Below are 60,948 nucleotides of genomic sequence, written 5' to 3' on the forward strand. Positions count from 1 at the left end.
TCTAAACTTCTTCAAGAATATTGCGAAAATGATATAAATGATGATGACAATTTAGATGTAGATATATTCCCCTCTTTTAATACGATCATATCCCAAAGTTTATCGGTTGTGCTGCACATACACGTCAGTTAGCATCATGGGATGCCATTGAAAAGATAAATGAACCATTGAGTTTGTTAAGGGGAAAAAATGAGGGTATTGCAAATAAGTCCTATTCCAACATTAGACAACAACACGAGATGGAGCACCACCTACGAAATGGTCAAATCATTAGTAAAAGTAGAAGATATTGTTAAATCTAACTCTCTTTTTAAAGTAAATATAGATTGGGAATTTGCAAAGAATTTTGAAAAATGCTTCAAACCGCTTGCAGAAACAACAACAATTTTACAATCAAAACAATAAATAATGGGTGATTTTTATTCCGAGTAGTTGGTTTGTGAAATAGAGTTAGAAGAAATGACTAGCAACATACTTATTCGAAGCATTGCAGAAGAGGAAAAAAAATAGTTGAAAATAAAGCCTTTATTGCTGCATTGTATTTAGATCCTAGGTTTTGTTATAGGAGTTCAACCTTTCTAACAGATGATCAAACAAAACTAGCTATAGTAAGCTGGAATTATATTATCTACTATTTTTTATTAATATTCACTTGTTTCACAGTCTCACCTTTTAATGATTTTTAACATCATGTGGAGAACTACATACAGCCAAAGAAGACTCTTTTATATATCCAATTGATGAAAGACATGCGAAATTGGAAAAGAAGTCTGCTGCTGTTTCTTTGCGACAGGATGACTGCAGCTCTGTTTGGAAAGTTCAGAGCAGCTTCAATATGGAGAAAAACTTCCATTTAATTCCAACATACTAAATTATTGGAAACAAAAAAGTTATAAAAATTATGCTATTGCAAGTTTCTGTTGAAAGAGCTTTCAGTGCCTTGTCTACTGTAATGACGAAGCTCAGAAGAAATTTAAGTCCTGAAAACTTAGAAAACGTTTTATTACTTCAACTTAATCCAAGCCTTTTAGATAAACTGAAGGGGTTGTCAAACAAAATTTGTTATTCACACAGACGAGATCTGAGAGAATAAAACACACTTGAGAGAACTAAACGTACTCACAAAACTTCAAATTTTCTTCGAAATTGCGAGGATATTAGCACTTAATAGTTTTACTTATCACTTAAACTTAATATTTATTATTTTTTGCCACACTTTTAATGTATTTTAGAATCCGAAAATAATTTATATTTTACAAACGAAAAAAAAATATTTATTATTCTTTGACATTTCATTTTATTTAAAACTGAAAAAAGAAAAGTTGTAAATTTTCGTATTGAAAATGAAAAAAGTATTTCACATACTTTTTTTCTTTTTCCATTAGTGCAGAAAAAAATAACAAAACGTGTTTATATGTTTTAAGATGAAATATCTTCTGAAAAAATTAATTAATTAATATTTTCATTCACTAGTATATGAACTCCCAGTAATAATATACAAAAAATAACGTATCAAATATACATTTATTATTTAGTACCTTTCGAGAAACTGTGTTTATTTTCGTGCTTGTACTAATACATTCTCACCAGTTAGGTTTTTGACAGGGGACTTAGGTCTTTGACAATCCCTTTTGCCTATATGCTACTATATGCCTATTACTATGTACATGAAAAAATATTGAAAATTTCATAAATGAAATACGTAGGCAATAATGTTCTGTTAGGATAGAAAAAACTCATTTCATTTTAGTAATTTTTAAAGGAAAACTTTCAAATGTTTTTTAAAACCAAATTTTAAACTTGATCATATTAAAATGAAATGTTCGTGTGAGAAGTAAATTGTTTTAGAAAAACAGGCTGTTAATTCAAATTCAGAATTAATCTTTATTAATAATTCGGCAACTTTGTCGTAACTATGGGTTCCCTTGATCCTTCTACATGCCAAAGTTACACTTTTTCAATGAAACGTGTCATAGTTAATCCAATGAGCTGTTACACCGAAGACCATATGTCAGCGGTTGTGCATACGAAATCAACACTTTTTAATATTTCTTTTGTATTCTCCATGAAATGCGCACCTACATATCGTCACCTGAAACGCAAACGGCCCTAACTAACCAAAAATTCAAAATCGATTTTATTGTTGATTCCAATGTATTGCATCAAAAAAAAATGTCCAAACCAAAATTTGGACTTCTCCGACCAAAATTTGCGATTTTATTGACAAAACACAAAAGACAATTTGTTTATTTACTACAAATAAATCGCGTTGATAGAAACAAACTTTTCAATTTAAATAGTTTTTTGCTTCTCCTGTAAAATTTTAAAAATGTTAGATAGGGCCGTTCGCGTATTAGGTGACTATATATTCATTTGCAATTTTATTATTGCACGTTCTCCTGCACATCATTTTTGGGGTATCTATTGAATTGATGTGCACCTTCAAATGATTAATTTTCTACAAGAGATATTAGTGACATCGTACCTACTATAAAATTTACTAACAACTCATAGACTTCCAAATGAGGACCTCCTTGTACGATAGTGACCTAATAGTTACTCTATAAGGCAGCAATCGTAAAAAAATATCACATGTAAGTTTTAAGAATATACAAATAATAATGACAAATTTTGTGAAAATCGGACCACATTTGACCTCAAATAAGGCCCCATTCAAAAAATAGCTTTATGATCTTATTTGACATATAAATATTATTAATATCGCAAATAAGCTTTAAATAAATTTTCATCCATAAAGTAAACTAAATAAAGTTTGCATGGAAAACAAGCAAGAAATCTATATCCGCCTTTGAGAATCTTATATACCCTTCATCATAGTGTGTTTAAGACAAGTAAGAATGTTAGTCTGGCATGGCAGACCATATGATACCCTACACCAGTGAATATCTTAAAAATGTGGATTATTTTTCTAATAATAAAGCATTTTTCCTTAATTCCGAAATATTTTAAAAATTTGTTAAATTTTGGTAGAGCGATTTACGATGACATTAAAGTTATTTTTGTAGAATTTCAATGTGATACTTTCCACCTTCAAGTCATTTTTTGAAGAGGACTTTGTATGGGGGCTGTGGTCAAATGAGGTCCTATTATTACGAAAATCGGCAGTATCGCTTAAAGTTATATATAACTAAGATTTGCCGAATTTTGTAAAGATTCTACAAGATTTAACATAATTATAATCTCAAAAGCCCTATTCGAGGGGCACGATTGTATGAGAACTAGACGAAATAATGGACCGATTTCCACCATTTTCAATAGGCTTCGTCCTTGAAGAGTATGTGCCAAATTTTATCAAATTATCTTGAAAATTTCGACCTGGACCATGGACACACAAACGGACATAGCTTAATCGACAGGGAAAGTGATTCTAACCAGATTGGTATACTTTAGGGTGGGTGTTGGACTAATATTTTTGGAATGTTACAAACATCAGCACAAACGCATAATACCCTCCCCACTATAGTGGTGTAGGGTATAAAAAGATAAATTTTGTAAAAGTTCAATTTATTTGATTTTTCCCGACTCTACCATTACTTTAGCAATAGCAAATCAAATGAAACAAGAACGCTAAACGAAATTAAACACAAAAATACACAAGGTAATGAAACCAACACGCATCCAAACATAGTTTTTTTTTAATAAGCAATGTTGTTGCTTTTCGTTTGATGACATATCCAGAATATATACATATATATACATATATACTATACTTTTGCAACTATTTTACCACTTAATTAATATTTTTTGATTATTACAGTAAAAAAAATTTAACACTTATGCAATTACACCGTCCGACACTCAAAATTAGACACGAACTGGATGATATACGTCTGAAACTATAAATTTAATGGAGAAAAACTGCTTTGTTAGTTTTTCATTTCGTGATCCTGTGTCCTTTTTAAAGGACTTCAAAGTTTTAAGAAGTACATTTTTCAAAAAATATTTTAAAATACTTCTACTGATCAAACAATGCCAAATTTGATATCAAACAAAAAGAGTTGTAAAATATTTTGTGTTATTTTTAGTTTATTCTGTCAGGATCAACAGATGTATAAAAATATCTTTCAACATTTTTTTGAAAAAATAATTTTGAAACTTTTAATAGATTTTTAAGGATAAGAATTTTAAAAGACATTTTTGACAGATTTTCATCCTAACAGTATAAAATAAAAATAATACAAAATATTTCCCAACTCTTATTCTTCTTCTCACCAAACAATTTCAAAATCAAACAAAAGCTGATTTTAGACTTTTTTAAATGTCAAAAGTGACACCTCTGTATACTTTGTGACACAGAAATCAGTTGAAAATTGCAAAGGATATTCTAAATTCTATTTGATAAGGGCATAACTCCAAAAACCATTATTAGACGCGCAATAAAATAGCTTAGCAGTGGTGCAGTGACTAAAACATTTGACTAACAAACCGAAGTCCCTGGTTCGTATTCTAGCTGGCTCTTTTTATTATTTAAAAACAAAACAACTTACTCAACAACTGTTTCATAAGAGAAATTGCAAGTAGTTCTTAAACTCCCTATTTGTAAGCGAACGTAGAAGTACTTGACTCCAATGACATCACCGTGTTAAAATAATGACTTAAAATGCTAATGAAGAAGTATTGAAAAGAGGTTTTATTAGCTTTTTAACTCGTTACTTTTCAATGTAAGTTTTTCCTGGGAATCTCAATAAAACGATATTTTAGCTCATATAATTTTGCTTTTAAATTTTTAAATGATAGTTATAGAAAATTTATTTGATTACAAAAATTAAAACTATTTGTTTTTTAATTAATTAAAATTGTAAATATGATATGGGATGATAATGATTTCGTGGCGGAAATGAACGTATTAATTTCTACCTTAGATGATTCTATAAGTTCTAATACTAGTAGTAGTACAAGTCAGACAGTCTCCAGTGTTAGTGGTGAGGAGACTGAAGATTTCGTTAAGAAAATCGACAAATTTAATGTTCGTGATATTAAATCTCGCATGAGAATAAAGACATCAATTCCCAAGTACATACATACATATGTATTTAATTTGGTATATAATCTAATTATTCATCTACTGATGTGTTCTTGAGTGATTATAACAGAAAAATTTAAATGGCACATCTTCATATAACCCCGATGATTGCAATGATGACAGGCAAAGTGTAAGTCCTAAAAAGCTGTGTATATGTACATTTGATATGTGGGAAACACAATTACATTTGAAGAAAAGAATAATAAGAATAATATTACTATTAAAGCACCAAAGGACAAAAAGAATGCTATTTTGACAGAAAACAAAACTATAGCATTATTTTACAAGCCGTTGTAGCAGTGATGCCAGGAGATTTTTTTCAGAAATCCCTACGCTTATGAGAAAAAATCCCTTTTTTCCCTACACCCACTTTTTATTTTCCCTACATTTTTCCCTACAATACTATTTTCCAAGTTTATCTTAAAAAAATACAAAAATAACATAAAAAACTAAAATATTAGCTCCGATTTATAATATACATATATACATATATATGTATTTTTTTTTTTAATTTTTAGGAATGAAATTTCTAGAATTTAAATTTTTTTTCTTTTAATTTTACATAATACAAATCTTTCAAGCCTGACTCTTCAGTTAAGATTAAAAAAAACAACACAATTGAAAGATTTATGGCAGTATCACGATTCGATATTAAAAATTTATTTTATGTTTTTTAAGGTTTACTTTCGCGTTTACTTTTGCGTTTACTTTTTGCGGTTTACTTTTATAAATTTTCAGAACATTAAATCTAAATGAAAGATTTTAGTATGTCGCATGTTTTGTAGACCTCAGTTCAAGAAACCCGAATTTTGGATTATCCCAGTCTTGTAGCGATATGTAGGTACATATATTGTAGAAATTACAAGCGGAATTTTTACTAACGATACACTTAAACCTGATTTCATTTTTAATTTTAAAGTTTAATACATGAAAGGGTATATTTTTAGTTGTTAAAAACTATGAAATTGAAAAATCCCTACAATTTGACAATAGTAAGAAATCTTTCCCTTTTTCCCTACACGTGAAATTTTTGAAAAAAATCCCTACAAAAAGGGAAAAATCCCTACACTTGGCATCACTGCGTTGTAGACCAAAAAAATAATTTTTGTACATTTCTTGTAGAGAGCCTGGATCGTTACATGACTTACGAGCCGAATTAAATCCGGAGCAATTATTTCCACACAACGCATTTATTTTAGGTGATTCCGCATATATACCCACCTAACCGATGGATAGTACCACAATTTAAAGATTATGGTATATTAAGCGAAACCCAAAAAAAAAAAAATCAACAAAATATATTAATCAATATGGATAGTAGAGGAAAATGCGTTTGTTTTACTAAAAACAAGATTTGGGAGAACATTAAAATTTACAGAACAAACTCACTTGGGGCCAAAATCTCAACCTCTGGTTATCGTTTAACAGGTAGATATACTGCCGGTTAAAATAATTTTTGTATGTACATATACCGTAAATTTTATGTTAGGATCAGACATTTAGAAAATGGGGATTAATATAACAAATTTAGTTACAATTGTGTGCATTTGCCCAATATACTTATATATATAGTTTGGACGCTTGATGAATTTATTGAAAATGAGTTATTTAACACCAGTTAGTTTTAGACATTAATAAACAGAATAAGACCCATCTGAGCAAAATCGGAATTTTTGGGCACCTCTAATGTACATATTTATGTATAAAACATTTTTGAATTGTTACCGTTACCTTGGGATACCATATCTTCCAAGACATTGGCATAAGCAATTGAAGCATTTTAGAAGGCCCAACGTTTCAGATCTTGTCCAAACTTTTCGCCTATATATAAATGTTTAATAATTTAACGAAAAATTACATTTCGTATTAGGAATATACTTACTTTTCAGTTGCAGACTGAAATTTGAAATGAAATTACCCTTGAAAGTTAGCAAAAAACATAGCTATTGATAGACTAATGCTCTTTTTGAAATGACAGGTTCAATTATTATGAACATAAATCCATATCAACCTTCTTCAGAAAATCAGTTTATCGTCTATAAATTTCATAAATATTTAGGAATTAATTACCGTTATATTTATAATTTATAATAATTTTTTGTTCGACTAATAAAAGGGCAGTGTCACACGTTCAATATATATTGTGATATTTGCTGTATTGAACCTGTAGCATGTAATATTGATGCATCGTGTTCCATATCACAGAAAACCCCAATTTTTTTAATTCCTAAATTGGTATCAATATTTATGACGGATGTCGGATAAATATTGAAAGTGTAGCATATTTTTTGATATCGATCACGATACATTTGTAAAATATAGAAAAATAAATAAACAAAAGTCAAATATTTTTTTAAAAGTTAATATAAAATATAATACATTTTTCTAAATTTAGAGTTTTCGCGACATTCTTGTTATCATCCGATGATCCGTATATCACAAAATAATGGAAATAATGACGTTTTAATTATCGAACGTGTAGCATAGATGAGGTATTCATCAATCTATTGTGTAATGGAACAGATTCAATATACATATATTGATCAATTTGAATCATGACCCATTTTAATGGATTGATGAATACCTCGGATATGCTACATGTTCAATATTTTTTATGTCATTATTTGCAATATTTTGTGGCGAAAATCCCGAACTAACACAAATTTAGAAAAAAGACTGATTTTCTTTTATATTTTTAATGACTTTTTAATGTTGTTCTCCGATATTTTCTTATGGTTGCTTTTTTATCTAAAAATTCAAAATAATTATTATTTCCGGTCGCTGGTTAAAGTGGTCTGTAATGCTCCATCATGTACCTATTCGATGGCTTTATCCAGCCCCGCGTGGAACATTTTTTAAAAAACTATACTGCAATTCTTATTTTTCGTCGCAGGGTGGCTAACTTTTCGAAAATGAAGTATCTGAGGATGTTGGTTAAAAATAATAAAGACTTGTACTAATTGATATGTTTTAAATAATAAAAGATTTAAATGACAAACTTGAATAACAGAGTAAAAATTGTAATGTTTTTTCTAACAGTTAGATATAGATATTTTTTTATTTTATTGAATATTTTTTCACAAGGTTGATATTTGACAATGTAAACAAACTAAACAAAAAGTTGGTAAATTTGACATTTTTAAAGAAAAAACATAAATTAATAACACACGAATATTGAAAAATAATTTGTAATTAAATTAATTTTAATTTTATTTGTCATATATTAGTTTTTAAATGAGTTTGTTGTGAAAAACATAACAACCAATGTCAATGTAGCTTTTTTTGAACAATTTAAAATTAACAATTTTACTTTTTTTATTCAATTGTACTGCTTTTTTAACTACGATGCTGACAAGCCTATTACATACATATGTATGTACATGACGTATGGATCCGTTATACATATATCCACCATTTGAATTGAATTTACTTAATCATCGAATACTTGTGCAATTATCTACCATTGATTTAACTTTTCCAGCTCTGGACATACTTGGACTAAACGTGCTTCATGATCCATATAGGTTTCATTCAGAAAATCCCGTGAATTTGGATGTTTTCTGAAATCTTAGTATTGTTGAAATGTTAGGTTTCTAGAGAATTTTAATTCTGTTGTAGAAGATTGACTTGCGAAAACAGCATCAACAAATTCTTTAGCAAGCTGGGAATTTTTGATAACATTGTTATCGTTTGTTCCTTCCTTGGATTTCATTGTAATCTGTACTTCTGATCGGAAGCCGGACAGCTTTACATTTGTTCGGTAATTGAGATTTACATCATCTATTTCCTTCCAAGATGGTTTTTCCAAATTGTTGGGAGGTCTACCTCTAGTTTGAAAAAATAATGGATCCTTTTCCATTTTATTTCCTCACCCAGACAAAAAAAATTACAATTATTTCTTTTGGACAAAAAAATAAAACTTTAGTTTTCTTTTTTTAAATTATTTAATACCCCATTTACACTACAGCGAAATCTAGTACTTACGAGATTTCGAGCAAATCCACTTGATTATTACTAGACAAAACAAAATCTACTTCATACAAATACTAATAGATTTCGGCAAAATCTACTCAAAATCTAAAAAAAATAGATATTCAACTCTGTTTTTTGCCAAATAGTACTAAAAAAATACGACGCTGCAGAAGAAACAATGACAATTAAAACAAAACAAAAAAATGTAAAGAAACAATTTTTTCAAGAAAATATAACGTGATGTTTAAATGCCGAATTCTGTACAATAAGTAATATACTAATAAATATTTTATATTTTTCACTATTTTTTGCTTTTAAACAATATTTGTTTTTAAAATGAAATCTAGCCAGTGTCAAAAAATTGAGGTGTAAACGATCTAGATTATGAGCAGGATTTGAAATCTAATCTACTATATTTTGCTGTAGTGTATATTTTTTATTTTTCTTTTTTTAATTAAGATATTTTCCTTTTTCTTAAAAAAGCGTCCGATACGTTTCACGTTTAACATTTGCTCAATACATTTTAATAATGCCTTAAAGTATGCTTTGAAATGTAACACATTGTCCAACAAGTGAGAAATTAAAGTCGTTCGTAGCCACCATATGATCAGGCCTGTTAGATTTGCCGATTTATCAGCATTTTGCCGATATTTTACCTTCCAAATTGGAAAGTGACGATTTCCCGATTTTTGCTTCAAAAATGCCGATTTTTTACCCAATCGAACAAATTAAAGAATTTATTATAACTTTACATAAGCAAAAATTACATGGAGCTTTTAAAACAATTGGGAAAGGAAAATTTACAGTACGGTAGAACACAATTTGCTCCATCACCAATGTCAATTGGATCGATTATGAAAAGGAAACACAATTTATGTATGAAAATCCTGAAGAGGTTCTAAAAGTCTGATCTAAGGGTGCTAAAATTTTAAAATTTTTAAGAAATTTTTTATGGTTCAAAAATAAATTTACACATTTTTGTGGAAAAGTTAAAAAATCTGGAGAAAATTTCCCATTATAAAAATGTACTTAGCAAAATCTTTACCTATCCGGTTTTTGTTCGACGATAACCAATAACAAATGTGATAACCCCACTTTCTTGGATTTAAAATCGGCTTTGCACTAATTTTCTGTGTTTATTAGTCTATTCTATTTGATCGTGCAATTTGGAATGGTTTTAACAAAAATTTAAAAAACAATATTTTTTGAAAAAACTTCTAATATTGACTAGGATTAAAACCATTAACTAATTCCACATTAGACACACGCTCTAGACAATTGGTTACAAATCCTATTGTAAAAATTAATTAATATTGTTGATAACGATCACTCACTGTCAAGTAATGTATGAAATAACTACATCATTCATAAGCAAAATTTGAAAATTTTTTACAGCGTAAATGTATAGTAATCCACAAATAATTATACATTTACATTTTTCTGCAAAAGTGATACAAATTCTAATAGATTTTATTCCAGTAAACCAAAGCTTCGGTGTACCCTTACAAAGAGTTATTTTATTAGACCTATTCTGAATAAAAATTCCCTGAGTTATGCATGTATGTAAAAACAATATTGTGATTTTTGAATTTATTTGTGTTATGTTTCTTTGGTACAAAATAGTGTTTCTTTCAATTGTTGATTTATTGTCGATTTTTAAAACGTAAGTGCCGATAAATGCCGATTTTTTGGGAAAAAATTGCCGATATTTCTACAAATTTATCTGGCAGCCCTGCATATGATACCCCACTTTCGATTTTTTGTAATTAAAAAAATAATTATGTATTTTGAATTTTACCTTACCTCCGATATATTTAAGCTGGGGCAAATATGGACTGATCGTCATAAAATTTGGTGGATGGATGTAAATATAAATCCATCCACCAAATTTTATGTATTATGCAGAATTCCATCGTGACATTAGTCTTAAGTGAATTGTGGACATTTATGTAATTTTCTTAAAAGAGCTTTACAAAATTCGGCAGACCTGTATAAAGTAGAGGTGCCAAAAAATGTATATATTTTGTATTGGTGTCTTAAATTAAATGCTGGTAAATATAGGAAATTTTTTAATTTTCTCAAATATTGTGCCATTAAAATTATATTTTTTTGACATTTTGATTAAATCTTATCTTCTAAGAAAAATATCTTTCTAACAAGGTATAAAATTTCAACAAAAAGTCGATTATTCGAAAACCACTACTAAAATTTAGTAGGGTTACTTTGTTACCACTATTGGTCTAATTCATAATTCACATTTTTCAACTTACTGGTTTGGGTATCATGTGGTCGGCATTGCCCGACTATACATTCATACTTGTTTGTAAACCTAGAAACATTATTTTTAACATGAACATTTAAAAAGAAGTCAAAAACTGAAAAAAATCGAAAAGATGACAATTACAATAAAATTTAAAAAGTCGACTTCTTTAATTGCAAAATCACTAAAATACTACTCAATACAATGTGACATAATTAGCCTATATCAAGGCGAATTCACATAAGTTGGTGTGAGTTCGGCAACAACAACATTTTTCATGCATTTTGTTTTGCATTTGGTACAGATCAAGGCGAGTTCACATTATGTGGTGTTATTCAAAATTTCCATCTGTGAAAGTTGTACATATCGTCTGATACATATAAAACATTGCATATGTAAAATACATGTGGAAATACATATGTAATTTTTTCGATTAGGGCGTGCTCTATTTTCGTATGCCAAACATAAACAAATAAAAATAAATAAATTTGAAATATTTTTTTTTTTTAAATAAATTAAAGAAAATGAAAAAGTAAGTATTTTTAATTTTAATAAACTAAATTATAATTTTAACAATTTTTACAAATTAAAAAGACAGCTTTTCTGCTTTTCTGAATTAAAAATTTCAGAAATTGCATTTTTATTTAAATTAATAAAATTCTTATTTTATTAGCACTTTTATTTTTAATAACTATATATATGTGTAAAATCATTCGTTCTAACCATCGTCTGTCTGACCACTAACTTTCCACAATGTTTAACGTTGGTATTATAATATTAATATATAGAAATTTAAATATTTTCACAAAAATCATCTCGCTCGGCATCATGTTCTATACCCCCAAGGCACAAAAAACCGTCCAAAAGGGCCTTCACCACCAGGCGCTCTGCCTATAAAATCATAAATCGACTTGGTGCCAAGCCAGTCGACGAGCTTACGGAGCAAGAGAGAAGCTCTCTCCAATGGGCGAAAATGCACATTGAGCAACACAAAGGAGCCTCTTCTACTACAGATTATGGTAATCCTAAACGGGTACCACCCGAAGTAGCGCCTAAACGGCAACGGTCAGAGAAAGGCACTCTTCCAGGAACAAAACGTTCCAAAAACATGCCTCCACGGACCCTCGTACAAAGAGGTGGCGAAAGACCATCTCATTTAGGCGATGATCGACCGTAATAACAGCGATGGCACCATCTCCTCAGGTCACTGGAAGTTGGTTGTCATGGCGCAAAGTGGGGCGTTCTTGAAATTCGTCCGGGACAATCCAGGACCACCGCCCCAGTGTGAAGATGTTGGTTGGTACCAAAGCTACATCAAACTCATTGGTTCTACAAACGAGCGTTCAGCTCAGCTGTACAAAGCAACCATAGCGTCCCTCGGGGAAGTTAGGCCTGGCGCGCGACTCTAGGCAATACCTCTAGCCGAAGTTCCACAGAGGCCTAGATCTGTTGCTAAGATCCCCGCCATAAGATACGACCCAGCGGAGATTCTAGAAATTATATAGGTCAGCAACCCTCAGCTACCCACAAAGGACTGGAAAGTAGCAAAGATTACTGACCCTGTTGACGGTTCCAGGAAGGCCACTGTCATCCTCAACAGTAACTCCTTGTCGTCACTCAGGAAGATCTTTCTCACAGTCTACAAGAGTGACGACACGGACAAGCCTCAAGCTCCGGAGAACATAGACCATGAGAGCTGTGACCCAATCGGTTTCAGAACTAGTGGGTTCCTTTTGCGGAAAGATGAAAGTGACAGACAACGAAGACGATCTTCTGAAAGCTACGGATTCTGATTCAGAAGACGCCAACGTTACGGACGTCCACAGCGATGAATTGTAGTGAAGGTTACACAAATTAACCTTCACCACTCAAAAGCAGCGTTAGCTGCCCTGCTTCTCCGATTAACTTCAGGTACGGAGGATCTCATTTGCGTCCAAGATCCATTGTCGTATATAAACAGGGTTTGCGGACCAAACAAGGACGGCTATAGTATTCTGTACGCAGCCGGACCAGGTAAGACCAGAGCTTGCATAATGGTTAAGAACAACCTTAAAGCTTTCATTCTATCTCGCCATAAAAAATGAACGGCAAACAATATGGTTCATGAGCTGTCACGTGGCGCACGATCAAGGAGAGAAACCACCAAACTCCACCACACGAAAGGCGATGTCTTTTGCCAATAAAAGCAACATCCCTCTAATGATTTGTGCAGATGCTAATGCTCACCACACTATCTGGAGAAGCTCAGATATAAACCAAAGGGGAGAGTCACTGCTCAGCTTTATTGTAGAAAATAAACTAAAATTAGCTAATAGGGGAAATGAACGCACCTTTATTATTACTAACAGAAAAGAGGTCCTTGACGTCACACTTGTTAGCGATAAATACGCAGATTCAATCAGTGACTGGAGCGTGTCTGAAGACTGCTCTTTCTCTGATCATATGCATATTGACTTTAACTTTCCAAGAGGCTTATAAGAGCAGCAAAAAGTCAATCCTGGAGAAAATTCTGCAGTGAGGTAGAAGATTCTTTGGAGACTAGTCGACTGCGAAAAATGCTATCGTCAAACCCTACGATTCCATCCTATATTCAGAAAAGCGATGGTACGTGTACCACGAATAGTAATAATACTCTAGAAATATTAATGAGAACCCACTTTCCAGGCTGTCAAGAATCAGACTGTCCACAGAATAGAAATCATGAACAAAATGTGTTTAACATAACGGACATCCCTATTAAATTATTAAATTTAAATACATTTAATAGCCCAAAAGAATCTATTTTTTACAAACGAAAAAAAATATTTTTTATTTTTTTGACATTAAATTTTTGTTGTTGAAATTAAAACTGAAAAAAGACAATATTGTAAATTTTAGTATGGTACAAGAAAAAAATATTTCAAATAAATAATTTATTTTTTCAATATTGCAGATTAAAAAGCCAACATATGTACATTCTTCTAAAATGCTTATAGATAAATTATGTTGCAAAATATTTAAAGAAATCTTTTAAAATAAAAATTTAAATGTAATAAATCCGACTTTTTGCAACAATGTTGGCTTGAGAATTCTACTAATACATTCATAGAGTTAGGTACCAACTGACAGTAGACTTAGGTACCAAGGTATATTAATTTTATAAGGTAGTGTCATCGGCCAATTCAGAATACCAAGCGAATTGGTTATATTTTTTTTGTATGTAGTTTGACATTGTGCCTGCACTTGAAGGCGAATTGGCTGTAAGGGAAATTTTTCAAAAACAGCTGACAAATAAATCAAAGCGAATTTGTATTAAACAAAAAATGTTTATAAATTTGAATCTATTTATAATTTATTTTGATGTTTAAAATTTTAAAGATTAAAAACACAAAATGAATCCAGTTTGACATTAATAAAAAAAAAAAGTTTGACATTTACAAAATGTAAACAAAGTTTGACATTAATTATACACCACGGCGAAAAATGAACATAATAGCAAAAAACGATCAGCTGTTCTGATAAAACTACCTTATAATTAATATATCTTTCTTAGGTACTTTTTGACAGTGTTTCACTTCTTTATGTTCAGTGGTGCTGACGCTCTAACGAAAGACGAAAGTGCTCAACAAGTGACTGAGTTTGGCTGCAACATTGACATACCGTTGCTGTTACTCTTTTTCAAAAAACGTTATAAAATTATAGGTATTAAATAGAACGTCGCGGAACCGTGGCAAGAACAGTTAACAGTAAATTTAAAAATAATGTAACAAACATAAATAACGATTACAATAAGTAAGTATTGAACATTAATAAACAGCAAATTAATACAAATATCATTTAACGAAATGTCAAATTTATAGATAAATAAAATAACAAATAAACAAAAAAAAACATTCGAGCCTTCGTAAAAAGGTATATACAAATTCATTTAACTAGAACGTATATATCACAGATAACCCGATAAGAAACCATTGACAGCTGTCCAAAAAGTAAATTCGAACCGTATGGTTTTGTTTACATTTTTTTTCACCATTTTTGAGTTCCGCCATTAGGTAAAATTTTAGAGCAAACGAAAAAATGAAATGTTTTAAAAAATCGATGAGTGTGTGAGATGAGCTGTATGATTGTTTTCATCGCTTGTTTGAAAAAAAATAGCAAAAAATGTAAACATCGAAGAAATTGTATGTGAAGAAGAATTGCAAAAAAATAAGATTAAACAGAAAACAATTATTTTATTAAATATTTGCTTAGATTCTAATTAAAAGTGTACTGGATTTGTTTTTTAATTATTCCTTAATGTTCTTTCATTATAAAACACTTTTCAATACACTATCAACACCACAAACAAATTTTTTGACTTGCATGTACAGTAAAACCCGTTTATTTGATTTTAACGCATATTTTTTGAAGTTCGATATAAAAAAGGATAAATGTATAAAATATTATTCATGGGACTAAATAGTAATTCGTTTTAACCAAGAATTCTTTATAAAATATGTTTTTGTATCAAAATAGTTATCAAAATTCCGGTAATTAAGATGAGTTCGTAAAGAGCAAGAAAAAGTTATAAATGGGTTTGACTGTAATGCAATTTGTTTTTTATATTTGAAAAAATTAAGTGTAAGGTGAAGAGAGATGGAAATATATCTTTATATATTTGTCCCTCTTTTAAATCTCCCGTGGTTCATTTTACATTTTCTTTTGTTGATTTTTCGTAAAATTTTTTTTGTTTGCCTCCGCCATATTGCTAAAATCAGCTGATTCCAGTCTATGAGTAGTGTATGGTATATATAATATAAAACTATATATGTATATACAGGCTTAAAACCAAGTACACTTTTGATTATCACAGACGTTATTATATTTTAATATTTATGTTTTTAAAAAATTCGAAAATAGACTTAAATATCACAGAATTATTTAGTTTGAGTAAATCGGTTATATTCAATGAATTGAATTGAATTTTCATGAGATCGTTAATAAAGTTTAATCGAAAGGACCGGTCGATGTCCGAACAGTCAAATAAAAGGTGACCAGGAGACTGAACCTCACCACACGAGCAGATATTGCTTTGGACAATGTTTATCTTATTAACATGATCTAAGCATCTCGTGTGGTTCAACTTCAGGCGGTTCACCATACATATAACCTCCCTTGGAAGAGTAGAATCACTATACCAAGGTTTCACGTTTACACGAGGATTAAACATGAAAAGATGTCTGCCATATTCAGATTCACTCCAACTCTAATGCCCTGACATCAGATATATAGAATACCAGTTCCATCGCCACTAGACACTACACAATCAGCATAATCATTACCCTCAATTCCCATGTGACTGGGTACCCATAAAAACCTTACGTCGAAACCAAAATTCCCTAAATCAAATAGCTTTTCCCTAATCTTATATATCAGAGGACTAGTCCTACTGTCAGGGAACGATTGTACAGACCGTAAAACCGACATGCTGTCGGATATAACGACAAACCTCCCAGACCCTTGCAGCTCTACTAGGCACAATGCCTCGTAGATAGCCACAGCTTCCGCTATAAACACCGATTGAATTGGGTTAGAAACAAAACATGTCTCAATGTTCTGATCTGGGAACCATTGACCACAAATCCGGGAGCATTTGATCCGTCGGTATATATCCTACCATATGAAGCAAGTTTAACAATGCGTAGTGTTCGAACAGTAATTTCACCGCCATATGTGTTGCCTTGGCCTTTCCAATTGGAAGATATTCCACAGTGGGCTTTAGCCAAAGTGATTTGAGGGGCACAGAATACATTGAGTGAACACTAGTGTCAAACATATCATGAGAACAATACTTGTTAAGAAATTTTGTGACGTATGAGGACCTGATGTTGTTATTCGACAGTTGAATGATAAATTGGCGAGCAGGGTGGAGCCTATTCGATACGAACCTGTTGATCGTTCCGTCAGCCATAAATTCAAGTCGCTGAGGTAGCGACATTACATTGGCCATCTGCTCCAGAGCCAGGGTATGGGTTGAGTTCATTGCTCCTAAAGCAATTCTCAGGCACTTCCACTGGACCCTCTCAAGTCTTAACATATAAGACGCTAGACAGTCAAGAAGAAGCACCGCCATGTGCTCCAAGATTGGTCGAACTGCACCCAGATAAAGTCTTATCATACAACTGGGTCGGACCCCCCAGAAACCCCGCAGAGTGATCGCAATGCATTGACGGAGCCAAACGTCCGTTATACCACGGACGTGGATCCTCAATGAAAGTTTGGGGTGGAATACAAAGCCCAGAAAGTTGAAGGAATTCACAAAGTCAACGGGCCTGTCATTCACCCGGATTCACAAAGTCAACGGGCCTGTCATTCACCCGTATTGGGGTGATACCATGTATCCCTCTCCTGCGAGTAAAAATCATAGCCTTCATCTTCGTCTCCGACAGGGACAACTCCAATTGGAGCAGTTTCGCGGAGAATTGACATACCCTACGTGAAAGCTAAACAGCTGATTACAGACAAACTGCATACGATCGCTAATAGAAGATGAAGAATAGGCTTGCCAGATTTGAAATCAACAAAAAACGAACATCGCAGTTAAAAAAGCAGTACAATTGAATAAAAAAAAGTACAATTGTTTATGAAAAAAATCAATTAAATTGTTCTAAAAACGCTAGATTGACATTGGTTGTTATGATTTTTCACAACAAAGTCATTTAAAAACTAATTTCTGGCAAAAATGTACCAAAATTTTTTATTGTGCTATTAATTTATATTTTTTCCTTTAGAAAATGTCAAATTCACCAAATTTTTGTTTCGTTTGTTTACATTTTTAAATACATTTCAACCATTTATTGTGAACAAATGTTTGATATCTTTCTAAAGAAAAAATATCCAGTAAAATTAACAATTCTCTAACTCTGTTAGAAAACAGTTAAAATTTCTTCTCTGTTATTCGAATTTGTGTTTTAAATCTATTATTATTATTTAAATAATTTTTTATTTATTATTTAAAACATATCGAGGGACTATATTCAATAGTCTCTATCTGTCATTTTTATGAACATAAGATTTTGATGGCAAAATTTCCAGCAAACTATCCCGCATCAGTGACATAAATTTCAAAAGAAAAAATATTTTTTGGAAATTTTATAGCAATTTTTAAATTTCTCTATCTTATAAAAAGAAAAATTCGGAATGCAAAACTCTCTATCTTATCCAAAAATTGCAAAACAAGTGTTTTTACTAATTTGGATATGCTGAACACAAATCCGCAATATATAATATTTGAAATCGGTTTAATAATTTTCAAGATATCGCTCATTTTATTGCCGGGTTTAACCATATAACATTGACCAAAACCTTATAATCTGTAGCTTTTTCAACAATTTTGTTTATATAACTTCATTAAATTACATAAAATAAAATATTTATTGATATTAAATCAAATAAAAAATTTATATTTCTGTGAAAAACTCTCTATCTGAAGGTTGTAAAGAAAATTTTTCGTAGAAAAAAAGCTCTATCTGATTGTTGTGAATAATTCTGCAAATAATGCAAAATTTTAAATTCTTTTTATATAACGATTTAGAATATGGGTTTAAAAATATATTGTAAAAGAAAAATCTCAAAATTTTTCACGAACTAGCTAAATAAACAGTTTTTTTGCTCTCCTGAAAACTTTTGTATTTTAAATAGATAGTATTGAATATAGATCCTCGATATCAATTATTACTTTCTTCATTTTTTTTAATTACAGCCAAAAATCAACGGAAGTTTACTTTTGCGCCACCTGTTATATTATTTATAACCCCGTTTTTCTAAATTCGCCGACGACACTACCTTCAGGTGGAAGTACACAACACGCGATGAGGTTTTACGCTTTTCAAACTTTTCGCATCATTTTGATATTATTTTATTGTTTTTTAGGACAATTACTGTTTTAAAGATTAATATTTTAAGTTTATTCTTATTCTACACAAAATAAAATACAACCCTGATCAGCTGCAAACGCTTCAAATGTTGAAAGTTGCTGAACTTTTCACGGCAGACGCGTTACAAACTACAGTGTGTAACTTATTTATTGAAAATACACTATTTCAATTTCTATAACGTGTTGTCGCTTACAACGCGTGCTGTGTACTTCAACCTTTATAATTAACATATATTGACACCTACCTGAACTAGGGTTCTATAGTTGAAACGAAAAGTCGACTTTTCGACTTTTTTCATTTAGTAAAAAGTCTACTTTTCGACTCTTTGCATTTTATGAAGAGTCGACTTTTTGACTCTTTTCATTTAATTAAAAGTCGACTTTTAGACTTTTCGACTATAAGTATTTTATAAATAGTCGACTTTTTGACTCTTTTCGACTTTTTTCAACTTTTCGACATTTTCCGACTTTTTTCGACTTTCCGACTTTTCGATTTTTTTCGACTTTTTGACTATTTTCGACTTCTTTCGAATTTTTTCGACTTTTTTTTTACTTTTTTCGGGGTTTTCCGACTATTTTTGAGTTTTTGACTTTTTTCCACTTTTTTAAAATTTTCGACTATTTTTGACTTTTTTCTACAATTTTGGAGTTTTCGACTTTTCGACTTTTTCCGACTTTTCTCAACTTTTTGACTTTTTACGACTTTTTGACTTTTTTCGACTTTCTTCGACTTTTTTCGACTTTATTCGACTTTTCGACTTTTATTAAAAAAGTCGACTTTTCGACTTTTTTCACAGACGATAGTCGAGTTATCGACTTTTCGACTTTTTTCGACAAAAAGTAGATTGTTCGATTATTCGAAAGTCGATTTATAGAACCCTAACCTGAACCAAATGCAAAAACAAAATACATGGAAAATATTGTTGCCGAACTGCCACCACCTTGTGTGAATTCGTCTTGAGTATAATTATCAGCTGATTAAATATCACCACCTTATGTGAATTCGCCTTGCGTACAGAAATTCAAGCCGAGACGGCTTAAATAAGTTTCCCAAAAAAAGTTTGCCTGTGTGAACCGGCACCTTGTATCTCTGCTTGCGTATGGCTGTCTAACTCCATATAAAACATATGCTTTCTTAAACAATCATTTACTTTGTTAACCCATGTCTAGATTAGATAAATTTTTATTATGCTAATAGTTAAATTATTATCTTGATAAAAAAAATTAGTAGGTACAGACAGCATTTATTAGCTTTATAGCAGCATTATAACAAAGGTCAGAATAATTGTTTAGACAACATTATCTTGATAACAAATGTGATTTTATTGTAAAATTTGTATATTATTTTGTTTTTCTGTAATTAAATTAATTTTTTTACATAAGTTTTAGAGAAACTACTATTTATTTAAAAAATTTACAGTTAATTTTGATTGTTTTTATAAAATATAATATTATTTCACTAAAATTATCTATGAGTTGTCGTGATAAAATCAGCATTTTCCCCTATGCATTAACATAAACAAAAAATTGCCAATTGCTTTGTTGACGTATTTTTAAGTGCTGTGATAAATATGTCTAATATAGAGACAGCGTAATAAGTATTTGTCAAGTATAGACGGGAATAATAGGTAGTCACAACAAAGAAAAATTGGAGCATATTTTATTAGGATTCTATAAATCGACTTTTTGTCGGAAAAAGTCGGAAAGTTGAAGTCGATTTCTTTGTCCTCTCAGAGTCGACTATCTTATAAGAAAAAATTCGAAGTTTAAATTAAGTTAAATTTTACAATTGTTATATTTCGTTGTTGACTTTTTGTGTAACGATATACGTTTTGGTTGTGAAATTACATTCAAATATTTATTTACCTTCGGAAAAAATCGAAATATCAAAAAAAAAATCGAAAAGTTGGGATAAGTTCGAATAGTCGGCTATTCATAAATCACAAAATTCAAAAGTAGAAAAGTTGACTTTCATAAAACGAAAAAAGTCGAAAAGTCCTACAAAGATATCGATATAAAAAAAGATCGAAAAGTCGACAATATAAATATTTTATTGTCGGTGTGAGTCGTTTATTGAATTATTTTCCAATTTTCTAACAAAAAAAGTTGAAGAAGTTTCCCATCCTTGGCTAGAATACATTTGGTTAAAGATGGCGAATAATGCAAGATTATGGCAACTCCTAAACATATGAAATATCTACAGAAACAACAGGGTATTTGTTTTTGTTAAAGTTATTTAATCTGTCAAAGTCTGCTTTTTGTTTTTGGATATGTTTATTTTTTGCAGGCACAAATACTATTGAACTTGACAACTTAATCAACCAAATAAGTCTAAATAGCTACCACCTAGTAGATATGGGACTTCGTCAAAAAAAATAGTTCTTCTTCTTGGATTGAGCAGCGTGCATAATTTTAATAAACTTGTTATTTATTTGTTTACATTAAATAATATTGTTCGCGAAAATTTTTGCAATGATCGAATATTTATACAGGCAAATTTTAATTTAAGTAAACTTCGTACAGAAAATATGGAATAACAATTGATATTTATTTTTACAAAAAATAGAAGCATTTATAATTTAGAACTTGTAACATTTGCGACTTAACCGTATTTAAACATTTTTCTTTGAAATATATAAAACGAAGAGAAGAATTGTTTGAGTTGGTCGTACAATTTCAAATGACATTGGAGCTTTTAAGGAGTTCATTAAATCAGGCGATGTTTTTCCTATGCATATAAATCTGAGCGAGCGTGTGGAATTGTTTATTTTTTACGTAATACGTAATACAAGACGCCAGAAAGTTCCCTTCTAACTACATTAGGAGGGGGTAGAAATTAAAGGTGCGTATTTACGAATTACTTTTTAATATACATATGTATTCATATTTATGTACATGCACGTATGTATTATACATAGTATATAATTGTATGTGTATCGCGTTCTTTGGAATACTAGTGTATGTAGTTTTAATTTAATCTTTACTACACTTCCACCTGTTATTTGATACACAATCAATTAATTCATTTTTTATTTAATTATTAATGATATTCGATTTATAATAATGCATGTCATTTTATTTTTCAATTCATTACAGCTGTAACTATTAAAATTCACTATTAGAGTTTGATATTTTGATGTCAGATCATCATTAATCTTGTAATGAATTAATTTGCTTCAATTCATTTACTAATTTTGGAATTATAGTGAAATTGTTATTTAAAAGGACAGTAAGCTAACAACATAATTATCACATTTCTGCAACCTTTGTTTAAAATATATTCGAAATATATGGCTTCTAATGCTAAAGCTGGAGAGATTGTCCTTGTAATCGCCGTGTCCATATTTTTGTATTATTTTTTCTGGGTGTCAATTCTGCCCTTCATGCTTATAGACGAAGGTGAGTACTATTTATACATACAAACATATTTGATTGTCGCTTATTTACTTAAATAATATTTTTTAAGCATAAGTATTTATAATCAGCTTCCAAGAATAATGGGACAAATACCTATTTGGTTAAACAAATTTTATAAATAGTCGGCTTTTCGCCATCTGTAGTTAGCGATTCTCGCACAGTTGGCCTGGACCAACAAAAGGAATTTTCTATTATATGGTGATTCAAACACCTTGTCCACTTACGATTTCGTCCGAGCGTTGTATAATTTTATCCAGTAACCCTTTTCTGCATTGCGTGATTATAATCTACTCTAACGCAGATACCTATTCCCTGAAATTTTTCTTGTACGTTTTCTCAGGTAATGTCGGTTTAAATAGCGTTTGCTCAAATAACACTTTGAATAATTCTTTTAAGTTAATTTGTATACATACTTATTGCGTTAATATACATACAGCTGTGGTCAGCTAATTAGAAACGCTCTTATTATATTACTGCTTGATGTTATTTATATAAAGTTATGAAAATATTGCGTTAGATTTTCAGTTCCAAACAATTGTATTATATTATTTACTATTGTTATAATGAAATGGAATGCATTGTTTTGAAACATTTCTTATTTTCTTTTCAATTTTGAATTTGGTGAAAATCGCTAAAAGATAAAGGATATAGGAGAGCAGCTAAATTGTTCAAAAAAAGATATTTTTAATCCTTTATATCATATAAAGAAATATGAAGTTGATATTAACGTTCCTTCAATTCAATACTTAAAATTTTGTTAAAGTGGATAAGGGATATATCCATAAGCACGTCCTTGTTTATCTTAAATAATTCAAGGACAAAAAAATACATATCCATAAAATTTACCATAGTTTTGAGTAATAGATCTAGACAATGTGTGATTGCTATAATTATTTGACTTGTAGAAAAAGTAGTTGAACATTATGATAGTTTTTACATAGGTATGTAAATAATAAATAAAATTACTAAGTCGAGCTTTTACACTAAATATGTTGGCGAAAGACATAGATTTTTCAAGTTATCTTTTCAGGAATGGATGTAAATAAATCTGTTTAACACTATTATATTAAAAACCGCGTGTTTTTCAGAATGGTCTTTACGCCCTTATTCGCATACATGTTTCAAATGTGTAAAATTCTTTTAGTGTTAGTTTGTAATCAAATTGCCTGAAAATATATATATACATATATGTATTATCGCATTTTTGGTAATCACTATCATTACATGTATTCATAATTCTAATCTCAAAGTTTTTTTTTTTTGTCGCTCATTTGCGACAAGATTGTAAGAAATTAATTTAACATCTAGTTTAAATATTCAAATCCCCTGATTTATTTAAAAGATATTAAACAAATAATTAAATGTCTTTAAACATTCTAAGTCATTTATCTCAAAACGACTTTTTTGGATTATTTCAGTTTTGTAGTAAATGAGTGATATGTTTATAAAAATGAAATCTGATATAATGTTTCTACGACAAACTTTAACTATAATACTACTTTAAAAATATGCGAAAAAGATAGATTTTTACAGTAAAAAAATCACTAACACCGACAATCATAGACATTTATAAAAATATATGTATAAAACTACATGAATGAATTTAAAACGGTCCATATTTTGTATTACTCAGTTCGAAAATCCGAGTATTTAGTTATACCAGTCTTGAAGTAAATTATCGTTTTGTAAATACTATTAAGAGAGTAAAACATATTTGTTGTTAATCAAAAACGATCTTAACCGATTACAGTGAGAATATTTTTTCATTGAAAATAACATTTGACCTGCTAAAAAGTACATTTTGTTTATTGTTTCACATACATATAAATAAATTAGTCGTTTGATTCCAACAAACTAAACCTCAGCAATAAAAATTAAAAACTTTTATTTGATAATTTAAATCATAATTTCACTCAAAGTGGGAACAATCTAGCTGATATTGTTTGTGAGCTTTGATAATAATTTAACTAATGCATGTGTTTTTTTTTTTATTCCGATTTTAATAGGCAACTTGATACATTCGTTCTTTCCTCCATTGGAGTACGCTTTTATATTGCCTGCTGTATTTGGTGTAATATTTCTGGGTGGTATTGTTGTCTTTACCCTCTATCATATATGGGATTTTATTAAGACGAAAAACGCAAATTGAATAGTCTGAAGAACGTAGACAGAAGGAACAAAAGATTTTTATACATACCTTAAAAAAGAAACAAACACGTAATATAAGTGTCTCACAAACAACAGACATTGTGTGCTCAAATAAATACGTTAAACTCATATACTTATTACTGTATAACGAAGAAAGTATAAATATACAAAACTATGCCTCAGTGGCTGGTGATTGGTATTTCGGGTGTCACCTGTGGTGGCAAAACTACATTGGCACACAAGTTACGCGATTATTTTATGAACCAGCGTAACATTCAATTGTGGAATACGCCATATACTATCCATGATGTTCAGTTAATATCTCAAGATGATTACTTTCTTCCCGTTGATGATTTGCGACACAAATGGGTCGAACCACTGAATGCTATAAATTTTGAACTCATTACGTCATTGGATATGAAGCAAATGATTTCTGATATTACATGGACAATGAAGGGTCGTTACTTGGCCAGTGATCCTCTTGAAAATGTTGATTTCTCCAACGAGATGGCGCCATACAGTGGTACATTTGAACACTTTACAGGTTCGCAAAATCAACATTATGGAAACCCATATGTTGGAGCACACCTTCCCACACACCTCAGCAATATGCCACATTTGTCAACTAAACCCCAACATAATAAACATCATCTTCAACAACACCAGCAGCAACATCAACAGCATTACCACAACCACCATCATCAGCATCAACACCAACATCATCACAACAACATGAGCAACCAGAGTCATCAGCACACAGCTCATATTATGCGTGTCAATTCGCAAATGGTTGCCCAATTGCGCGACAACAAAGTCAACATTCTAATTATTGAGGGCTTTATGATTTTCAATCAGCCCGAGTTACTCACTTTGTGTAACATTAAATTCCACTTTCATCTGCCATATGAGAAATGTTTCGAGCGTCGACGCAAGCGTACCTATGATCCTCCAGATGTCACTGGCTATTTCGAGATGTGCGTATGGCCGCACTATGAAAAGAACTTTATGGATTTTCGCGATCGCAAAGATATCACGTTTTTGAATGGTGAAATAAGTAAAGAAAAGATTTTCAAATTTGTTCTACAGCGTATTGTTCAATATTTTGAAGAACGTTGCGATGTGGCCTGTCCGCCGCCCCACAAACTTTTAGGAATTCCAAGTTGCAGCAATGGCAACATTAATACCAGTCCAAAGATGCAAACATGTCCCATGGAACAACAATAAGATAGCCGTTTAAGATTTGTTCGTTACGTCATTCGTTCATACGTTTCGAAGGGAGGCTTAATTTCGAATATACCTCGTCCACAATGCGGTATCAGAAAATCTATTTTATTTAATTTAATTTGATGATGTAATTACATATTATAAATATCGTTAGTAACTTTTTCTTTAAGCAAATGCACATACATACATGTAATATGTAAATATGTATAGTTTCTCTACTAATTTATTTATATAGATTTAAATGTATATACACATATAATATGTACTACACAATTACTGAAAATAAACTTTAATTGGAAATGTTTATGTTATAATTTATAAGTTGAAATCGAATATTCGAATTTTAATTTTAATTTAACTGTGAATAAGTGGTTTTTTGAATAAAAAGTAAAATATGTATATGAAATATTTATTAACTTGTAAGAATTGTAATGTGAATAAATAAAAGGAAATGCATATAAAATTGAAAAATTATGTATCATTTTTTCATTAGATATCGTAGATAAACTAATTTAAGCAATCTGAAAAATTAAAAAATTACAGTTTGCAATTATGATCTTGACTATCAAGTTAAACTGATTCTCACATAACCGGAATATGTTACGTTTGCGTTATCGAATGTTTTGTTGGCAGAAATATGAAACAGCTATCTAAGCTTTATAGAACATAAACAAGTCTTTGGAGTACATTATTGCCTTTTTAGAAATTTCACATTTTTTCAATGAACTCAATTAATATAAAGCTATTTCTGTGCAGTTCGAATTCCATCACATACCGGATTCTGTTATCAAGTTTTCGTTTTTAATTGTTAAATGAATACAAAATAGATTGTTTGTTTCCGTGGCCCGATATTTTTATTTATTTAGGATTCATGGTTTATAATTGAGCCTCTCAGTTTGGCCATATATGATTGCTTAGACTAACAATCTTATAAAACAATGTTAACGATCTTATTTTTGCATAATCAGGAAAATTGCAATCGAGAAATATATTTCCGCGAAATGATGTATGATCGTGAACATGTAATTTATATAGATACATGTATCTTATTATTCGGCGAGTTGCTCTTTTCAGTTCGCCTACCAAACATCCTTCAATAAACAAAATATGTGGCATTATAATATTGTGGTTCCTAATATATCTCTTACATTTACTGACCTGATGACAATACAATCACCCATATTCTGCTTTTCCGTATTCATTTACGCTACGACCGAAAAAAAAGTATTCCAACAAATAACGAAACCGTTAGAAAAATACGCTTTATTACATTTTATTTCCATGCTATACGGCGGAGTAAGAATAGAAATACAGAATACCAAAGATGCCACTCGGAGAAAATTTCGATTCGAATTAAAAGGCAGAATAGGGGTAATCATGTTCGAATATTGGAAATTAACTTCTAAAATTTTAAGAAATGTAAAAAAACGTCCAGCTCACGAAAGGACTACAAACTACTGTGCGCCATCCCCGACTACAACTTTTTATTGATTTTTTCTAAAAGTACATATGTATATAATTTTTAAGAAAAAATCTTGATAAAATGTAAGATGTATGTAAGTAAAGATCAGAACAGTCTTCAACATTATCATTCTGGATCTCATCAAAATGTGAATTACGTAAAGGTGGTGTTGGCGTTCTTCAATTGTTCGTGCAGTGAGGTATTAAATAGTTATTTGTTGTGGAATTAATAAAAAAAAAAACATGTTTATGATCTGTTTTTGTATTAATTTATTATTACTTTATTATTTTTAAATGTTAGTATGAATATATTATTTTTAAATAACAGATTTGTGTGTGATTTTTTAGTTATTATATTTTATGCATGTGTGAGTGACTTAGTTAGAGTAATTATTATATATAAAGATTTACATTCAAAATCTAAGCATATTTGAGTTGATCTGCTTACTGTAGTGGATCAACTAATAAAAAGATATACACAAAACTTAATATCTTGTAAATGTCAAGAAAACAAAAATTCAGCAAATAACACAAATATGCAAAGATTTTTAGTGCGTCTCACGAATTAGTAAATAAATATGTATGAATATGCTATTATTTTGTTTTAATTGGTGAGCTTAATGAAGTGGCTGAATAAATATTGAGAGGCATCCTAAAATATAGGCAAATTTAAATTAATATAAACTTTTGCAATTTTTAGTTAATAATATATATTTGTTATAAACAATTGAAATGAATATCAAAATATAAACTACGACTAATGTTACTCTATATATGAAAATACTAGTATTTCAATTAAAGGCAAACGAAAATGGAAATGAAACTTATAAAATAGTTTTAAACTTTTGCGGCATTATTCATAATAATAAACAAGCTGCAAACTAACGAACTGATATTTTTCCCTTATGGAAATTTACACACATAAAAATTTAGTAGCGAGTTGTTTAGTAGTTCGTTTTTATTAATATTAAGACCTTTGATGTTTATTCTACAAATGATCACCGTCTCAAGACTTTACTGACATTTTCCAACAAACATGACATCAAATAAATTATTGAATAGAATGTATCCACTTCACATGTACTTTACTCTAGGTAGTCCTTACAGGATAATTTATTTAAAATCCAACATGTTGTGTACATAAATTTGTATGTTCCAATATATTATGTAGTTTATACCATTCAATAAAAATTAAAATAATTGGTGTTGCTCCTATTTTATTTTTGTGATAAAAAATTGCTTATAAAGTGGTTACGCTAAATTTTTCTACAGTTGATCTATTTTTAATATTTTAACTGTTTTGTGGGCCATATATAAACACGAAATATTAAGCTGCAATGATATTAAAAAAATATTAATTATTTAGCATTATTTTTTTAATTAGATTATGGGAAATATAATTATTCTTATAATGTAATCAGACATTGAAAATTACCATACAAATAAAAGTTTAATAATCAAGTTTAATTTTCTTTGATTTTTAAATTAATTTCTTTTAACTTAAAAATTTCAAAAACTGCAGTGTATTCTCAAATAATAAAAGTTGAAAAGATAGAAAAATAAATACTATAATACACAGATATTTGTATGCAGTTTATTTTTTAATGAAAGAATTCTAAAAATAGAATTAAAAATTTTCAACACTTACAATCATATTGTGTCTATTTATTTTAGAGAGCATCCCAATCGGTTTGATTGTTGTAGACTTCCTCTTCCAACCAAAGCGAATAATTTGCTTTAAAATAGTCGGTCAATTCAACCTTACGATCCCACCATCCAGAATGGCCGAAGAATGCAAAGTCTGAATGTGTTAGAATTTCATCACTTGGGAAACCACCCTCAATGCCATAATCCTGCAACTGTCCACCGACTCCTGAAGCTATACCATTGCCTGTCGCGCCCGATGTATAACCAACGCCTCCATTACCACCACCACCGTTGCCATCAACGTTTCCACTAGCAACATTGCCAGATGAAGAGTTATCTGAATTATTGGCGGAGTTTCCATTGTTACCGCCTGCTCCACACTTTTGGGTGGCTTCGGGATACCTTCTCAAATTGAATCTATCTACACATGCACGCAAAGTGCACTCTTCCGCTTGAAAGTCCCATGGACGTGATTCCAAATCATTGCCAAATGCCCAGTCATCGTTGAGGCGATGACGTACTTTCGAGTAAATAGCACTCATTGTCTTCATGTTTGATTTACGCCATTGTCGTCCCAGATATTTTGTTTGCATTTTTAATAGTTTCAAAACATATAGCTGCATCATTGCGTGTCGAACCTTAAGGGTTTTTTTTAGAATGGGCGCAGATTTGAAGACAACCAGCATCATGACACGCGAATGTTTCCACTTGATAAGTTTATTTAGAATACGCAACAGATTAATGCAAGAGAATACATTTCTCCACGAATATGGCTTGTCTGTGACATCACCACTATAAACGAAACTTTCGCCCGACAAGTCGGGTTGTTCTCCAATCACACACGATGGGAAATCCAATAATGGAATTGTGTTCTTCATGCTGACAAATTCAGTGATGTTTTGGTTAAAGAATTTCAAAACCAACGGAATACAGTTGGCGAAAACTAAATGTTGTGACATGAATTCGAACTGGTAGATGTGATTCAATTTAAAATGCTTCAAGTACAGCAATATAATGGCTGAAACAGCTTTCACAATAATCTCCTTGTGACGACCCATGTCAACTGTCAGTTTGGTGGATTGCGTGGCTGTGAGTGGCATTTTCTTAGGCAAAACATCTGCCATGATATTGATACTTTCGGTTTTTGACTTGGAAGTTGGCGAAGCAGCCAGTAAAACTTTTAGCAGTGCAATCATATATTGCGGCAAGTTCGGTAGGATTGCCTGATAGAGAACTTCTGCTGGAGTCATTTGAATTTCATCCTCTTGAGTGGATATAGGATTTCGGGCGATATCTTCCTCCTTTTTTATTTGAATATCCGCGAGACTTACGTACATGTGACGCCTTAGTGTCTCGACGCCTTCATGTATAGGCTGGGGCAGACCAGCTAAGCTTTCATGATCGTCGATCAGGGAGTAGCCAATAAACTTATTGCGTGATATATCTAAGAATTGATCAATATCCTTCTGGCGTACTTTTGGAGTCCAGGGCAAACAAGTGGTTATTTGTGGAGCTTGCACTGAAGGTTGTGCACTATAACTGGGCAAATTATTGGGATTTGCAGTTGAAATGCCAGATGAAGAAGTGGTGGAAGATGGATCTTCAAAGGGCCGATAGTAGTCATCCTCACCATTTTGGTTGCCTCCATTACCACCTCCATTGCCAGAACCATTGTTTCCTCCATTTGGAGCACTTTCATTTCCGGGTGTCATCTCCATATCCATTTGTTCCTGTTCATCCAGAAATCTTTGTTTCATTAAAGACCTTCTGAAGGCATTGCGCTTCAGGTTTTGATTGTCCAAGTAATCAGCTGCTGTGGCGGGAGGAGAACTAGCCCGCATGCATTTGGTTACTTCCAGAGTATCTTCGGTTATCGGTTCTAAGCCAGCTTTAATCCGATATTCGTTTTTGAGATTCTTTAGCACTTCCATGCCGCCTAAACCCATTAGTGATATTTTCCAAAGCAACAACACCACTTTTTTCATTGGAAAATGGGGTGCAGCCCCGCTACAGAAACGAGTAATCATTCCTAGAAGCTTTACCGAAAGCAGTTCTCCATCTGGTAAAGGACTGTTTATGTCTTGCACAAATGATTCAGCTATCTTTCGATAGTCTTCGCTATCCTTGTCTTTCTCATTACGAATTGTTTCGGTGATAGTATAAAGTACTGATAATATAACACGCAGATCTGCCGAGTCGGCAAGGGTGACATTGGTAATTTTTACAGCCACTATATCGGGTGAACAAGCACTCTCAATCTCCATATTCAGCAGATCTATGAATGATGAAAAAATTCCTAATTCATAGAGAACAATCACATTCTCTCTTGTATTCTGATGTTGTTCTTCATCCGACTGAACTTCTGCCCAACATCCTTGGGCCAAATAAAGTATACATCTCGCAGCTTGCATACGAAAAGATCGATTCGAAACCTCCAACTGGTCCATTAACTTCATTACAATACCCCTTTGGGCACTTGAGTCCAATTTCTGCCAATTGGGTGGCAAATCATACATTTCCATCTGATCTTCGAATGCCTTAACATTTTGCTGGAATTCACTGAACTCCGTATAGCTGTACAGTTCGGCAATTTCATTTTGGTATGTATCAATGTCTGCGTACACAAAATCCAAATCTGGCCCATCGCAGTTCGCATCCGTATCATGAGTGTCCTGCTCAAATGAATTATTTATCGATGAGAGCATCATTTTGTTGCTCCTTTTAATTCTTAGGAGTTACAAAAATAAAAAATAAAATTTTAAATCTATTTTTTCCTCCTTAATTTTATAAAAATATAAATGTCTGTGTAGATTTGAATGTGTGTCAAACTTTTCTACTCTGTTCTTATGTATTTTCTTATGGATGCACTGCACTTTTATGTGACCACTGCATCAATTTGCCAATAAAACCACTCAAACATTATTGCTTTTTATGTTTGCATCAGAAAGTTTTTATTTTATTATCAATTTACAAAAATAATTCTTTATTTTCTAGTATTTATTTCATTACAACTTCGATTTTTTTCTACTCATTATAGTTTCACAAAAGAAAATTTTGTATTCACGTAAAAAATCTGTCAATTCTATGACACTCCTGCATTCGAATATGTCAGTTTATGTTTCTTTGCAGACCGCTAGATGGCGCTATAATTCATAGAAAAACGTTAGAGATGCACAGATGTAAAAAGTACTATTTTCGTAAAATTGTTCCATTTAGGTAAAAACAGATAGCCTTCAGACCGAACGAAATTACGATTTTTGATCGAAATCTACTTAAAATTAAGCAATTTATAACATATTTAATTTTATTGAAATTAACTTAAAATCATAATGACAGGAACATGTCTTACAACAGGAACCGTTATGACTTTAATAAAAAAATAATTATTTGGCAGAAATAATTACACGGTGTGTGATCTCTCGGATGCATGTACCTGATACATTTGCCTTGCTAGAAAATATTCTTTCCGAAATTTATTTTCCTTCAGGTCCTTTTGCATTTTTTATCACATTTAGGTGGACTGACAAACGTTTTTATACATATGTAACAGAAGAAAGTACACACAAATAGCTTTCATTCGAGATATTGATAATCAAATTCTATCATATTGTTTGGCGGCACTGTATATTTATATGTATGTATATAGTCTAAAAAAGAACAGCTATTGTTTTTGAGATTTATTTATAAATATGGCAAAAATATAAAACTTGTTTTAACCCATATCATAATTGCGTTATTAAACTATACTATTCTGAATACTATATTAGATTTTATGCAAAAGAATTTCGCTGATTTTTAATAAAAGAAATTTATATTAAGTTGTATTAATTTTCGATTTTATATGTATAACAATTTTCTAAATCCCTATTTTTCCTCCAAAATCCTTCTTTTTATACACTCGGATCCCGCTTTATTCCATACGTTTAAAAAAATTAAAAACAGCTGAAAACTTAGCCGATTTTAAGACGGCATCTACATTTTTAGTTTCAGCAGACTTCATTTATGGTTGTCGGCGCATATTTTGGTGTGTTTATTCTGTGGCAAGGCGAATTCACATAAGGTGGTGGCAGTTCTGCGACAACAAAATGTTCGTCTATTTTGTTTTTGCATTAGGTTCACGTAGATTACGGAAACAGTATGTAAAAATTAATTAAATTAAAAATTTAAATATTTTATTAAAAAATAAAGATATTAAAGTTTGTGTAGAAAATATATCCTGAATTGAATAATGTTTGTTTCAAACGAAAAATTCTATTCCAGCAGATTAATTTGCAAAATTTAAGTGTGTGCCTGAAATTAAGTAAAACTTAATTTTTTATAAAAAATAAACATAAAAAGTACATATTCATGAAAAATTATATTGCGAATGAATGAATCTTTTTTGCGAATCGATAATTATATTCCGGCGGAGTAATTTCCGCCGGCAGGGTAAATACCTTATATGGGTTTTGTTATATAAAGCGTTCCGGTATAGCCTTTTTTAGTTAATCACTTTATCTACATAGTGTAAATATATAAGAATATTGTTTAGTTTGTTAACATTTAATAGATTTCTAAATTAAGCTATACCGTAGAAGTAAGCTGTCGATGGCATATGTGTTTCTTTATATAAAGTGTTCCGGTAGAGATTTTTATAGTTAATCACGTTATCTACACAGTGTTAATATAAAACAATATTATTTAATATGTTAACATTTAATAGAAAAAAACATTTTTCTTAAATAACATTTTTGTATACATATCAATTATGACATTATTTAAATAAAATGATATTTGTTTACGAGATGCTTGGTATTTTTAGATTTTTTAAATAAATAATTTAAAATACTAACCAAGTTAATGGAAATTTTTAAATATAAAAATGTAAGCAATAACAAACTTTGACAGCTTAAACCAGGCCAATTAAGAAAAAAATTATCAGCTTTTTATAAAGTGTTCCGGAAGAGATTTTTTTAGTTAATCACGTTATCTACACAATGTTAATATAAAATTTAAAACAATATTGTTTAATATGTTAACATTTAATAGAAAAAATATTTTTCCTAAATAACATATTTGTATACATACCAATTATGCCATTATTTAAATAAAATGATATTTGTTTACGAGATGCTTGGTATTTTTACATTTTTTACATAAATAATTAAAAATATTAACGAAGTTTTTCTCCGTTTAACGGAAATTTTTAAATATAAAAATGTAAACAATAACAAACTTTGACAGCTACATAAACCAGGTGAATTAAGAAGAAAATTATCAGCTGATTGAATAACACCACCTTATATGAATTCGCCTTGCAGTCACCTCTCTAATGATGCCATGAACACCACCAAGGCGAGTTCTGCAACAACAACATTTTATATGTATTTTGTTTTTGCATTTGGTTTACGTTGATGTCAAAAACCATAAGTACGGCGAATTCATTTGATGACAAATTTTTGTAAAAAGTTTATATTTTATTAAAAAATAAAGATATTAAAATTTGTGAGGAAAATATATTCTGAATTGAATAATGTTTGTTTCAAACGAAAAATTCTATTCCGGCAGATTAATTTTCAAAATTTAAGTGAGTGCCTAAAGTTAAGTAAAAAACTTAATTTTTTGTGAAAAATAAACATAAAAAAGTACATATTCATGAAAATATTATATTACGAATGAATGAATATTTGTTGCAAATGGATAATTGTAGCAGCCGCCGGACGTGTAAATACTTCATATGCGTTTCTTAATATTAAGTGTTCCGGAAGAGATTTTTTTAGTTAATCACGTTATCTACACAATTTTAATATAAAATATAAAACAATATTGTTAACATTTAATAGAAAAAATATTTTTCTTAAATAACATATTTGTATACATACCAATTATGCCATTATTTAAATAAAATTATGTTTGTTTACGAGATGCTTGGTATTTTCAGATTTTTTCATAAATAATTCAAAATATTAACGAAGTTTTTCTCCGTTTAACGGACATTTTTAAATATAAAAATGTAAACAATAACAAACATTGACAGCTACGTAAACCAGGCGAATTAAGTAAAAAATTATCAGCTGATTGAATAACACCACCTTATATGAATTCGCCTTGGAACACCACCTTATGTGAATTCGCCTTGTGCAAAAACAAAATACATATAAACAAAGTATATTAATAAAGTAGCGACATCTCTTGTTGTACAACAACATCTACAACAACCACATATATTTTGTTTTTGGAATAATTTAAGATTGTGTCAAAATAAAATTTCCTTGAACAACAATGTGAACAAAACATAAATAAAATATATTACTTTTAAGTTAAAAATATTAACAATTTAATTATATTATTATATATTATACAATTTATTACACTTTTAAACTACTTTAAAACCACTTTTAATTCACTTTTTCAACTTTTCACAAATTTTAACAAATAGCAAAACACAATTTAAAAATGGCGACGTAAACAATGTTAACAATTTTCAAACCAAACTTTGACAACTTGCTTCATTTATCTAGTTTAAAAAAAATAGTCAGCTGTTCAAGTGATGCTACTTTATTAATATACTTTGCATATAAAATGTTATTGTTGCAGAACTGCCACCATCTTATGCATGGCGAAACTAATAAGGTGAAGTCATTTCAACAGCTGATTGTTTTTTTGTCCATGGAAATTTAGCCCGAAGCTGTCAAACTCCATATAAAAAAATTCTCTCTCAAACCCGACGCTGTCAAACTACATATATAAAAAATTTCATGAATTCGCCGCAAAATGAAATGACTTCACCTTATAGTCTATTCGCCTTGCACCTTATGCGAATTCGCCTTGTATCTGTGGTTTATATATAAATCACTCATTGTTTTTCAAGTTTAATTGCCGGTCAGAAGTTTATTTTACCAAACAAAAGTGAGTAAAATTAATATATTTTTACATATTTTTCAGAAATTTTAAAAGTGAGTATACAAATTGAAATTATTTAAGTATGTGTACATAAATTAAAAAGTTCAGAAATATGATTATTGGAAATCTTTATAAGAATGAATTGCAAAATTTATCTAGAATGATTCAGGAGAATGGGACATAAAAAGTGATATCGATTTGAACTTTGCACCATCATACTTATTTTTTCATGCAATTTTCTTTTTGTAAATTTGTAGATAATTGAATTCTTTATGGTGAAATACTTTGTAAACAATGATTGGCAAATTATATTTTTAAATTGTAATAACGAGTATAATAATTTGTATGGTTTATGTCTACAGATAAATCTATAGTCGAGTGAAATGACCACCAAAACATTATTGCATTTTTTAATTGGAGCACTTGTCACTGGCTTGGGATCTTATTACTACTACTATAATCTGAAAGTAATTAAACTACATATTCTAAATTCTAATTATAATCACTTACTAACTTCACATTTATTATTGATTAGTGCATTTTTAATGATTTAAAATAATATACCTACATTGTTATGGGTAAAATGAATATATACAGTTAACTGCGCCTTAATTATTATAGTAGAGTTTTAAGATAAATGTTTAAATTCCAGTGATTTATTGATAAATTACTTTTACGAAATTGTCCACTTGTGCGTTGGCAAAACGAAAATCTTTGTCAGAATGGGTATTTAAGAAGAATGTTCGAGCATAATATACATACATATATAAAAATTCATATTGGGGACAAGTGTCTTCAAGTCACCAGTTTTGTCGTTTATTTTATTAACTTTTTGAAACTTTCTTGGTTAGTTTGTTGGTTTGTAATGTTTAAAATTTTGTAGCAGAATTTTCGATCAGTTCCCGTGGCCCGAATTGATTGAAATTTGGCACACATAAAGATACCTGATAACAATGCAATTGCAATGCATTATAATGTTATGTTCGATAAATCGAAATTAAATTCGAAAATTATTGAAGTATTTTATTGAACATTTTTTATATATTAGTATGTTGTTGATATATTAGTATATGTATTAGTATGTTGCATTTTTAAACTGAAATTAGTAATATATGTATATAGACATCTGATAACAATATAATGTTCGAATTTGAAAATATTTTGATTTGGTAGTCAGACACATTATTAATATATTTGATTATCGAATGTTAGTTCAAATGTCACTGATAAGGGATATCAAAATTGCAATAAATTGTATAATTCCAAGAACATGTATTAATTAAAGGAAAACAAAATCATATCTCATAATAAAACCCGTTAAAAGATAATGACATTCATAATATTTCAATAAACATATTTTCCAATATTAAAATTTGGATTAAAGCGTTTCTTTAAGGTTAATTAATTATACTATAATTTCATTAGCATATCGAGGGACTATGTATACTTAAAAGTCTTTATCTTAAATAACGCAAGTTTATGTTTTTTTTCTCTAGTTCGTAAATATTTTTAAATTATTTCTAATTATATGTATAAGGTTTTAATATATAAACATTATAAATGCAGTGGTGGAAAATATATAGACTTTATTTTGTGGTGAAAACTACATTTTCTCAAAAACTATCCGTTAGAATCTGATGAACAGCCGTCAGAACTCATATGGTCAACCAGGCGTTGAAAAAAACAAACGTTAACATAAAGAACCGAAGAAACAGTATATTATGATATTGGGAATATCTTTACAATTAAAATTTTTAAAATAAGTACAAAAACGTCTCCAGTGTAATACTATGAATCGTTTCTATTATTTTTTCCAGTGCTAAATATTTCAAATACCAATAAAATACGATGGAGCAAAAAAACTTGTAAACTCTATATATCACAAGAAATAAGATGCAAAACATAAAATTTTAACGCATAATTTTTGAGAGAAATTATTTTTTACCGCAAAATAAGGTCGTTTCTTTTATTATTTCCATCACAGCATTCAGACTTAGAACATAAACAGAATTTTTGAAATTTAATTATTAATTTGTTTAGAAATTTAAAATTTTGAAATTTTTTTGGTATTCGAAAATTTGGATACTATACAAATTTTATATATAGATAAGATCATGATGTAATAAGTAAGGTGAGAGCGTTTCGGCAACAAACACAATATTTTTTTTTGTTGCCTAGAGTTGGGTTTTGTCAAAATGAAATTTCTAAAACTGAAAAATAACAAACATTGGAAAGAAATATTTTTTGTGTATTTCTCAATATTAGCTATAAAACCTTCCTTATATTTAGCTTGTATCTGCAGCAGGACAATGTTTTAATGCTTCTTCATCAGAGTTTTCTTATTTGAGAACTTTTTATGAACATTTTAATTCATAAATTTAAATTTTAATTTTTTTTTGCTTTGAAAACACAAATATAATTTTTTTTAGAATAAAAATAAATTAATTTATTTTGACACAACCCAAGCACTTTTTTAATAAACAAATAAAAATCATCTGCCTTAACGATTTCACCTTACTTAGTGCATCCTGGATAAGATGTATTAATTTACAGGTGAAATCAATAAGGCAGCTTATTATTTTGTTTTATATTTTCTAACTGTCAAAGTTTATTTACCTTTTCATTTGTTTGTTTTAAATTATTTTCGTTAGAAACAAAAATTTTATAATGTGTGTTTTTTATAATCCGCCAACATTTTTATGCAAAAAATAGTAAAAAACTTTAAAACCGTCCATCCGGCTAATTACGGATGAAGTTGTTAGTACAAATACTATTCCGCAGGACTTTAAACCACAAGATGTCGAAGTGCTTTACGTGAACGCCTGCCATCCCGTATCATATACATTTAACACCTACTCATTTCCAACGTTTAGTTTCACAGTCTCTCCTCTGTGGTGTATCTGTTGTCTTCGGCAACAGCACCGAACTTATCACGAATCATAGAATTGACCATGCATCAGTCTTTTAACTGACATTCTGTTTCTGCGAATTTGGGTTTAAAACACAGCCACCACGGGCACCCTGAAAGTACCTCTCCAATAACCGGGTCCCAAACTCTGCCTTGCGGGCTACCGGTTCCCGTGGTAACAGATTGTGCGGTTCTCTGGTTCTACCTATATCAAATCATTCCAAGGAAAGGCCGAGGATACATTTGATCATCATCAATCCCGGCAGACTAGATGTTCTGGTAGCACTTCTTTTCCCCGGGATTGCAATAACACCAAGATGGGATCTTTCATCAAGGTAACATGCCCCCGAGGGATGCAAGTGCACAGACACAGTCACGATCTCAAAATCACCAAAAGTATTGGAATTTCGCTAAAATATTGTTTTTAAAATATGAAATGTAGATTGCGGAATTCATTGCGCAATCAACCGTATCAGTAGATTTCCTATCTTTTGCAAGACATATGCATTTCATAACAATTATATCTGCATTTTATAATTTTCCTTTTAATATAAGGAAAATAATATAAGGAAAAATTCAAATTGAATTGTTTTTTTTTAGTTTTATTTCTGACATTTAGAAAATATTTTTACAAAAACAAAATACATGTTGTTTTTGCTTAGTTGTATTTGTTGTAGAATTGGGACTACCTGTAAATGATTATACCATGATATATAGCTATACAGTTTTAATAGAAGTATATCGAGGGACTATATTCGATAGTCTCTATCTAAAATAAAACAAGTCGCGCTATTTCGTGAAGATTTTTAAATTTTTTCTTCTACAATATATATTTACGACCATAAAATTAAATCGTTTTATATCAGATAGAGCTTTTTTCTACGAACATTTTTTACAATCTTCAGATAGAGAGTTTTTCATAGAAATATACATTTTTTATTTGATTTAAAATCAATAAATATTTTATTTTATTCAATTTACTCCCATTTTCTTAATGTATAGTTTTTTTTTAACTTTAAAATATGTTGAAAAAGCAACAGATTATAGGACTTTGGTCCAAAACCTATGTTATATGGTTAAATACGGCAATAAAATTAATCAAATAAGTATCATAATAACTCGAAAACTATTAAACCAATTTGAAATATTTTGCCGGATTTGTGTTCAGCATGTCCAAATTAGTAAAAACACTTGTTTTGCATCAGAAAATTATCCAAAATAATAGACTTTGAAGCAATTTTTGGGTAAGATAGAGAGTTTTGCATTCGGAATTTTTATTTTTTTAGAGAAATTTAAAAATTGCTATAAAATTGCCAAAAATATTTTTTTTCTTCGATATTTATGTCACTGATGCGGGATAGTTTACTGGATATTTTGCCATCAAAATCTTATTTTCATGAAAATTACAGATAGAGACTTGTTTTGCTTTGAAGTCAAGTATAATTTAAACCCAATTTCTATGTATAAATTATATACAATATATTGTAAATATTAAAAAATGCGAACAGTTCTCCATAACTTCAAATGGACCATTTCCACCTATTATATTTTAATAGGGAAGCAATCAAATTACATGTTGTTAAAAATTTTCCCGCGCGGAATGTCTTGGTTTTTTCAATTTTCTTAAAAACCAAACAAATTAGCACCAATTATAGGGCAAATAAGTAGCTTAAATATGAAAATAATTCGACTTTTTCTACATATGGAAATGGCCATACATATTTTTAGTACAAATTGTTCTTTTTTATTCGGAGTTTCGATTACAAGTTATTCTTAGCCATACACTACAGTATTGAAATAAAAACATGTGCGTTAACAATGTCATTAAATTCAATTACCTTGGATTTATTTCCAGTTGCAATGTTTGCCAGTAATTTAATCAAATGCCTTAAGAATGCAGCTGTAACTAGTGGCAGAAATAATCTATATCATAATAATAAGTGTAATATGAGCCAAATGCTCGCCAAAGGGCGATCAAAACAATTACATGAACCGCAACAGCAACAAAAGCTAGGCAATTCCTTCACAACCTTGTGTCCTAAAACAGATTTAATAAATAGGACACGCATTTGCTTAGTACTCTTACCATTGACGAGCGTTAGTTGCACAGCTCATACTTCAACAACAACCAATGTAAAAGCAACAGCAATTACCGATGTGAGTAATTTAAAATGCACAGTGTTATGCGTATAAGTATTTCCCATGAGTTATTTGTTATTGTTGTAGATAATACATATAGTGCAACAACACACAATAATAAAAAGGTTTTTTTAAATTCTGACTAAAACATACATATATGATGTTAATTTAAAAACAAATTAATTTAGTTTAGTTTACAAAATGTTCCTTTAAATTTAGCAATTCTCCAAAAAAATGTTGATCTATTTAAATTGTTTGGTAAATTATCATATATGTACAACATATTTAATTTTCAATATAAATATTTTAAATATTAGATAACAAATATATGTAATTTATGAATATGGGCATTTCCACCGAAAAGTATATTTTTGTTACATCACGTCACGCACCTTAATTGACAATATCTTAGGACAATTGCTTTGGATTGGTCGCCTCTTTATCCTTTGCATAGAGCTATTAGAGCTTTACATAAAAATATAAAGAATTTAAAAATATATATTTTTTCCCCAGATATAGGCAGTTAATGGTACGTGACGTGATGTGTCAAAAGTAGAGTTTTCGGTGGAAATACCCATATCAACTCTTTTATATAGAGCTGTTAATCTATTAGTCTCATTTCACTGTGCATATGAACATTTAAATCTTAAGCTGTACTTTGAAAAAAATTTCACACTCAATTTGCTTCTATTCTATTTGTGCTAATATAATTATAACCACTGTTGCTAAAATATTAACAACAAAATTTATAAATATTTAATTAACAATATTCTTCTTTCTGTTGTTGTTTTAAAATTGTAGTTATTAACATTGCTTGATAATATATCTTATATATGAACATACAATTAACTTTCGAAAAGCAAAAACTATTGATTTGTCTATATAATATGTTTTTCTAAATATTAGACTGCCTCAGAAAACTCAGCAGAAACTATTGGTATACTATTTATATAATATAGGTAAATATTAGACCTCCTTCCTCCTTATCAGACCTGGCGTTTTACATTAGCATAAACAAAAAAATATTTTAGTGCAAATCATTGCACTATCACATTATTTTTATCAAAGTAATAAAGTCAAAAAATAAGTCATACTTTACAAAAAGTATCTTAATCACACATAAAAATGCAATTACACATTTTTCGCATTTATAAACCAAGAATTCCTTTAAATATAAACCTAGAATAGTAATGAGGAAAAAGATGTAAAAAAGTCACAAAAGCAAAAACAATGACATTTAAATAAGTGTATCTTTGGAAGAATGTGATTTATTTTTAACATCCAAGTATGGGATTTTTACTGCTTCTAAAGTATTCTACATTATTCAACATCTTTTTCCTCACTTTTTTGCTGGGTTCTTTTAGGTAAAATCAGTATTGTGCAATTAAGGGTTATTATATTCATGACTAACTGCATTACCACGTCTAACTACATACTAACAAAATTAATATATAACGTTACTATTGTACTTTCCAAACAGTAGCTAATACAAATAAAATATTTACTTTCAGTCTGAAATCATGTCTGAGGAAGCTAAAAACGCAAAGAGCATTTACGATTTTACCGTCAAGGATACCCATGGCGAGGATGTTTCTCTTGAAAAATACAAGGGTAATGTTGTACTTATCGTGAACATTGCTTCTCAATGTGGTTTAACCAAAAACAATTACAAAAAACTTACCGATTTGCGTGAGAAATATGGTGACAAAGGTTTGAAGATTTTAAATTTCCCTTGTAATCAATTTGGCTCACAAATGCCTGAAGCTGATGGCGAAGCTATGGTTTGTCATTTACGTGATGCTAAAGCTGACATTGGAGATGTTTTCCAAAAGGTAATTGACTACATCATATCATTATAATTACACGCATAAATATTCATATCAACTCTTATTATATTTCAGATTGATGTAAACGGTTCGAATGCCGCACCCTTATATCAATATTTGAAGGCCAAACAAACTGGCACTTTGGGCAGCGGTATTAAGTGGAATTTTACCAAATTTTTGGTAAACAAGGAAGGTATTCCTGTTAGCCGTTATGCTCCTACCACCGATCCCATGGACATTGCTAAAGATATTGAAAAGTTGCTTTAAAATAATCAATAAAATTTTTCAATGCATTTTAGCCTAAATGACAATGGCAACTTAAAATTATATTCGTTAAATTACTAAAGGACTAGGGGCAATTTAAAATTATTGTCATTAATTTATTCAAAGATTTCACTCTTACTTGTTATTTATGTATTACGTGTGTAGGTACTTTTCGGCTTTTTTATGCTTATGATCGAATCAGTTTTTATTCATTATAATTATATATGTTTTAATGCATATCAAATATGCAATTTATCTTTTGTAGACTTTTCATAATAAAGTTTGTTTTTTATTCCAAAAATATCGTAAAATATTTCAATTGTTTTTATTTTATGTACATACCTATTTCTATATTTTTGGTCAAAGTGAATTCCAACACACACAGTGGCTATAATGTAAGTAGTTCTAGTTCAACGAACAGTTGTACACAACCAAAGCAGCAACAATTTCAAGTTCATCTTATATGTAGTGGTAAAACATTTCTTAATAGAATAGTCGACCTTCCGGCAATTAAATGAAAAATGTTGTTTTTCCCATAAAAGATTTAATTTTTTTTATTCTGAACATACTTTTGTGAGTTCTGCCATGTTACTAAAATACGCGAAGAATTAAAAGTTTTTTTCCGATATGTTGGGACAAATAAATATTCTAATACTGTCATTATGTACATATTTTAAAAGGAAATGTTGAAAATAAATAGAAAGTCATAATTAAAAAAACAGCAAAAATAGAACTTAAAAGTAGGAGAATTTACTCTATGGAAGTACTGAAAAAGACATGTAGAAGTGATGATTTTAACACATAGGAGGGATGTTATTTTTATTTGATCCCAAATTCAATACTTCTGAAGTCATTCTGAAGAAGTAATTTATATGTTCTTTTCTTTTGAAGTTATTTGGAAGTGAAATTGTAGTAATATAGAATACAACTAATTTGACTTAAATAATATTAACATCAATAAGGGAAATAGACAAATCCCAGCAAAAAAGTGTGGAAAAAGATGTAGTATTTTCATCACAACTAGTAACCCGAAGTGCTTCAAATTCGGGTGTAAAACCTATGTATTTTACATTAGCGTGTCATTGGAGGGATGTTGTTCATTTTTGTTAACTTTGAACTACATCTAATCTTATTTTTAGAAGCAGTAAAAATCCGATATTTGGATGTCAAAAATAAAACATTCTCTTAATGACACGCTTATGTAGATTTCACTACTCTTTCACCAAATCTTAATATACTTCAAATATGTTATTTGTAATGACTTTTCCACATCTCTTTCTTCATTTTTAACTGGGTTTTCATTTGTAAGGAAATATTTGGTTTATAAAAGTGAAAAATATGTAATCGCATTTTAAGATGTGATTAAGATGTAGTTTGTAAAGTATGACATCAATTATTTTTTGCTGGGATTTTATACAAAATTCCAAAATTAAAAATTTTAACCCATACAAATTTAAGAACGAAAAAAATTTTCACTTTTCGGAGGTCATAAAACATAATTTCCACAGAAGGTAAAAAATACACTTGGTGCTACTCTTGAAGTGGTGATAAATGTTATTCTGTTGGAAGTGCTTCTTTTTATTTTTGCTGGGACTAGATGGGATGTTTTCTGTGGATTCATACAAGACCATAGCGTCCTAGTACACTCATGTGATCATCGGTCTTGAGCTGAACTGTATAAAATATCGGATATAAGATTTTTAGTGGCAGAACTGGTCTATATCCAGTGTAGCCAACGTAGTTCCAGATTTCACCACGGAATATCTCAGAACGTCCGGCATTCCTGTGATAGTCCTGAATGCACACCGATCAGAGATTAAATAGTATGTAGTTTGACTATCAGTGCAGATTTTTATATTCCTATTAGATACCTGCCCAGCAAAAAATAATTGATGTCATACTTTACAAACTACATCTTAATCACATCTTAAAATGCGATTACATATTTTTCACTTTTATAAACCAAATATTTCCTTACAAATGAAAACCCAGTTAAAAGTGAGGAAAGAGATGTGGAAAAGTCATTACAAATAACATATTTGAAGTACCTCAAGATTTGGTGAAAGAGTAGTGAAATTTACATAAGCGTGTCATTAAGAGAATGTGTTTTATTTTTGACATCCAAATATCGGATTTTTACTGCTTCTAAAAATAAGATTAGATGTAGTTCAAAGTTGCCAAAAATGAACAACATCCCTCCAATGACACGCTAATGTAAAATTCATAGGTTTTACACCCGAATTTGAAGCACTTCGGGTTACTAGTTGTGATGAAAATTCTACATCTTTTTCCACACTTTTTTTGCTGGGTGATAGTACCTATGCCAATTTATTGCCCTCTTTACAGCTAATATTTCAACTTGTAAAATAGTACAGTCATTATTAAAACTAAAAGAGATTTTAGTTCCAAATTTTCTCAATGAAGATATCTACATCAAATCCCTTATTTGACTTTGATTCAACAGTATAGACACGAAGACTCATCAACATCTATACGGGAAGATTCAGAATTATCCGAGATGATATGACGGTTTCGGAGCACAATAGTCTATAACGTAAAGGGGATTTGGAAGAAGATCTACAATCTTCGCATTACCCTTCGAACAGATGTTCTTCTTGCCAGTAATACTCAATCTGGCTGCTGTGCACATTACCACTTGTCCGGCATGAATATCAACAGCCAGCATATTAAGCATATCAAACAGTGTCTTGCTAGAAGTTGTTCTAAAAGCACCAGTTATGAGAAGAGCTGTTGATCTCATAACCTTCGTAAGATAATTCCTGTTCTAGCCAAGTGCATGAGTACTGCTTCAAATAGCCATTTGAAGTTCCTACGGTTAATTACCCAGTGAATAACAATAGGATAACATATAAAGTTGTCATGACTTTAATAGATCTAGATAGTATATTTAGACTTCAGGATACTTTCTATTAAGAATAACCCCCAATTTTTGAGCTATCTGGCAGCGATAGAGAAAGTGAGGATTGAGGAATTTTGTATTTGCCGGATAACAATACAAGTTCCGTCTTTCCAGGATTTACACTAAGACCACAGTTTATACTCCATTAGCTTATGATCTTAAGAGCTTTCTCCAACCTTTCAGATAAGGTCCTAAGGTGAATGTAATTTACAGCTTCTTCAACTTCGTCAGCGTATGCAACCGTTTTTCCATAGGAGGTAATTTATCCACAAACCCAACAGTAGATCTGCCCAACCCAATCTGAGAAAGGGAATGGCAGATTCTGGCTCTGCAGATAATGACATGGTCTCCAGCAATCCAAATTCCATTCATCTAAGGATTTAGGCAGAATTTTACGAAGACGACTCGTTCCTTAGGAGCTTTCTATAATATATACTACAAAGGTTTCTCCCTGATTTAGTTTCGATCTCCGTGCTTGATTTTTAAATTCACTGACTTTCAACTTATAAAGAGACCAGTTTCCTTACCTCTTTCCCTTGTTAAATAATCTATGAGTATTCGTGTAGGTTTACCCTTAATCACACCTTCCGATAGTTTGAAGCTTAGGGAACTAGCAATCACGTTTACATCTAACTCAATGTCTCTTCTCTTTTCTATAATAGGAACAGGAAGAAGAATGTTATTAAAGATTACTTTCCTTAATAGAATTTTGTAGCGAAAATAAAGCCTCTTATATAACGTGGACAGTTATAGCCTCTGATGGAAAGTCTACGAACTCTATCATGGTGCATCCACGGTTCAAGGAATAGCTCCTCACCTTTTTCAACCATACCATTTGGAAATTATTATTTCTTGATAAAAGCATTCTTTGTGTCAAAAATGGGCGATACGAGTAAAGTGGGCGTGGCACTCCCCATAAAAACTTATATATTTTATAAATTACATTTCAAGGGATCTTGAACCTATGTTGATCCTTTTTTGAGGTGAAGTCTTCATTTTCGCATGCATTAATGTGCTATAGTTTGCTCCTTCTTGCGTTTAGTCGTCGGCTGATTTTCAGGCAAAGAAGAGGACTCCTCCGTTTGCTGCCATTTAAAGGTCTCAGTAGCAGGTTTAGCCTGGCAGAAGTGGCTGGAGGATCTAAGTCCTTTTACATTGCCAGGTAAAAGGCTCTTGGATCTGTCAAGATTTCTCGTTCGTTGACAAGCATTGCAATGAGTTCGGCGGATTCTGCTAAGGATAAACTGGAAGAGCCCGACATCGAGTTCGACGACTATTCCAATGTGGGAGGAGGTGCGGCTGAGTAACATTAGGCTCAATGTGGATATTTGTATTTTTGAACTAATGCCAGTACAAGTTAAATGCCGTCCCATTGGGATCAAGCCGTCCAATATGGAACAGAGGCTTGATGTTACTCTGCTCATTGTCCTATATCAGTAACAAGAGATGCAATCGGTAGAGTAATGTTGACAGACCGACCAATGTTTGGAACAGATGTCTGCCAGGATGTTCTTAGTTTCGCGCTCGTTTGGCAAGAAGACAATCAGCTTGTCTCCGTCAGCATGGCTCATAGGATTCATTGCACTTAAGTTTTCGCCCTTGGGTTAACAGTGAAGAAAACCGCTAACATCGCCAGTACAAATTATTAATAAATAAAATCTATGTTTTATTTAAACTGAGCAAAATGTAATATTTATACTTATTTACGTATCACAGATACTGTGATTGAAGTACAAATCTCTCATAACTGTGATGTGTACGAATGTGTATTCAGATGGGATTTATTGATTTCTTAATTCCATGTATAACATAAGGAAATATTGATCATATGTATTATGCACAAAATAACACTTTCCCGTTGTAATAACTCGATCTTATGATCTCATTATAATACCCTGTCCACTAAGAACTGTAAATAATAAAATTATTCATTTCATTTTCTAAGTATGTAATAGATTAACATTTCAACTTTTTCTTAAAAAAAATTTAAAAAATGGAAAATTTAATAATGCACGCATATTTTAATTCATATTCGAGCTAATTAAATTGAACATAACTTGATTAATTCATTTATATACAAACTAGCCTCTATTTTAATTATGAATTATTTTAAATTTATCGCTTATGCTATTGTATATAAAACAGACAGTTTGTTTGTTTGTGTGTTTGTTTGTTACGATTTCACGGCAAAACTTCTGAACCGATTTACATGAAATTTGGACCACTAATAGGTCTAGCCCCAAAAGGAACAATAGGCTATATAAGATCTTGATCGGATGCCACGCCCCTTTTTACGCCCACTTTTTTTAAAACTATTATTACACCAATTTTCCAATCACAATATACAAAAACTACTAAACCGATTTACCTGAAATTTTGCATACCGATAGTTATAAGCTTGGAAAGAACTATAGGCTATATATAAGATAGTGATCCGATGCCACGCTCCTTTCTACGCCCACTTTTTATAAAATTATCCTTACCTTTAAAGTTTCTTAAATTTGTCTACAAATTAGTCAAAATTTCCTAATTTAAGCTCATTATCAATTTGTAAATTTTTAAAGGACTTTTTGGTCCAGAAACTGACTTTAAGTATTAAAAAAAATGCGGAAAAATATAATAACTATTTTATCGTTATAAGCTAAATTTTGACATCTATTTAAAAAAAGTATAGTCATTACAGATAGAAAAATATTCTTTTTAATTTTCGAAGAAACCCGGGCAACGCCGGGTACACGCAGCTAGTTTACTATAAGATTGGCATAACGCAAAATGACTTTTGGAGAAAAACGGCTTTAAATGTTTTTTGACATTTTATTACTTCTGAAATAACTTTTAAGCAAATTATTGGATTTCATACATAAAACCAGATAAATAAGATGTACATACATACATATATTATTATATTTTTAATCTGAATTTAAACTTTATTTTTACTTATTAAAATATATGAAAAAAGTGACTTTATTTTTTAGGTTTATAGCAAAAAATAACCTTAACTCCGAAAATAGTGACATTTTTGAAAATAGATAAAGTTATATGAAAAACTTTAAAATAGCACAATTAATAAACAGTTCAAAAAAACGAATTTTGAGTTATTCCAGTCTTGTAGTAAATGAGCGATATGTATGTATGTTATATACATATTTATATAGTAAGAGTAAGTTTTAATTGCTTTAGAAAAAAATTTAGTAACTTCTTCACAAATCAAATTTGTATGAAAATCAATGTATAATGCCTTTAATGAGAATCTGGGTTAGATGTTTAGAACACATCAACAAAAAATTAAACAGAATTTGTTAATGTTGTCGCATTTTCTTAATTTTTCAGTTGGAATGTATTTTGTGCTTTTTTGTGAATGATTCAATCCTCCCAAATGTTTGTACACATGAGGAAAAATGTATGTATGATACTAGTTCACAAAAATAATGATTCTAAACTTTTTAAACTGAAATTATAAAATTTTTGATCGAAAATTGATTCAACAGATTAATGTAGAAAGGATAATGACATGTCGAATAAACTTCGCTTAGTAAGGTTATTAATATAGTATAGAAAAACTTCTTAATAAATTATAAATAAATGCTTAATATCTTTGAGGATATGGATAATGTGGAACAACGATCATTTAAATGATATGCTGTTCTTTGGGAGAAGTTACATCAAAACCGACGAAAAATACCTAGGCCAGTTGACAGTTCCTTTAACAGTGTCTCTGGTAGGAATCGATCCCATGACGTAAGATCTGACAGATTACAAAACTTACTACTAAACTACAGGAGTACTGTAGTTCCAACTCAAAATCTAGGTGGACAATATTATTTGGCACTCTTTTTTCTAGAATTGTTGTCACTGAAGCGATAAAACTATTTCTATATATATAAACTATAATTTTATTACAAATATATATATATCTTAAAAGTTTTTTTAAGATATAGTCATAGGAAGGACAAATGTCCCATTAATATAAAATTAATACAAATAAAAAAGGTCGAAGTAAAACTATTACTGCTTTATGCAAAAACGACTATTAAGTTAACAATGGTTGTTAAAACCTGTTTATACCTTACACCACTATAGTGGGAAGTGTATTATGCGTTTGTGCTGATGTTTGTAACGCACTAAAATATTAGTACTATACCCACCTTTAAGTATACCGATCGACTCAGAATCACTTTATAAGTTGATTTAACGATGTCCGTCCGTTTCGACCGTGTGTCCATGTAAACGTTGTTATCAAAGTACAGGTCGCAATTTTCAAGATAATTTGATGTGATTTGGCATACACGTTTCTTTTGACCCAAGGACGAAGCCTATTGAAAATTATTATTTCACCTAGACCCCATAGAACTGAACCCCCCGAAAAGGGCTCATAATTCCGTATAATATAACTGTATCTCGATAAAAGTTCGCACAACTAAGTTTTATACAAGCCTTGATGACCTTGCCGAATTTCGAAATGATCGGACTTCATTTGACCCTAGCCCCCATACAAAGCCCCCTTTCGGAAAATGACTTGAATATCAGCAATTCACTTATTAATACTGTTATTGCAATGAAATTTATCACAGACAATTATTATATAAATACAAATCTATCCAGCCCATTTTATCGGGATCGGTTCACATTTGCTCCTATCCCCCATATAAAGCCCCTTTCAGAAAATTAGTTTTTCGTCAATAAATTGCTTAAATAAATCGGAATCAAGGTAATATTCCAGATAAATGCTTTATTATGAAAAATAGATCACATTTAATATTCATAACTGGTGTAGGGTATCATATTGTCGGTCACGCCCGACTATACTTTCTTACTTGTTTTATATGGAAAAAGTGTGTACAAAGAAGCAAGAAAGAAGTAAAATTTACTCCATGGAAATACTGAAAAAACCTAAAGAAGTGATGATTTTAACACAGGCTTGCCATAGGAGGGATGTCCTTTTTTGATTCCAAATTCACTACTTCTGAATTCATTCTCAAGATGTAATTTTAATGCTCTTTTTTCGGAAGTTATTAGGAAGTGAAATTGTAGTATTATAGAATACAACTAATTTGACTTAAATAATATTAACATTAATTAGAGTAATAGACACATTTACTACAAAGCCCAAATATAACATTTTTTATCTCATAAAAATGTAAGTACAAAAAATATGTATATCTTCAAAATTGAAAAAATATCTTTAATCGTCACTTCCTCAGAAGGTAAAAAATTCAATTAGTGCTACTTTTGAAGTGGTGATAAATGTTATTCTTTCGGAAGTACTTCGTTGTATTTTTGTTGGGTAGTAAACCATTGTCACAGGATATATAGAGCTGTCACGAGTAAAAAACTACTTCTCTCTTTTTCACACAAAACAATTTCAATGATTTTATTAGCTGTGTTTTATATACATATGTACATACCTCTTCTCACCAAATAATTTCAAAGACAAACAAAAGCTGATTTTAAACTTTTTTAAATGTCAAATGTGACACCTCTGTACACTTTGTTTCATTGTTAACTTCGTTTTTGCATAAGGCGGTTAATCTATAAAATTTATATTTAGTAAAAGCCAGGGATGGCAAAATTAATTTTCAAGTTGTATAAAATAGCATTTAAAAGTGTACTTTTTTGAATCCGACTGTAACAAATCTATATTTCTGCAAATTTATATTAATGTAGAACAAAAGCATTTCAAGCCGACTTCTTCAATTAGTTAGAACTAATCAATATACTAGTCCAAAGATTTCGTAGAATAGTCCTAAAAAACTTTGAACGTCTAGTTAATTCTAAATACATGCACAAAAATTTCTACTTTATAAATTTTTTGGGTGTATCCAAACCGGCCGGTATTTTATTTTCTATTTTTTGCCAATAAACATTTTATTATTTTTATTTTTGGATGAAATGGAATTCCTTAAATGTGATATTCGTAAATATTTTTTACATACAATTTTTAATCTTGTATGATAGATACTATTTACAATTGTTGTACACATTACAAACTGCATGCATACATATAATACATACTATATTAGGAATACATAGACTCATAAGTATGTATGTACGAATATTCTAACTAAATTAATTCTTCGAAGCAAATCAATTTCTATATAAACGACACATTTATTACAATAGTCGTTCACTCATCTGCTTCAGTTCGTTATTAGAAAATAGCAGCATCAGTAGCAATTAAAGCGTTTTTGTTTCAAAGGAAAATATATTTTTCAAGAAAAAATAAACTCCTTCATCACTTGTCAAAAAATAAAAATAAGAAATTGAAATGAAGTTTATTGTTTTTATAATGCTCCTGATAGCAGGAACCGCAATCGCAAGTACGCATGTGAATGTTTCGTTCTCTCAACATTCAAGTTCTGGCTCCACTGAACTACGAAATGATCATGTTCAACTTAAACCATCCGACTCCTTTGAACAATTTAATAATAACGATCAAAATGGACGCTTTGCTAGAATTCAATTGGATGATAAAAAAGCCAACGTTGATATAAAAAATAATCAAAAAGTAGTCTTAGATGCAAAAACAAATCACGAATCTACTGCAGACTACCGTTCAGAACATGCACAAAATGAAGGAGCATCTGGATATTTCGGATCCCAAGCACAAAACCAACAAAGAGGGTTTTACATTTCTAATCACGGAAACAGTAATGGTCAGTTTAGAAATATAAGTCCCCAGGATAAGCAAAATATGGAGTTTGAACGTTACATTCAAAATTATCATAGTGGACCAACCGTAGAAACCGTAAGTTAAATAAAAATATACCAATACCATACCCTTATAGTGATGATCATAAGGACGAAATACAGTTCTCAATAGAATGTGTCCAAAAAAGCGTTACACATCTTGAGAATGTGTAATTAGTTTCGTATTTTAAATGTATTGCAATTATTTATTAATTTTTTTAGGTGTATGAGTCGGGAAAATCAGAAATGCAACATACTTTGTCTACTTCAGCCGATCACGAAGGAAAACCACGTGTTTCAAAGTTTGAGCGGTTGGTTGCTGCACCTACTAAATCCGACAATGTTCAATCTCCCTCTGATGACATTAAACCAATAGTTAACCATCAGCCAGTTACATCAAGCCACTCTGCCTCAGTGTCTTCAATATCATCATCAACATCGCCTTCATTATCGCCATCTGTTCCGAGTGTAGCAGTGAGTTCTACGAATGGCAACAATTTTAAAGTAAACCTTAACCAAAAACCAGCTCTAGTTGGCAAAGATGGTTTTAATTTCGATCTTAGTTATAATAAACCAAATTACAACGATCCCGGTTTTAAATACAATGAAGGAAATTCTGACGCCCATTTCTATAATCAATTTCCACCCTCAGTAGAAGAACCTCAAGGCGGTTATGGACAGAATTATGGCAATATTTATAATAGGCAACAAGTCGCAGATGGTTATAATCCAGTTGAACAGAGACCTGTTGTCACAAAAACTATACAAATTGCACAACCCGCAATCAAAGCTAAAAAGTATGAGGTTCGTCATCCCGCTATTCAAAAAGAGTTTTATGATATTGAGGAACGTGTTGTAATTAAGCCTGCTGGCACTGTAGTTGTGGAGCTAGAGAGACCGTCTGCTAAAATCCTTAAAGAAGAGACAACTTTACCTCTGGGCCTCCCTCATCCAGCTGTGGCCTCAGCATACACGCCCAACCGAAATACCCCAACATTTAGCAACATTATTTACAGCAATGCCGGATCATCATCGAATCATCCAAATAACCAATATATCCCCCAACAGACTTACAACAACGATAACATGCCTGATCATCATTTATCGAGTGGATCTGCTGTACAATCTTCTCCCAATTATGATCAAAACTCGAAAGATGTTATTTCAGAATCAAAACAAAGTAAACCATATAGTGGTGAAAATCGTTTTCCTGCACCAACAACAGCAGCTGTGCCCAAGCCACATAATAGAGAAATCGTAGTCGTAACAGACGGGCATGGAAATCAACGTCAAATGACAACTGATCAATTCACTTATTCACGCGATGAAACTGACCAAGCCCCTTCAAGACCGGCTTACAATCACAGAAGTTCATTTGCATATGATAGTGGACGCACTAGTGGCCAAGCTAATATATCTCCCCAACGATCTGGTTTCCAGGCTAATCTGGATAACAGGAATGGTTTCACTTTTGATGCTGAGTATATTAATAACTCTGGTAATACTAATTTGCGGAATGAAAACAAACCAGCGCGATTACAAGAGGCATCCGCTAGAGTGGTAGAACATAAGCAACAACCACAACCCATAATAAAACATGAACATAAAATTGTGTTGTCACCTAGTCAACATAATATTTATCTAAGTCGTAATCAAGAGGTGCCCCAAACTAAATTCATTGAAGAAACAGCTCAAGTACGAGAAATTAAGCCACAGCTGCAAAATCATAGACCTGGTGTAGTGTACGCTTCGGCTAATCAAGCATCTGAAGTGAAATATGTTCAAAGACCCGAATATCAGTCCCAAGCTAGAGTGTCATCCCAAGTTGTACATCATCGTAATTTAGCAAAAAATAATCTATCAGATGGCCCAGTTAATCGAGTGCAATACAGTGCTCCATATGCTCAGATGCGACACAACTCAGATGAAGAACAATATAACAATCAACAGGAGTACAAATATCAAATTCAACCTCAAAAAGTTGTAGCTCATGAGAACAAATCTGCAAAATTGATCGCTGAAGATAAACCTGTAAAAGATGAAAAGAAAACATCAATGGATAATACAATGGAAAAAGATGCTCCACAGGCACATATCGAAATTAAAATCCCAAATTCGTCGCATGATTCAAATAAAGCTATAGTTGTTAATTCTAAAATAAGACCCATGATGATGGACGATGATAGTGACCAAACTCACCATTCCAAATTGGAAATTTCTGTAGCAAATAAAGGAGAATCTCAGAAACACCACCAACAACAAACATCGAAAGACGAATTCGACAACAGCGATCAAAAGGATATTGACGACAATAAAAATGATAGTGACATCGACAGTGAACATTTATCTAATTTAAAATCAAAGCCAGACTGTGATCAATCCTCTACAACAGAGGAAAAGGGAAATTACGAAGTTTCTCCCGATTACAATAATTATAGACAACAAAAATTCATGCGTATTGTAGAAGGATCTAATTCTGCTTCCACGCAAACTGCTAACGAAGCTTCATCTACCAGCGAATCTGAAGCTGTTAAGACAAACAATCAACATCACAATGTGGAAGAAAATACAAAAAGTACTAGTGGTCACGTGAGTTCACCAGGATCCCGTGTCATTGCAGCCACACCACCTCTCAAAGAATCAACACCTAGCGAAAGTTTCCATAAGCGTCGTATTGTTGTAAATCATCCTTTCCAGACCGTACGCGAAGTTGTCGAACACGAACCCTACACTAATTATCACGAAGTGCAAGTAAGTGAACCAGCTACGCCTGCCCTCTATCACTCTGCTAACTATTACCAACCCCATGGATCTTTCCGACAATCTGAAAATGGACATTCCAATTATTACCACTAAGTGGAGTGAAAGCAACATTATAAAACGCGCTGGTTGAAATCGAGTTGTTTGCTTAATTAATGCATTTAACATTTAAGTTATTACTAATATGTGTCTAAAACGATTTTCATATACTATACATACATACTTATAAACAATGAATTATACTATTCTGTGGGTTTAGTTGGTGTTTTTAAAAATAATAATAATAACATTGTACGATTAATAATATTCTTCATTAATATTTAAGTTATTTACTTAAGTTATATTTTTTTAATCTTAATTTTAATACTTTATTCTAAGTTTTTAATAAACGCAATAATATGCAAATGCATATAAAAAATTTAAATAATTATGTTTCTTCTATAATTAGAATTACCCAGCAAAATCTTTACTTACCCGGTAAGTAGGCAAGTAATATTGGAGCAACGTGTAAGTACTTCCTTTTTGGGTGAATAACTACTTATTTTTGTTTGACGATGACCAAAAAATAACTGGTTACAAATGTGCTTACCCGACTTTTCCGGATTTAAAACCGACCTAACAGTTATTTTCTGTGTTTATTAGTATATTCTATTACCCAATGCCCCATTAACAAATTGTTTTATCGTGCTATTTGGAATAGTTTTTACATGAAGGTACAAATCAATATTTCTTCAAAAATCGTCTAATATCGACTAGGCTTAAAACCATTAACCAATTCCTTATTAGACATACGCTCTATACATCTGGCAACAAATCCTACCCAAAAAAATTAAATAATACTCATTACCAAAATTTGAAAATATTTTACTGGGTAGTAAATGTTCACGTTTGAACTAGTAATTATTCACATTTGAGTGTTATATTCGGCTTTTTCTACATTTACTTTAATGAGCCGTTAGGTGCACAAAATCTAAAAAGGGACATTAATTAATTTTGAATTCTCCATTTCCAAAAAAAAATGTTAAATGAAATTTAAAGATTAGTTAATCTAAAAAAATAATCTAATGTTGATCCCTTTCGCAGTGATGCCATACAAAACAACAGATAACGTCAATGCTTTCTATTAAAACAATTCGTGTTTTATGTAAAATATGACAAGAATATGAAATATGAAAATTAACGAAAACTCAAATTAAAACAAAAAAATTTTTATTTTGAAGTCTCAGTAATTTATGTATAAATTGTCAATTTTCTGCCTTATATAGTCAAACCAGGAAATGATTCTTGAACGGCACATGCAAACAGCAATCCACACTTATCCTGTGTCCTGTTTCTGATTTTTATTGGCTTTCCAATCTAATTATTCAAATTTTTTGATGTTTTATTTTATATTTTTTATACCCTCCGCCACCATCAGTGGTGATAAAGAGTATATATAAGTTTGCCATTCCGTGTGTAACACCAAGAAATATTCATCTGAGACCCAGCAAAGTATATATATTCTGGGTCCTTATGAAATTTAGATTTCGATTTAGTCTGTTTGTCTGTGTACAACACGCTCACGTTAAAGCGAAGCAATGGAAATTAATGAAATTCAGCCAAAATATTCAATATTATCCCGTACAGTTTGGTATTGAAAAATGAGCAAAATCGGTTCACTTCGGGAAGAGTTATGAATCAAAATTTAAAACAACTCCGAAAAAAATAAGCATTTTTTACACATTCTGATGTAATTTTCTCGAAAACCATGGTATAAAGAAAACAAGGTAACTCCGTTCTCTCTCAATGAAAAGTTTTTTGACGTAAATAAGAATTATTGAAATTTATTTTTTGGAAACAAGTAAAGAAAAACGTTGCCACATATGTAGTAGGGGATATTATATTTAGGAAATTAGAAATAAAAAAAGTGTATTTTTTCTACTAGATACATTTATACATACATATGTTTGTATGTCCAGTAATACTGGAATTTTGTAAATACATATGCATGTATATAAATATATTTTAATAATTGTTTTATTGTGGGCTTGTATTTTTACATAAACTAACATTTTTACAGATAGAATCAAGTTGATTAACCATACATTCGCTAGAATATTCGACTCAGAGGTATCATTTGCAATGGTTTTTAAAGCCGAATCGAATGATCTATTAATCATATGATCTATTAATCTCCTCATATCAAACAAGTTAGAATGCTATATTCGGCACTGCCGAATCTTAAATACCCTCCACCTGCAAACTACTTTTTATTAAAACCCAAAATGAATATGTTATAAATGGTTAAAGTTATTGGGCCGAATGTATAGTTTATACTAAAGAAATAAATTTTACTTAAGTATCAAAGTACATACTAAGTACTAAAGTACTTTATTTTCCTTATGGAGAACTGTAAAACCCGGCACATATTTTGTTTCCGTAATTAAGATACTATTTATCATTTTGTAACTTATTTATGCATGTATGTATGTAACTAATTTTGATTAGGCCCAGAAAAATTTAAGTGATTTTCAGATATCGGCCGATTATTCTTCGACCTATTATGTTCCGATCCTGCCGATAAATTATATGGGAACTATGACCAATAATGGACCAATTCGAAAAAAAAAAATAATCAAAATGATTTACCTATACACAGAACATACTCATGTCGAGTTTAATAATAAATTATGTGGTATTAAGTGGTTTTCAGAAGTGAACCTTATATGGGAGCTAGTTATGGACCGATGCTGAAAAAATTCCTTATATGGAATGTAACCAATTATGGACCGATGTGGAAAATTTTCACGAATGATTTATATATACAAAACAAATTCACGTCGAGTTTTACCCTGATAGCCTTATTTATCAATGAATTATGCATTTAGGTGATTTTCGGATGTGGACCTTATATGTGAGCTATGACCAATTATGGACCGATCCGAAAAAAAATTCGTAAAGTAATTAATATTTATACACAAAACATATTCATATCGAATTTTATCCCGATAGCTTTATTTATCAATGAATTAAGCTTGTTTAAGTGATTTTAGGATGTGGACCTTATATGGGAGCTAGTACCAATTGTGACTGAATGATTTATATCTATATACAGAACATATTCACCTCGAGTTCTACCTTGAGAGCATTATTAATCAATGAATTATGCGCATTTGAGTGATTTTCGGATGTGGACCTTATATGGGAGCTATGACCGATTATGGACCGATCCGGAACAAATTTCGTAGAGTAATTTATATACACACAAAACACATTCATGTCGAATTTTATCCAGATAGCTTTATTTATCTATGAATTATGCTCGTTTAAGTGATTTTCGGATGTGAACCTTATATGGGAGGTATGACCAATTATGGACCGATCCGAAAAACAATTCCGTAGAATGATTTATGTATATACAAAACATATTCATGTCGAATTTTATCCCGATAGCTTTATTTATCAATAATATATGTTCATTTAAGTGATTTTCGAAAGTGGACATTATATGGGAGCTATGACCAATTGTGGACCGATACAGATCTAAGTCGGTAGTTTTGATTCCTGTTCATATAATGTCAATATGTACAAAATTTTGTGTTGATACCGATATATTTGAAGAAGTTATTAACTATAAATTAATTTCCGGGAATATGTACCTTTGTATGGGGGCTATGGGAAATTTTGGATCGATTGTTACAATTTTAAACATAATTAATCTATAGATGGAAAAAATAATCTGTGACAAAATTTGTCGAATTATCTTTGGTAGTTTCTGAGAAAACTACTCAGGAATTAGGGAAAAAAACTTAATTTTTTTGAGGTAGTCTGAAATTTTTACTCATAACTTTTTACGTTGTGGACCGATTTTGCTGATTTTCAATACCAAACTGCTTAGCAAAACAATGAATATTCTCAGTGAATTTGGTTGATTTCATTTGCTTAGTTTTAACGTGAGCGTGTTTTAACCAGACAGACAGACGGACATAGCTAAATCGACTCAGAATTTCATAAGGACCCAGAATATATATACTTTGTTGGGTCTCAGATGAATATTTTTTGGTGTTACACACGGAATGACAAACTTATATATACCCTCTATCACCACTGATGGTGGTGGAGGGTATAAAAACATTCAAATTATACTCATGTTGTATATATTGTTTAAGAAAAACTGAACAATTTTAAAAAATACTAAAAAGTGTCTTTTTTGTAACCACTCATCGGCCATCGATAGACTCAAAACATTTTGGGAACCATCATAAAACAAAAATATTTTTGAAGCTGCGTATAACTTTTAAATTAATCATTTAAAATTGTGTGCACTAACAATATTTTCATAAAAACGGTCCAGCTCATAAACGGACCACACTAAACCCCAAATATTTTGGGTAATATCATATGATATGACATTAGGTACAATTTATATTTTGAGAAGAGTAACTCAAGTAGCATTGTTGTAAGTCGGTCTGTAAACCATAAATTCTTTTGAATTGAAGTCGACATCCAGAGGATTTGATTGGCATGTGTCCTTAAGTTGTCCTAAATTTAAAACGAATGTCCTATATGGAAACAGAATTTGATTAATTTCACAGAACAAGTTCGTGTTGAATTTTATCTTAATACCACGATTTATTTACATTAAACCCCAAAATAACACTTCTTGCAGTTGTTTACGTTGAATTTTGTCGCTATACTCGCATTTTTAAATCTGTTTTGTTTAAATACATTAATTTAACTGAAAGAGATCATCATCAGATTTTCACAAATCAGCATAGAACAAATGACACAGGAAGACATCTTCTTTCTTACTTGGACATGTTTGACAGCGCAAGATATGTTCATCCGAGAAATGTGAGAACTGTGAAGAATCTTACCGGACACATATTTAGTACGTTGGTACTAAAACAAAATACCAGCAGAATACAACAATCATAAGAAACTGCAATTGGACACAAGGATGAAATTATGTTTCAGGGAGAATGGTCCGCACTACTTACAAGCAAACTTGAAATCAACGAAGTCCGTTCGCAAGGACCTTTTAACATTTTTATTATTTTCTTTGCTATTGGAATTTTATGTTGAATAATATTTTAATTTAGTTTGAAAAATATTTTCCATTTTATATTTTTAAAATGAAAAAATAAAAAGTAAACAAAAACCTCGGATTTATAAAGTAAATACGGTAGCCAAAGAATAATAAGAAGTTGGACTATGACATTGTTTTACAACAATAACATTTCCTTCTCTTCACAGACGAGTTCTGTGTAAATTCAACACACTAGTGAGAACTCAATTCTCTCACAATACTTCAAAACTTTTTCGCGAAAATACCGGGATAATAGGACTTGAACGACGGTTTTTCACAAACACATAACTATTTTTTAATTTTTTACACAATTTTATCGCATTTAACAATCCGAAATATTTTTATTTTTCACAAACTAAAAAAATATTTTTTTTATTTTTTTTGACAATTAATTTTTGTGTGTTGAAATTAAAATTGACAAAACAAA

At 30.6% G+C, this 60,948-nt stretch overlaps 4 protein-coding genes and 1 long non-coding RNA gene across 10 annotated transcripts; 3 read left to right on the top strand and 2 right to left on the bottom strand.

The window, feature by feature from the left end:
* The first annotated feature begins 21,490 nt into the window (after positions 1-21,490).
* LOC119605583 (nicotinamide riboside kinase 1) lies at positions 21,491-26,421 on the top strand. The gene is made up of 3 exons (XM_037958827.1): positions 21,491-22,012; positions 22,267-22,569; positions 24,594-26,421. Exon 3 carries the CDS (start codon positions 24,910-24,912, stop codon positions 25,957-25,959), a length of 1,050 nt encoding a protein of 349 aa, XP_037814755.1. The 5' UTR covers positions 21,491-22,012; positions 22,267-22,569; positions 24,594-24,909; the 3' UTR covers positions 25,960-26,421.
* Positions 26,422-28,348: 1,927 nt separating this feature from the next.
* LOC119603126 (striatin-interacting protein 1 homolog) lies at positions 28,349-32,171 on the bottom strand. Its single transcript, XM_037955066.1, has 2 exons — positions 29,069-32,171; positions 28,349-28,752 (listed from the first exon to the last, which is right to left on the bottom strand). The coding sequence occupies exon 1, from the start codon at positions 31,773-31,775 to the stop codon at positions 29,091-29,093; it is 2,685 nt and encodes an 894-aa protein (XP_037810994.1). The 5' UTR covers positions 31,776-32,171; the 3' UTR covers positions 28,349-28,752; positions 29,069-29,090.
* A 3,629-nt stretch (positions 32,172-35,800) lies between these two features.
* LOC119604851 (probable phospholipid hydroperoxide glutathione peroxidase) lies at positions 35,801-43,399 on the top strand. 6 transcript variants are annotated; one of them, XM_037957772.1, is made up of 4 exons: positions 35,827-35,955; positions 40,713-41,014; positions 42,508-42,828; positions 42,898-43,399. In XM_037957772.1, the coding sequence occupies exons 2-4, from the start codon at positions 40,718-40,720 to the stop codon at positions 43,087-43,089; spliced, it is 810 nt and encodes a 269-aa protein (XP_037813700.1). In that variant the 5' UTR covers positions 35,827-35,955; positions 40,713-40,717; the 3' UTR covers positions 43,090-43,399. The 6 variants fall into 6 exon arrangements, with proteins under 6 accessions (XP_037813989.1, XP_037813700.1, XP_037813854.1 ...); XM_037957926.1 differs by lacking the exon at positions 40,713-41,014 and adding an exon at positions 36,312-36,416 and having other exon boundaries at positions 35,849-35,955; XM_037957847.1 differs by having other exon boundaries at positions 35,906-36,002.
* An 8,793-nt stretch (positions 43,400-52,192) lies between these two features.
* On the top strand, positions 52,193-55,549 carry LOC119602886. The gene is made up of 2 exons (XM_037954705.1): positions 52,193-52,751; positions 52,916-55,549. Exons 1-2 carry the CDS (start codon positions 52,272-52,274, stop codon positions 55,547-55,549), a joined length of 3,114 nt encoding a protein of 1,037 aa, XP_037810633.1. The 5' UTR covers positions 52,193-52,271.
* A 4,007-nt stretch (positions 55,550-59,556) lies between these two features.
* Positions 59,557-60,652, bottom strand: LOC119609813. Its single transcript, XR_005231956.1, has 3 exons — positions 60,433-60,652; positions 60,059-60,374; positions 59,557-59,994 (listed from the first exon to the last, which is right to left on the bottom strand). It is a non-coding gene; the product is annotated as an uncharacterized LOC119609813 (long non-coding RNA).
* Between the last annotated feature and the right edge of the window lie 296 nt (positions 60,653-60,948).

The sequence above is a fragment of the Lucilia sericata genome, unplaced genomic scaffold (genome assembly GCF_015586225.1).
Source record: "Lucilia sericata isolate MDLA Ls3-8-SP2 unplaced genomic scaffold, ASM1558622v1 Contig000000F_arrow, whole genome shotgun sequence".
Taxonomy (NCBI): Eukaryota; Metazoa; Arthropoda; class Insecta; order Diptera; family Calliphoridae; genus Lucilia; species Lucilia sericata.

What these genes read in the sequence shown, in the direction of transcription:
- LOC119605583 (XM_037958827.1), top strand. Translation starts at nt 24,910, where the DNA reads ATGCCTCAGTGGCTGGTGATTGGTATTTCGGGTGTCACCTGTGGTGGC.
- LOC119603126 (XM_037955066.1), bottom strand. Translation starts at nt 31,775, where the DNA reads ATGATGCTCTCATCGATAAATAATTCATTTGAGCAGGACACTCATGAT.
- LOC119604851 (XM_037957772.1), top strand. Translation starts at nt 40,718, where the DNA reads ATGTTTGCCAGTAATTTAATCAAATGCCTTAAGAATGCAGCTGTAACT. An exon ending in AAGCAACAGCAATTACCGAT is followed by an intron (nt 41,015 to 42,507) that starts GTGAGTAATTTA and finishes ATTTACTTTCAG; the next exon opens with TCTGAAATCATGTCTGAGGA. An exon ending in TTGGAGATGTTTTCCAAAAG is followed by an intron (nt 42,829 to 42,897) that starts GTAATTGACTAC and finishes ATTATATTTCAG; the next exon opens with ATTGATGTAAACGGTTCGAA.
- LOC119602886 (XM_037954705.1), top strand. Translation starts at nt 52,272, where the DNA reads ATGAAGTTTATTGTTTTTATAATGCTCCTGATAGCAGGAACCGCAATC. An exon ending in GTGGACCAACCGTAGAAACC is followed by an intron (nt 52,752 to 52,915) that starts GTAAGTTAAATA and finishes TAATTTTTTTAG; the next exon opens with GTGTATGAGTCGGGAAAATC.